Source organism: Panthera onca, chromosome D3 (genome assembly GCF_046562875.1).
Source record: "Panthera onca isolate mPanOnc1 chromosome D3, mPanOnc1 haplotype 2, whole genome shotgun sequence".
NCBI lineage: Eukaryota > Metazoa > Chordata > Mammalia > Carnivora > Felidae > Panthera > Panthera onca.
Window position 1 is genome coordinate 87,378,423 of NC_138350.1, and position 72,089 is coordinate 87,450,511.

The following is a 72,089-nucleotide window of genomic DNA, read 5'->3' on the forward strand; positions in this document are numbered from 1 at the left end:
ATATGTTGACAGGGTTAGTACGTTCAGGACCCACAGGAATAATCTGTTTATATTTCTCTCTCATCTTCTGGTCACATCCAACAATTCTTAGACCTCTGTCTTCACATGCCTTCTTCCCATGAGTATGTCTCTTCCCAAGACTTTCTCATAAGGACAATGTTCATTAGATTTTAGGGCCCACCCTTCTGGCATGACCTCATCTTAACTTAGGTAATCGCATCTACAATTATTCAAAGCAGTACCATTGACATTCAGCACGCTTATGGCACCTCAGAGTTTGGGCTGTGGGCTTACCAACCTCTTCACTGTTGCTACTAGGGACATGGAATCAAGCCTTTTGAACGAGTTCTGCTGTGGGCAAGAACCTTCAGCCTGTGAATGGATCATCTTAAATATTTGACTGTAGTAAGTTTCTGAGGAACACTGATTTACAGGAGGCCAGGGGGCTGAGAATCCAACATGGTGGAGTCACAGACAAGTGAACTCTTCCACCCTTCCCCTATAGATGGAGCGTCATCATCTCTCATTTCGTGAAAATCAATCAAGTTGTAAAATCACGCTCACTAATATTTTCCCAAATCTGAAATACATACATACATACATACATACATACATAAAGTATTACAAAAATTATGGTAATTTTAAAAAATAAAATAAACGTTTTCATGGCTAATGGAAGAAAGATAGAAATATGAGACCAAAAGCACTGTATTGATTAATCATCTCACGTGTAACATTTGTGGTGTGTATGGGGATGCATGTATGCATAGATGAGTGTTAAAATTAATGAGGTTTGACAATTATTTTTATCACCTAACCAAAATTGTCTGAAGTTAGAATAAGTATAGTTATACCAATGATTAGATCACCTTCTAAACCATGGTGTGTTGGGAAGAAAATTTGAAGAATATCATTGTAATAAGGAGAGAAGATTCATCATCTATTTTGGCGGTCTTGTTTAGTTCATCTCTTCTGCTGATATACTAGAGGGTCAGGTATCAGGTGGCCCCGGTCCGTGGCATCGGAGCATTTGATGACAACTCCCACGATTGATAGTTATCTATCACGTACTAATCATGAGTGAATAATCATGTGTCATGTATTGGGATTTGGTGATGAGGAGAGGGATACATACACAATCTCTGTATGGATAACGCTGGAGACATGATATTTACAAATAATTAAACAAATAAATCAATAAAATACGTTATTATTAAACTTATACTTTCGAGTGATGGGTTTAAAAGGAACTATCATGGGAAACAACTTTCAGTTCCCGGATTTAATTTATTTCCATTGAAAATGTGAGATCCTGCCTTCCATTTTATAGACCCATGAGAGCTTCTCAGCGAAAGCCGGTTAGCAGGAGCCAAAAGGGAAGGTCTTTTATTAAACCAAATCACTTAATTACCTCTCCCAACCTGGGGTCATTATGAGCTAGACAGACAGCAAACTTAATGAGAAAGACGGCGAATATGCTTCGAAGGTGCATTCAGGTCAACTTCCCAGGTAAAGTGATTCATTTCCATAAAGACTGAGGATTAATTGAATAGGAAGAAAGCATGACAAAGTGGACAATTTCCAGGATTTTTCAGTGGTGTGAAAAGTGTAACTTTATTATTATGTGAAACTACGACTTCATTATCGTATTCAGAATAACGTATTTTGAACGTGACACATTATCAGAATATTTGACATACTCATGTTCTTATCAAAATACTTTCTAATAATGATCTCTGATTCCCTACCTAAGTATGTTACTTATGATTTATTTACTTTAGCTCAATTTGAGCTATATCACATATAGTTATGTATGCGGTGTGTGTGTGTGTGTGTACCAGAAAATAAGCTAGTATTAGGATACAAATCCTACATTTAAGATCTTTTTTCAGAAAAAAAAAGAATTTTCAACAAAAGGTAGTCAGCACATCATCTAGTAGGTATTCATTAAATCATAGAATATACAGAGTATGCTATCAATAAGCTTGTGATGCTTAGCATGATAAATACTGCAACTCATTAGTGTTAAATAACTATATTATTGAAAAACATTTTGGCATTCTTTTTTTTTATGTTTTTTTTAAATTTTTTTTAATGTTTATTTATTTTTGAGACAGAGAGAGACAGAGCATGGATGGGGGAGGGGCAGAGAGAGAGGGAGACACAGAATCGGAAGCAGGCTCCAGGCTCTGAGCCATCAGCCCCGAGCCTGACGCGGGGCTTGAACTCACGACCCGTGAGATCGTGACCTGAGCTGAAGTCGGACGCTCAACCAACTGAGCCACCCAGGTGCCCCAGGCATTCTTAAGAATCTATAATAATTATTTACATCTGACATCTGAAGAATGGTTACTGAATATTCCCAACCTAATTTTACCCTTGGATTGATGAATAGATTTCAGTGATAAATTCCAAACGATACATACAAATGTTTTCTTAATAACAAAATAATTATAGCTTTTAGGAAAAACATAGAAAATGGCAGAAATACATGGATGATAGATACATAGATATACATTTAGAGAGATATCCGTGAGCTCTAAGTATAATGTTACTCTTTAAGTGTTTATTTTTAAGTACTTAGAGGTATACGATGTTTGTAGACTGGGATCAGACTTGCTCCAGATATCATCCCTAGCATCACATAAAATAGCGTTGACTCATTTATTGGTTAATTTTCAAATAAGCCAATCTATACCCGCTTTTTAATATTATGCTTTTATACCAAAGCCTTGCCGCCTTGAATTTTATTAAGCTTATTTTTTTTTCATTGTAATTCTAGTGTAATTAATCTACAGTGTTATATATTAGTTTCAGGTGTACAACATAGTTATTCAACATTACCCCGTGCTCATCACCACAAGTATACTCCTAATCCCCTTCATCTATTTCACACACCCCCCTGCCCAACTCCCCTCTGGCAACCATCTGTCTGTTCCCTATAGTTAAAGAGTCTGGTTTTTGGTTTGTCTCTTTTTTTTCCCCCCTTGGTTCATTTGTCGTGTTTCTTTAATTCCACTTTTAAAGAATCAATACCATTGGGGCTCCTGGGTGGCTTAGTCAGTTAAGCATCCGACTTCGGCTCAGGTCATGATCTCTCGGTTTGTGGGTTCAAGCCCCACATCGGGCTCACAGCCTAGAGCCTGCTTCGGATTCTGTGTCTCCCTCTTTCTCTGCCCCTCCCCTGCTCACAGTCTGTCTCTCTCTGTCTCTCAAGAATAAACAAACGTTAAAAAAAAAAAGAATCAATACCATCCACGGTTTTAAGTAAACATGGACACACACACACACACACACGCACTCCTACACGCACTTTTCTTGCTTTGTCGCACGTATAAAGAGGAACATACCTAACGAGAGACAAATAGAGAAAACCGAGACACGTGCTATTGGTACGCGTGTGCACGGATAGATGGATGTGTGTATCATAGACTTGGTAGGAGTCTGTGCCCTAGATTTCTCGTCCCCCTCGTCACAGCCCTCCCCTTCCCCTGACACGCTCCACCTTGCTCTCTAGCAAATGCTCCATGCAACCCCCTCTCCACACCAAGTCCTGATCCTCTGGCGTGACCCGGTTCTTCCTGCGGGTTTACTGCACTCCCTCAGGCAGAGTTACTGAGCCTCTCCTCTGTGGTCAATTAGCATTTTGTTCTGCCTTATCTCGCATCACTAACAGTATTTTCACACGATGGACCCTGTATGTGTCTGTTTACACTGCTAAACTACCGATTTCTTTAGAAGGAAAAGATCACGTACCTCATTTTATCTTTACAACCAGCAGTTTGAGAGATAATTGGTAGCCGCTGGACACAAACTTCGTTGAAAGTATGCATAGAGAAATTGTGTTGTGCGTGGTTTTGGTTCTCCTAGTGAAATGTAGAAAGTACACGATTATATCATTGTCCATAACAGAATTAATTGACCAAGCTAAATACAGGACGGATCGTTATCTTTTGTTTGCAGCCCGTGTGGCCTGAAGCCAAGGAATGGACTGTTTCATCAGATGCGGCTACTGACTTGAAGTCAACCTGAGTAACCAGCAGATAAAAAGGTCATGTATTCACTACCCATTAAAAATTATTATCCAAGTGTGAGTTACAGATTGCAGGTAAGTAGTGCTTTTTCAATATATTATTTATGTCACCCTAGATTGTGGGAAAACACCGTACAATATACAACAGGAGCTCTCCAGACTCTCCCTCGGAAATCCCAAAGTTGGCAAGTAAGATTTATCACCCAGGGAGGTCGCATCTCCTAGTTTCGGATGAAGGTAAGCCTCGGTTTAATGTTTGGCCCCACCAAGCGCGAGCCGAGTGACCTTGTGTACACGACTTACCCTCTCTCAGCCACGGGTTCTTTAAATCAAACACGAGTACAACAACACCTGCTTCAAAACTGTGCAGGGAAGAACCCAAGTTTTTATGAGCACCCGGCGTAATGCTACCGCGTTGAATAGATTTTCTAAAAACTCCCTATCTGCTATTTAAAAAGAAATTCCCTTAATCTGAGAAATGTTTCTGTATCGAGGTCTAAATGCAGATTCCTCTGGTCGTGAAGACGTTTCTGGTGGTTTCAGAGAAACTCTTGGCAGGGCGATGCACTCCTGCGCTGTGTTATCACAATATGAAAACACTGGATGCACAAAATTAAAGTTCAGTTTAATCAAAATATTGCTTGACAAAGCAAATAATTGAATTGCACTTACAGTGCACTGTGGTAGACAGTAATTAACATGCAGCATCTCCGACATTTGAGTACAACTTCCAATTTCCATTTTAACATCATAGAATGCTGTCTACACATTTTTTAATGGTGCCCATGATAATAATATATTCTCTTTTTAATCATATTCCACGTTGCACGAAATGAAGCTTGCAATTTTCCCAGGTGCTTACCAAATTACTACTGCAAGCTAATTCTCAACCCCCAAGTTAGGAGTTTCAACAGAGAGCACATTAACAGCCTGCTTATGTCCTTCCTGTACAACAGAAGGTAAGTTAATATGTGCCTCAATTATATCCAGTTTGTGCATTTATAGCACCCTGCGGGCAGCAGTAAGAAAGCTGTAAATGTACTTATCCTGCTTTTTTAATGGTCTACTATATTACAGTAGAGAAAGACTAGAAAAGTAGAAAGGAGCAGAGGAAAAGAAGTATTAGGTACTAGCGAAAGACATAGAAAAAAACACGTATGATGGGGGCTCAACAAGAAATGCCTAGTAAGATCATGGATTTCAAAGATTTTCAACTACATTTCTATGTGTTTTGATATATGCATTTAATACATGAAATGCACATATATATGCCCTATGCTTCATTTTATACATCTTTGTTTAGTTTGACCAAATGATCAAGAGTATCTCACTTGCCAATAATAGTCTACAAAATCAAATCACGTAAGAAAGATGTATTGTCTCTACCAAGAAACAGACCTTAGGACGCTTGTAACTTCTGTAGGCCTACCCATGAATCCCTATAAATTCAGGATCAACCTGTTTCCCTTCGCTTCTCAATCACCTTAAGCAGCTAGGCTGATTTGCTATAAGGAGTTTGAATTTACAAATTAGAGGTCAAAAATACTGAAAACATTGTCCCACATATGCGTATGAGTCATGAATTTACAGATCTACGAGATGACTTAAAAACCTATTCAGAAATTACAAGTTAAGAACAACAGTTTCTCCATCTTTCCTCTGGAATTCATATTTAGTGATGTTATCGACACAGTGAAATTTCAAAACCAAGCAGATAGAAAGGCCACGTAAGTAATCTATGTTACGAATCCTTTTCTGCTTTCATTATGTAATACAATAGGAAACAAAAATTAAATGTAATTCACAAAACTTAACACATTTTTTTAAATGCTAGCCTTGTATATCTTAGGATAAAACTGATGACGAGAGTTTCTAAGTTAAAAATACAGAACACACATAAAGCTTTGATCACATTCTCTTCGTTATTGTATTTCCAAGATGATGAAAAACATTAAAATTGTTTGCCAAAGATAATTAATTAATTTTTAAAGTTTCTACGACCACATGAAAACTAGGTGCCAAAGAAATAATACTCCAAGCAATCAGCATTTAACTGCTTCTCCTGCTCACACAACTTTTGTGGGTTCCTTTCTCTTCTCTTTTGTGTACATTTGATGGAAATTGACACAATTTGAAAACCTCTCTTTTCTGTTAGCTTACGGGTATTTTCCAATCCTGATGTTGAGCAGGGACAAGGCAAAACTATCGCCCTTCCTAACTTTGTTTATGTACTCAGTACTTGTTATTTATGACCTCTGAAATTTTATTGACTTGAGCAGCTCTCCAGGATAGGAATTGAGAGCACAGTATATAACAGTGGTGCCCACTGAACCAAAGATGTGCCTGATGTACTTGAGAGGTCAAACCACTTCCTGATTCCCAGTAGATATTGGGTCAAATTATAAGACATGTAAGTAACAGAACTTCTGGGTGGACTGGGAACTTAGAAGTTATTTCTGTCTCTGTTGTTCTCTCCTCTTCAGTTTTTGTTAAGTCATGAAAGACTGTTATTTCTGAATTACTTATTTCTAAATCTAAGAGATTAATTACTCTCTTCTTAAAACTCTCCTATGGCCCACCATTACATTAAAGTGAAGATCAAATATTTGCATGGATGCGTGCATAAATTTCTATTTTTGCCTTTCTTTCTGGACACATACTCTTGTCCTTGTCCAACACAAACCTTATAGGTTCGCCACACTGAATGCCATATAGTCTCTCCCTTCTACATCCTTGTCCTTCATTCATACCCTTATGAAAACATCACTGGTCTGTTTCAGTGACTCCTCTTACGCACAACAGGTTTATCCATCTAGAAGATTCTCAGGTATGTGTTAAGTCCAGCTAAGGTGCTGACTTCTTAGTAAATTTCCCCTTGACGCATTCTCAAAGCAAAGCTCTTTATTCTTTGTGCGTAACTTCTTTCACTGAATATGATTGCTAAATTGAACATTTGTCCCCAAAACTAGAGTGTGCCATATTTTCTCTTTGTCCTCAGGCAGGGAGCCTTGAGCAACAAAAAAGCGATCAATATGGACATGACTGTGGTGTAATCATCTTCAACAACTGCAAGCCATTATTGCTTAGGACACATAAGCTTTAAAGTCTAATTCGCTCCTATGCATATGTGGTCTTTAAACACCACGTGCGTACTTCAATCTTTACGGTTGTTTAAAATAAGTGGAAATTACCCAAGCTGATGACGGTTGTTGGAAAATCAACCAGCGTGTGAGGAAAACCCGAGAAAGCCAGGACAGAAGCCTTCCCCACATGTGCACCTGTGAGAGGGAAGATGGTGCTGTGACAGGAATGCTTCCCATGCCTCGTCTGTGCTTTATGGGATGTTCCCGTATCGAGGAACTGTCATCCACAAATCTTAGGTACTATTGATTTGTGAACATATATGAGATACAGCAATATGAGAATTGGCCTATATGCAGTGGGCCATCTACATTCCAAAAGACAAACAGGTATCAAAAACACACTTTACATCTGTGAAAAACCTTCACGCTCTATGCCCCCATGGAGGTAATCACCAAGACCCCTTTTAAATAAAGAACTCCATTAACAATTCATTGAACGTTGAGATGCCAGTCAGGTACTTTTGCAACTCCTTGAGTTAAATCAAAGGTTTTGTTTTTTCGTTTAAGAAAATTGTAGGTGCACGTAGGGTTGCTAGGTACTATTTCTCTGTTGCTGGCGTCTGTTTTGATTTATAGGTGCCCAACCTTTGCTGGATGTTAAATATCGACTATCAATTACACGGTTATCTCCAGGCATGCTTTTTTCAACATATAGGTTGAAACAAATGGATTTCCCCTTTAGGGTAAAATGCAGATCTGACTCAAAATTTCCAAGAGAAGAGCACATCATTAACTAGCATTTAAAGCCTAGCATAGAGTTTCCCATACTCTCTCAGTTCAAGGTGCTCTTAAGTGTATCAGTATTTTTTTTTTTATGGCAACCCTCAGCCCAAGTAAATACTTAATAGGTCCATTATTAAGTAGTTAGGTCTAAACAACTTAACAATCATTTATATGGTAGCTATTTGAAAAAATAACAATACCCGTGGGTCAAAGAAAAAAAAATAGTGTTAATTCATGCTTAAGCTCCCACAGTTAAAGACTCATGGGATGTGTATGCCTGATGGGTCCAGCACAACACCTTAAATCATGGAATCAGATTAGGCACCCACCTTTCCAGCTTCAACTGACTTTCACATACTGCAACATAGCAACCACCAAAAAGTCACGTGCACCAAAAAAGACATCATTGAAAGGAGAATTGCACAATGGAATACTACTCAGGTACGTAAAAGAATGAGATCTTGCCATTTGCGACAACACGGATGGAACTGGAGGGTATTACGCTCAGTGAAATAAGTCAGAAAAAGACAGGTATCACATGATTCCACTCATATGTGGAATTTGAGAAACTTAACAGATGATCGCAGGGGAAGAGTGTGAAAAATAAGATAAACACAGAGAGGGACACAAACCATAAGAGACTCTCAAATACAGAGAACAAACTGAGGTTGAGGGGGTTGGGGGGTGGGAGGTGGTTGGGTGGGGAAATGGGTGACGGGCATCGAGGAGGGCACTTGTTGGGATGAGCACTGGGTGTTGTATGTAAGAGATGAATCACTGGGTCCTACTCCTGAAGCCAAGATTACACTGTATGTTAACTAACTTGAGAATAAATTAAAAAAAATAATATAAAATATATACCAATTTCAAAAAAAAGTGTGTTTTCTAGCTAGTAATTTGTGCTGTGTCCAACAGGTGTCCCTGGCTTGCCCCCCAAAATTTAAAGTAGGTCTGTAGCCCCGTGAGTTTGTGGCAGGATCCCTCAGAACTTTTTTCTCCTTTGGGCAGCCATGAATCTGTGATACTTTTTATCCATCTAATACGTATTTATCAAATAAGTATTTGCAGTATGATAGATTACATTATTCTAGCAATATTTGCTACTTACCCCCATCGGGCCTAGTCTGGTGGGAGAATTATACTTCCCCCCCAAGTCATATTGAGATTGGTCATGACACTTGCTTTTGGCAATAAAACGCGTGTGTAAAATGACTTTTACTTCCAGTCAGAGCTTTGATTCCACCTGATTCTGACATGACCTCTGCCATGACATGGCATGTTCTAGATAGGACCTCTACCTTCAACCTTAGGAGGACCCAGGGCAAAACCATAGCCAGCCTTCAATCCATGTGAACACGAGTATATACTAACTTTAATTTTGCAAGTTACTAAAATTTGGGGGCAATTTATCACTATAACTTAACTTAACCAAAGCTAATTAGCTTAACCAAAGCTAATTTCAATCATCAAGAGATTTTCAATTAATACCTACTAAGTCTTACTCCAGCATTTTCAGATTTTAGAAAAGCAATGTAATGAACAGGTAGAATATTTATTTTCCTTCGTTTCCACCAGATTTTTCCTCTGTTTTTCAATTTAAAAATGCTCGAATACATTGTTTCCATAGAACATGGAATCAATATTGTCATCAGGTTTCATAAATATATTATATACGCATACACGTACGCATGTGCGTTTAGATGAATCATCCAAACGCTGGTCTATTTGCCAATTTATTCAACAGATGTTACCGAGAATGTACTCTACAACCAGGAAAACCTTTTCAAACATTTCTTTTTATCCAACTATGGTAGAAGTGACTGCACATACCCTGTGTATACAGTGTCCTGTATATAAAGGCACCAACATTAAGGTTTTGGGAAAGTTTTTCTCTACAGGTAAACTTGCTTTCTGTTTCAGATGATAAAAATGACCTCACAGTTCTCATCTCTGTGTCATCTCAAATGCTTCTTTATTACTTACACACATCCACTTCTGTAAATGTGCTGAACTGAACTCACTAATTTTTACCTTAGCTGTCAAAAATACAGACGAGAATTTATTCGTTTAATAAGCTTGCTATCTGTTCACTCTGTTGGTATCTTGAGATTTCTTCTTTTACATTTTCTTTCTTTGTGTTAAGGCAATGCCAATATTTTGGAAGAAGACACAATACAAATTATATACAAACTGTGACTCTTTTTTAGAATCGTTATCTCCTTTAGCCAGGTCATTACCAGCTAAGAACCTGTATTATTTGTTGCATTATATGTACCTGAGTGATGCAAAATTCTTGGCGAACATAACACCACCGCAATAACAAAGTAAAGTAATAAAAAGCGATAATGTAATAATCCTTTTGTGAAACACTCCTCTCCTTCCTCCACCTAATTTACAAACTTTATAAAGTGAAGGCCACCCATACAAGCCCGGCCTGTGTGACACAAGGCCACATACCGTGACACTAAGTAAATGCTTTTCTCTAGAATCTTCCTGTAAATTTGACTTGTAAAATGAAATCGAATTTAAATAATAGGAAATGCAATATTTCTATTATTTCCATTTTCCCTAATTTGGAAGCAGGACTTATTTTCACTCCCTTCTACAAAACCTTTAATGGAGACTAAGCTTTTGTGCCGGGGCTGAATGTAACTGGAGAGGCAGACTCAGCGGAGAAATGCCACTCTCTATCAGTGTCCCACTTTCAATTCTGACTATAAATAAATTATATTCCTAAAAAACGTTCGCTGACTAAAAAATTATTTTGGGGGCGCCTGGGTGACTCAGCCAGTTAAGCATCCGGCTCTTGATCTCGGCTCAGGTCATGACCTCACTGGGTTCCCTGGATCGAGCCCCGGGTCGGGCTCTGCGCTGACACACAGGACCGCCTTAGGATTCTGTGCCTCTTCTTCCCTCTCTCTGCCCCTTCCGAACTTGCACACTCTCTCCAAATGAATAAATAAACTTAAAAATTATTTTATAGTACTGAGATATAAAGTAGAACCAGAAATCTAAGGGAAATAATAAAGACACACACGTGGGCACACATAGGTATATGTGCAATGCCAAGAAATTTGTGAGCACATAGAAATTAAGCAAATCAATTTTTTTTTTCATACCATCAGTTTTGTTTCCAACCACATCTGGGTGGAGGAAATACAATTTGGTTGGAGCAAAGGAAGGATAACGGAGGGGGAGCATGAAGCATTGTGTAACTTATATTAACGAAAGACTTGTACTTTCCGAAGAGGAAAATATATCTTCTGTAATAGCTCAATCCTCTTTTTTTTTTCTTTTTCTTTTCTTTTTTTCGTAGCTGGCTAGTTATACTGTAGAGGAAAGAAAAAAAAAATGTGAAACCACCAAATTTCCCACACAAGGCATTAGCCTCAGTCAACCTTAGCCATATTGCTAACCTCCTATATATCTTGCTTCCTTTGTGAGGATTGATTCTTTACTTGTGATATCACGATAATTTCTAAACTTATAATAAGATAGCATGACGGCAGTCTAAAGAATGAATAGATAATATAGCATAAGGAAGCTCTAAATGGAATGATTTTTCAGGGTTTCCTGGGAGATGTCAGCACTAGGTCTTTAAAATAGCATTTTATAATGTCAAAAAAGAGGTGTTTTTTTCCCCCCACACTAGTTTTGTCATAGAGTGGCATTAAAAAACAAATTAAAAATGTATGCCGAGCTCGAAAATACTTTTGAATAGCAATTATGTCACTTAGGTGTACCTGCCCATCCATCTGCTTGTCAGAAACCAAACAATGTATTCTTTCAAAGACTTGTCTTTGGATTTCTGCCTCAGGTGCTTACGAAATAATCACTGACGTTTGAGGATGCGTGCGTTATTTAGGTAATGAAGATGTTAACTCGAAACAATTCTTCCTGCTAAAACAGTTCATGACGATTTTGACACAACTGAGGTTTTGTTACCATTGGTTTCTATAAATTTAATCCGCATCTACGGTTCATTGTTTGGTTTTCCTATACCATGGAGATACTGGGCATGTTATCAGAATTATCAGAATAAACGACTAGAAATCTAAATCAACATCTGCACCCTAAATGACTCAGTGGGATGACACACGACTCGAAATATTTCTTAATATTAGAAACCCAGCAAAGGAGACATCAAATTTGTCAGCAGAACTGCAGAGATGACTCTATCAATAACCCATGGCACTTTTGTATTCCCCATCTGAGGCTATTATACAGCTTTGGATGATAGCCCACTTCAACTTCATCATATGATCCGCTGGGACAGAAACTCATAACTGGCTTTCAACACAGAGCCTTCATATAAAAGGTAATAACCACAGCCAGGCAGTATAGAGAGGGATTATAGGAATGCAGCAGTGTGACCGAAGTTGGGGGAAAAGCAGTTGGACATAAACCTGACAAAAACAGGCCCAGAAGGACGACTTCTTAAATGTTAAAAGCAAAAAAGAAATGGGCATCTTTGAAACACATGCTTTGGAGAGTTTGAAAATGGCGTTCTTTGAGGAGCTCTGGCGACTCGTGTTGAAATGACCTGTACGATTCCCACACGCCTCCCCAAACACACACACACATGCACGATCACCGGGGATGAGAGGAAAAGTTCTCCTCCGACTGTGCCACCGGCCTGGTCACTGGGTCCATCCACTGTTTCTAAATACACAATTTACGAGACCCACCTCTCAGCATTACATTTCGTTGCCTTCGGGATCTCTCCAGAGAAGCTCCATGCAGTGGTTAAGTCCTTGTTGGCTCAGTGGCTTGTACCAGTCATGAGGGCTGATGGTTAAATTGCAGGAATTTTGTGAGCTAGTTACTAAGTACAGATATCACCAAACAATAAGATATGCAAACTTACAATTAAATACACTATACCCAAACAAAGGCAAGGTGCAAAAATCCTCACTGCTTAATGTTTTAAACCCATTTTGCTATTAAGTATGCTCTTGGAGCTTCTGATAAATATCTTATGTGTTTTGGGGATTGACTGAAATGACACCCCAGAGTTTATGACTATCAACTTAGGGACCAAAACAATAGCACTTGTGAGTCACTGGCTCTACTCTGCGACAATAAGGGGTGAAAATGTGTCTATGCCCATAGAACCACTCTATGACCTAATCCATACATCACTGCCCTTGGGGAACGATGTAAGGAACCACCTACATGAGGCACAGACCACAGGAATCAGCCAGGCGTGCAGATGACCACTGGCTGTATTTTCAAAGAAAGTAATTATTGACGAAACCAGATGGAATTCACGTGAAACAGAAATGAAGGCTTGCTTCAATACCAAGTAGACACCCAAATGTTAAGCTTGCAGAATTTAATAAGCCGGCTTTAATTAAAAGCTAAAGGGTAGCTTTCTCAGGAGTTGATAAATAGTTTGAATTAGTCTTAGTAGATTGACAGTATTAAAAATGGCCTGGAGACTTTGGTAGCATCTCTAGTCCTTAGAAAGATAAATGTTTATTTATCCAAGCACTGTGTGATATTTTGAAATATCACAAGAACAGAAAGTACATTTGGCATTTTTGCTAGTCTAGTCTATGATTCAACAATCATAGTAAATTACTTTCTTATGTTTGATAACTTTGTTTTCACTACAGTTATATTCACATAGTTCACGTTAATAACCATTGTGATTATTAAAATATATATTAGCCCTTTGCCATCTGTAAATACACAAGTCAAATGACTACCGGCCATCATTAAGAAGAAATGTAAAGTTGAATGTGAAACCATAGTACTCGGATTTGTAATACACTTTTTGCAGAATTTAAAAAAAAAATCATAATTGTTTACCAAACTAGACTACAAAAGTATTTAAGACAATACTAGGGCTAGAAACAGTTTTTCTGTTTATATGATTTTCATGTCGCTTGTATTTTAAGTGCACCACAAAAGATATATTCTTGTGACATTTAAATAAAACATTGTATCTATAGTGTTTGCTACAAAGTTATTACCTCCGAACTGAAAAATGACAGCAATTTAAAGCATGCTTTCTGCTAGACCTAATGCTTTGTATAAGTAATCACGAGGTAAAAAAAAAAAAATTGGCTATAAAGGTAGGTAGTGACAATTATTGCCTGAATGTTCACACATTGTTCTTTTGTTTAAATAAGCCGTGCTCCTCCCTTACTTGAAAAACAAACTGGCTACATGACTAATGATATGCTACACACACACACACACACACACACATACACACACACACACGCACACTAAATTTTAAAAGCATTTCGTTCAAAATGCAAATTTCAGGATATGATAATCCTTTGTGAACTTCAGATTAGAACAATAAAGGAGCAGTCAATCCTTCCTGAGTTCTATGCGGAATGTATGTTTCTGGTTCGTTGGTCAGTTTTTTCACTTCTACTGGGATGTGTCTTATTCACATTTCAAGATAACACAAAAATATTTGAGAACGAATGAAAATAATTACTTAGGCAGGAAAGCTAATATGAAAATAGGTATGAAATACTTGTTTCCTTTGTTCACTTTTTTTTTATTTGAGAGAGAGAGAGAAAGTGAATGAGCAGGGCAGAGGGGAAAAGGGAGAGAGAGAGAAAGAGAGAGAGAGAGAGAGAGAGAGAGAGAAACTTAAGCAGGCTCAATGCTCAGTGCAGAACCCCATGTGGGGCTCAATCCCATGACCCTGGGATCATGACCTGAGCCAAAATCAAGTCTGACTCTCAACAAACTAAGCCACCCAGGCGTTTCTCTGTTCTTCACTTTTGTGGAAAAAAGACTTTAATTGAAATAAATAACTTCCTATCAATCTCTCAGGTTGAGTTCAGTGGATATTCCTGGTATGTCTATCCCATATTCTCTACCTCACAGCCCTAGGTGAAAGCTGGCTGAGAGCCAAGAACTATCCCTCCCTTCCATTGTCTCACCAGCCTTTTCAGGAAAGCAATTAAATACTTATTTTTAAGAATCTCATATCAATACTGTAGCCGTAGAAAGAAGAGATAATTCTATCTGAAATCAAATTTTAAATATTTTCAGATAAGTTACATGGTAAGAATTTATATTGGTCTCCCAATAGAAGTAATGTTTTTCCATAATTAAAATGTGGATCTGTTCAAGATCCTCTTTTCCAGAGAAAAGTGTCTGAAATTGGGGAGACCATTAAGAGCAGAAACCTCCCCAAAGCTAAAATAACAAATAATGAAGATAATGACAAATGTGTATTAAATTGCAAATTCCTGGACAGGCCATCCAATTTATTTTCCCTGTAAGATGTTAATCTGTTTAATTCACATGCAAGAGACATGTAAATTGGTGACTCTGTTTTCTATATCATAGTTAAGAGAGAGGCTAGGTAAGAAAAAATAATAGATAAAAATAATGGCTGTTTCAGCAAAATCAGAGTGAATTTGCCAAATTCTGTCGGGCCTGGCTTGGAGCGGTGGTCACAAAGGAACTCAGGAGTTTAATAAGAGCACTGTTTATTTATTTCATCCCAACAGCACGAGACATGGTGTAGGAACCGAGGGAAGAGGGTTTGATAAACTTCCACCTTCCTTTCTGTCTTGTGCGGTTTCACTGGAAATCACATTAGGAACAAATGTAGATAGGTCTCTCTCTCTCTCTCTCTCTCACTCTCTCTCTCTCTCTCTCTGTGGGAAAAGTCGATGGTTTAAATTCTGTGGTTACACAAAGTAAGAAAGATTCATTTCATAATCTACTGGCTTCGAATAACTTTGAAATTCCAAGTGTTTCTCAAGTGTGACCATCCGGCCCTGGGGGCTGAGGACAAAGCTGAAGCCAGAAGGCGCGTCCAAGTTCAGCCGGTGCCCACAGACCACGGGCCGCGGGTCTGCTCCACCAGCCCCCTCGCCTGTGCTCACGTTGTTGGATTTGTAGCGTTAAATAAGTATTTTCTTTTCTATGATCTTCTAAAGCGCCATATGTATTTCAGTATGTATAATTGTGCTTAAATCCACAATTTGTCTGATTACAAATTGGTGCAGACCACTCAATATTCCTGGATGCTCAAATAAATAGCTGCATAAAATCTGCCTCTTTTGTTATGCTACCAAAAAAAGAAACAAATCAGTCACACATATCCTGAAAATACCAGTAACGCAAGAAAAATGGAGGATATTTGTTCATTTGTGTGTTCGATCAGAGGAAGGAAACTAAAAAAGAATTTACATCTATATTAACAAACATCTGTTGGGTAGCAAAGAAAAATGTGTGTGATTTTTTTCTGTAAAAAAAAAATTTTAATGTTTTGTTTATTTTTGAGATGGAGAGAGAGACACAGCACGAGCAGCAGAGGGAGAGAGAGAGAGACAGAGGGAGACACAGAATCTGAAGCAGGCTCCAGGCTCCGAGCTGTCGGCACAGAGCCTGACGAGGGGCTCTTACCCATGAACCATGAGATCATTTACCTGAGTCAAAGTCTGACGCTTAACCAACTGAGCCACCCAGGCGCCCAATGTCTTTTTTTATTGAAAATATTTTTCTAGCTATTGGGGATTTTCCATTTATGTATAACATTAAATCATAACAAACCAATAAATAGTCCCATTCACTAAATGAGTAAGACACTTCAAAGTAGAATATTTTATTCTAATGTCTATATTTTCTTTTTTTTCAAGATTGGCCTTTACAAATCCACGTTGAATTGTGAATATCTATATAGCAAAAATAGTTTTTTAAAGTTTTTTTAATGTTTATGTATTTTTGAGAGAGAGAGAGAGAGAGAGAGTGAGCGGGAAAGGGGCAGAGAGACAGGGAGACACAGAATCCGAAGCAGGTTCCAGGCTCCAAGCTGTCAGCACAGAGCCCGACGTGGGGCTCAATCTCACGGACTGTGAGATCATGACCTGAGCCGAAGTCGGATGCTTCACCGACTGAGCCACCCAGGTGCCCCAACAAAAATACTTTCGATTAGAGATCAATATGCAAAAAAGGAAGTGAGACATTAAATGCATGTAAGCATCCATTCTACCAGTGCCAAGAGAAAACTACGTCTTTCTTAAAACAAATTATGATAGCTAACTGGTCAATGTCAAATAACACAAATCCTGCAAAACTATTTCTCATCTTGTGATCTTCTCAAGAACATTTTCCTATTTATCTGCCACTCCTTGTAACAATCGCACATAGAAATTCAGTTCACGATTATATATTTAGATGCTTAGAAATAATGGCAAACCAATAGTAGGGCACGCACCACATTCTTATCTTGTCCTCCTAAATACCCGTTCCTACTAAAAAGAACCAGGAATCCTTGTAAGAAAGATCAGTTCCAGAGCTCACACACACACACACACACACACACACACACACACAAATTCAAGAGGAGATTTGTATCTGTCAGAGAACACAAATGTGTTCAAAGGATGTGCAATTGTGAAATTGACACCCCAACCTAACTTGACCACATCTCCTAAGTTTGAGCATGCAAATATGTAAGAAGATTCTGCCATAACCTGTGGATAAAAGAATCCATGTGTCCATGTTGATATCAAGAGTTTGATAGCTGGATAAGAAAGGGAATATTAATAGAGTTTCAAATTATCTTCTTATAAAACACTTGTTTAATTACAAGGGAGAAACAGAGTAACTTCTCAGCGAAGGTGCCTCATAGAAACCACCTTCAACAAACCGTCAAAATGACACCAACAAGTACCAGAACAAAAGGACATCTCCTGTGACAAGTGCACGGCTCCATGCCTCCACTATTCCTGCTAAGAAGCTTAACGGAAATCCAGTCACGAGAGCGCATCTGAGAAACCGGAGCGGAGTGACGTTCTACTTTTTTATTTTTTTTAATGCTTATTTCTTTTTGAGAGACAGAGACAGAGCATAGCAGGGGAGGGGCAGAGAGAGAGAGAGGGAGACACAGAATTGGAAGCAGGCTCCAGGCTCTGAGCTGTCAGCACAGAGCCCGACGCGAGGCTCGAACTCACGAACTGTGGGATCGTGACCTGAGCCGAAGTCAGATGCTTGACTGACTGAGCCACCCAGGTGCCCCTGGAGTGACATTCTAAAAAGTGGCTGACCTCTAATTTTGAAGATGTCAAGGTCATGAGGTCAAGGAACGGCCAAAGAGTCTTCCAATCTGAGGGAGCCTGAAAAGCAATGGCAAGTAAATGCAGAATTTGATTCTGAACTTGTTCCTTTGCTAAGAAAGACATGGTGGTAAAATTGGTTAAACTTGAATGAGACATGAGGATTAGGTGTCACATCAATGTTAATTTCCTAATGGCGATGGTTGACCTATGCTCGTTTAAGAAAATGCCCTGGTTTGTAGGATATATGCAATAAATTGGTTGAGAGTGACAGGGCATCAACGGGCAAATTACTCTCCAACTGTTCAGGGAAATTTTGTTTTTGTAGTGAAGGTTCGCTTTTCTGTAGTTTCTTGTTTGTTTCAAAATTTAAAAATCATTTAAAAATTTGAATAATGATTTGGTACGACTAGTATATACCAGCAGTATACATTCAATGACAAAAAACAACAACAACAACAACAAGCATTCAATTCCTCATCCTCTAAAACCTAATGGGAAAAAAAGCAATAAAAATATATGCTACAGAGAAAGATAAGGAAAGTAGCATTATTTTCAGATGAGATTTAAAACATCTCTGGAAAACTGAAAAATGATAGAAGGGTACCCACTGCAACACGGGTCACTGCTAAGCTCGTTGGTGGAGCCCTGGACATAGACGTTCGGAAAGCCCTGGGACTCGGAAATCCCAGCTACAAATTCGTATTAAAACAGACACCCAACATCAACAAAACTTTAGGCCGCAAACTCATTTAAATGGAAAGTCTGGACGTTAAGCAGCCACACAAATTTCTAGTCCAACATACAAAATCAAAGAACATTTCCTAAAAAAAAAAAAAAAATAGAAATAAATATTGGACATGAAAGCCCTTCGCGTTCTGGATTTAGGGATCACACGTCGGAATGGCTGCATTCTCACAAAGTGCTCTGAAAGGGTGATCGTCAAGTGCTTACAGAACTCACAAGCAGCTCATCATCCAGTCTTCAGTAGGAAACGTCAGATCCACAGCGCCAGAGCTTTGAGCCAAGCATCCAACAGGAGATAAAGGGATAAATCAACAAAACAAGTAAACAAGTAAGTGGATTCATAGATAAATTCAGGAATTGAAGGAAAACACCCACTATTCACAGACTACAGGATAGCATGATAAACAAACACCAAAAATAAGCAAAGATACCTAGAGATTAAAAACATGATGGCCAAAATTGTCTTGGATTTTTAGCTTAGATTGGATTAAAATACTGAAAAACATGTCCCATAACCTTAGAAGAGAGAGAGATCAATAAAAAAAAAAAAAGTACCAGGACATAGAAAACCAATCTCCAACAATGTCTATAAGAAATAAATAAGTAGCAACAACAAAATAAAATAAGAATAAGAGGAAAGGACATGAAGGATCTGTCTAAACCAAAAAAGAAAACAAAAAACAAACAAAAAAAAACACTTTAGCTCCCATTGTCATAAAACCTAGAGCAAAGGGAAAATTCTAGAAGCTTTCAGAAAGAAAACAGTACAAAAGCAATGAATGTAACCAATGACCAAAAAAGACGTGGGTCCGGTCAGATGGGAGTCAACTTTTGCACCAGCAGGAAGTCGTGCTAAACCACAGCCAATGCACTCCCCCATTTTCATGAGGAAAAATGTAACCAACCTACAACTGTGAGCTCAGCCACACTACCGAACTAATGTCAGTGTAGACTACACGCTTTCAGGCATACATACGTGAAGTTCTTAACACGTGTCATTTCTAAGGAAGTTCAGTGAGGATAGGGTAAAGCAAAATCAAAGATAACGATGGCAAAGAGGAAAATACTGGCCCCCAGGCACAGTTGAATAAACATCAGAAATGCAGGGAGAAGGAGTTTAAGGATAACAATGCAGTAGGAGAACTCACAGGGGGAAAAAAAAAAAAAATAGTCCTTGGGAGAAGAAAACAGCAAGTATTGCAGAAAAAATAATTGCAAAAGAAAAAAGTATAATGCGATAAGAGCACACGACTCACCCCTGCGGCCAATGATACTGACAATAAAACAGACTGTGGGTGTTTTGAATTTTAGTTCCAAGAGTCTACCTGTGGCCAAATCATAAAATCAATCGTGGTTTCGTAAGAAAATGTAGATAGCGTTCACTGTGGCATCACAGAACCACACGTGGAAACAAGTAAAGCGGAAGGTTCCAGTCAGGGGCAAGAGCTGGCACACTTAGCAGTTTGTTGTACACAACCAAGAGAGCTAGGTGCACAGGTACGGGTGATATATCATGAGGTCCAAAGTTGCAACGTATCGTTTAAAATCACGATCAACACAGGAGCCATAACCGGAGATACTGACATCGCGCATCGTTAGGTTTACATCGTAAGTTTCTAACAGGCTAATCACTTACCGTTTCTTCTGTCTCTAGCATATGAGGAAGTCTAGCAAGAAGTCAAAATACAGATATTTAAAGATGGATGTTATTTAGACCTGTGGAGTTTTCCAGAAGACACATGAACACCACTAAGTTTTTACAATGTGATCGCTTCTCGAACGACGGGGGGTTGTAAAGAAAGTACGTTTTCTTTTCTTGGTGGGCTGTTTGTCCTTGTTTTTTGGTGTGTACAGGGACTTGTGGATCCCAGAATCCTGGCTTCGGACGTGTGTCAAAAGCACAATATTTGGAAAGATTTAGCAGTTAATCTCTGGAGAGTTTCCTCATACCAGTCACATGAAAGAGACGGTAATACTCTGGGTTTTGCCATTTTCATGTGGCACAATCTATGACCTTATATACGCTGTCCGTGTCATATGCAATTAATGTTGATTTTAGAGCAATGATTTATTTCCTGTATCCTTTGAGATCGGAAACCTGTCTGAAGATTATAAGAGTGGTAAAAGGCCTATTGCATCATGCGGGTGTTCAAAGTCGGCTCCTGGAGTAGGCAATTAAGGCTTATCTCCAATCCTCAAACCATCTTTAAAGAGGCAAGCTGTAAATGTGCCAAAACTCTGCAAAACGTAGCACAAATGTAACGCAGCATTGCAGTTTGATCGCTGAGAACTAGGAATGCCCCTTGCCTGCAGGAACTCTATGCGGGTAAACAATGTTTATCCCCCATTCCAGTACGGAAGTTTAAAAATTTAGACTCCTTTTCCGCATTGCACACAGCACACAGTCGCACGGCAATACGAATCCTGCCGAAAGGAGCCAGCTGCCATACAGACATCAATAGCGTGGGGTTACATTAGAAAATTAAAATATCTTCTAAAAAGTGAGCTCGAGGATCACTTAGTTATTCAAGGCTAATCTCTATCCCCGATCAACTTCAAAGGCCCCGAAACGAGAGGCACATTTTCCAGAAGAGAGTCAACGAGGTAGGGCAAGCATGTCTCGGGGGGGGTGGACGGGAGAGAAGGGGCGAGCCTGAATTATTTCTGTAGCCTTCTGGCCTGAGGGTTGTCCCGATTTGTAGTGTTAAAAATTAGAAATCCACGCCAGATCACAGCAGGCTTTTAGTTTTCTAAACACGTCTCAGGATCAACAGTGCATGGGTCTCGCTACAACATCTGGATGCAATCTCAGTCAGTCTCCATATACAACTGTTTTGTCTTCTTAAGCCCCCAGTGGAAGCTCTCCCAGAATGGTGAACGCTCAGGTCGGATAAACCAAACCTGACAGAGTCATATCATGTGTTATAATGAAACAGGATTCGGTGGTCACCTAGAGACCACAGATTTATTTCTCCGAGGAGGGTCCTCCGGGAGGCTGGATGTCCAAGATCAAGGCACCGGTGATTCAGGGTGTGGTGAGAACCCTCTTCCTGCCTCGTAAATGGTGCCTCCTCACAGGGATGAGGGAACTCTGTGGAGTCTCCTTTCTAACGGTTAGGATTTCAATAAATCTGTGAGGGCGTCTCGTGCATCAACATGTCTACAAAGCCTTGCTTGTTGCCAGGCACCCCAAAAAGTTTCAAGGAATACATTTTAGAGAAAATGAAATTCTAAAACTGTGTGATGGGAATATGATGACTCAGTTAAGACAATTCATTGTTGCATGCCTTTGAGGGGGAAACTTTAATTTTTTTTAAAGTTTATTTATTTTTGAGAGAGAGAGAGAGAGAGAGAGCACAAGTGGGAAAGGGGCAGAGAGAGAGGGAGACACAGAATCCGAAGCAGGCTCCCGGCTCTGAGCTGTCAGCACAGAGCCCGACGCGGGGCTCGAACTCACAGAGTGTGAGATCATGACCTGGGCCGAAGGCAGACGCCCAACCGACTGAGCCACCGAGGCGCCCCGAGGGGGAGAAGTTAAACTGTTCTTAAACCCCACAAAGTTCACGTATGTCTTTGCCTATGACATTTTAATTGTTAGAATTTTTAGTAATTGAAGAGATATTCTTTAAATGCTAAGTTGCCTTTTTTCTCTGTTAAAATGACATTACGCTGAACACATCTATGCTTTCAAATAGTTAAACCAAAGCTGATGTAAATGACTTGATTTAAGAATAATCGATCTGGAGCTGGCTTCTGTTGGATCACAAAAGCTAATTGTTAAATTTTTAAGAATTTTGGGAGAGCCAGATTTTAAAACATTGAGAGCTTAAAATTGGCTACGGGCAATCACTGTCAGGCTTCCTCCTCACCCCCAAACCATGCCAGTTATTAAACATCTACCGGCACACCTCTGAATAAATTTTGGTTTAACAGAAATATCTAACTATAAAGGAAGTTAAACTTTGCAAGATCCACATCCATCATGCATTCAACAAAAGATGAGCCCGAGGCAAGACTCTGAAAATGGATCTGTATTTGCATTTCTTCCTTTCCTTTGTGTCAGCCCAATTAGGGCAAAACAAGTATTTGTAGGTTTAATAGATCCTAAATGAATTTTTAAATACCAATAATATCAATAAAATACACTAGATTATTTAATCTGCATTTTCTCTTCGCCTCCTATAAAGCCCTACAGTTTAGCAACATCCCAAAGTGATTTGGGGGTGCCTGTGTGGCTCAGTCAGTTGGGGATCTGACTCTTGATTACAGCTTAGGTCATGGTCCCAGAGTCGTGGGACAGAGTACTGAGTCGGGCTCCATGCTGAGTGTGGAGCCTGCTCTCTCTCTCTCTCTCTCTCTCTCTCTTTCTCTCCCTCTGCACCTCTCCCCCACTCGTGCTCTCTCTCTCTAAAATAAAAACAAACAAAAAAAACGAAGTGATTTGAACTTCACTCCTCTCTCCTCCTCTTGAGTTTTGTAGCCTTGGTGAATTTGGTGGTTTTCCACACTTGCTCTCAATTTTCCAAGCTCTTCCAGAATAAGAACTTACGTGCTCATCCTTTCTCCCCTCTCCTTCCTGCCTTCCAGTAACACTTGCATTTGATCTGGCCACATACTCAAATCTCAAATCACCATGGGATATACAATTGTCCGTACAGTGGTTCAAGCACATACGAGGGACCTGTACTTCCAGACGTACCGAATCAGAAATATTCCGAGTCAGACCCAGTGGTCTGTCATGTAACGAGCCTTCCAGAAGGCTCTGACGCATCCCAAAGTTGAGACCCAGAGCTTTCTACTGTACAATTTGTAAGAACAGCGATTACACCCATTGCCCTACAGAGTGCCTGAAATACAACAAGCATAGAGTAAAAGATATTTTTGGATGAACGCATTAACTAATCCTCTAAAAAATCTCGGTTCTAAAATACTCTGCACACACACAAAGAAATCTGCAAATTGCTGTTATGCCCCTGAGACCACTCTCCCCAGAAAGGCTTGCCTTTCAGTATCACATGCATTGATTCCTTTTCAAGTCCTCATTTCCTCTGAAAAGGTATTGGGAAAACCAGTCAATGCTGAGCAAAGTGCTTCAGGATGCTGGCTTCAAAGCGCGCAGAGTGGAGGGGAGCACAGCGATGTTATTTTCACACTGATCCTCTTAGAAAAAAGCACATTTCAGCTTCGATGGTTGGTCTTCTTTTCGGAGCCCTGCAGCAGATTTTTTTTTCTTAAAGAAAGATGGAAAAGCAGTAGAAGGAATTGAGACTGGGATCCAGACTGTAAGAGCGAGGGAGAAAAAAAAAAATCAAAAGGTTGATATGAAAGAAGAGCTCTCTAACAGCAGCTTTCAGCTTAGATGTCTCCCGAACAGCTTCCACTTGGAGGCCAGCATGCCACAGGTGCGCCCACATGGGCAGGTAAGAGAAAGAAAGACTGCCAGGCTGCAGTGAATTCTGGGCCGTCGTGCGTTCACCCCAAGGTGCCCTTCTGCATCTGGTGTGTACCTCCCTGCGCACAAGTGGTTAGCTGGTGCTTTTCAAGAACATGAAAGATCTCACAGAACCAAAGGGCTGTAAGATGTGGAACAAGCCTAACAAGGCCGCCTCGGCAATGGTTAGTAAGAACGCCTTCAGGAAGGCTTTTGTGTTTACCGAAAGAAATGGATAAATACCTTGTGTTTTCATGATTCGTCACTGGGCGTTATAGGGAGTTACCAGAATTGTTCCAAACTAGAAATGAGAGAAAAAAAAAAAATCTTAACACCAGGGGGGAATGGAAAGATCAGTGAATTCACCCAATATGATGATGTTAATGGAAATAACAGGGATGGTGGGTTACGGCAGCCTGGTGGGTTATGGCAGGATATAGGTATATTTCCAAGAGACAAAGGCAAAACCAAATTTTGATTTCCTAGTTCACATTGTGAAGGCCAGCTAAAGACTTAATATCACAAATGGGTCTTTGTCACTTCAGTTTGTAAATGGTTGTGTCTGCATAGATTTTAAAACGTAAATGACTATGGCTATAATAATAAATGAAAACTAAATTCTTTTTCAAAATAAAAAAAAAATTGTCCTCTAATCTACTGACTAGGAATTGTTCATGTAGTTCAATCTTGAAAGAATTCATCTTTAATTCCAGCAAGGAAGACGGATGGTTATTGGAAAATGATGCACATCCCTTGGAGGAATATCCTGGAAAATTCAATGGTTCCATAAGAGCGTGTTTGGAATTTGAAAATATGTCACAATAAAACTATTTGACTCAATAGTTTTGACTCAATAGTCCTCAACTGAGGACTCTCAGCCCTCAACATGGTGGCTTTTCCAATGAAATTGTTCCTGTAATTTGGTGAGTAGCAAAGGGTCATAGGAGGTAACTCTTATCATTTCCTTTGGAAAAGTTTTGCCCAAAATAATAATTGTCATTATAACTTCACTTGAAAATTTATTTTCAAAAAATTGGACCTCTTTTTCTTCATTTCTTATCCCTGCAGTTTTATTTTAATGCACATTCTTTCTGAACAGATATATCAACATTTCTTAAGAAAGCATTATATGTAGAGGGGAAAATACAATTACAAATAAGTCCTTAAGATGGCACCAAGCTAATGAAATCGACTACTACCAAATGGAGCCATTATTTGGATAACATATGACATAATTTAAGTGATATTGTTTGTCTTACCTCAAAATATTATTACAGGAAACCCTAAGAGACTAAAAGATTTTGCATAACAACCGGAAGAACCCAACTAGAAATAATTAGCTCTTCAACAAATATCTCAGGTCTATTATTAAACAGGGTTATTTGAAAGGGTTTTATTGTCTCCTCAAAGGAGCATAAACTATAACTCCTTACGTCATGGTTCCCTGCTCTTCAGTTTGCTAATGTTGTAAACATCCAAAAAAAAATAAAAGAGTTTATGCAGCTGTCTCCCCAAGAAACCTTGGGCAAAGCCACATCGATTTGAGAACACACAGAGCCTGCTTGTGTTCTATGTTCAGCAACCCCACAAAATCAATGTGTACACTCTCCTCATGATCTCAGTCTAGAAATACAGTAATTCTAATGAACACTGATGTATTTTACTTACTTTCTTTCTCCTAGTTTTCTTTTTTTAATTTTTTTTAATGTTTCTTTTTGATAGGGAGAGAGACAGAGTGTGAGCGGAGGAAGGGCCGAGAGAGGGGAAGACACAGTCTGAAGGAGGCTCCAGGCTCTGAGCTGTCAGCACAGAGCCCAACGCGGGCTCAAACTCATGGACCACAAGATCACGACCTGAGCCGAAGTCGGACTCCTAACTGACTGAGCCGCCCAGGCGCCCCTACTTTCTCCTGGTTTTCTAACGTGGAGCTACTTTGTCTTTGCCACGAGTGGTAATACGTGAACAAAATTATAATAATATATTACTCCTGTTGATGACATCGTATAATGTGCCCTACACACTATTATTCTATCACCATGAGAAACAAACTAGAGTCGCAATTCCTGAAGTGAACGAAGTGTCCGAGAGGGCAAAGCTTTAAGCATCGATTCCATTTAAATGTTTCTTCTCAGCGAAAAGACTCGAGGTGGTTTTCTCTCTCCATGTCCTGTGATACCTATGCACACTCGCAAATGAACCGGCTTACTTGGAAAGGAAAAATGAAACTATGTAAGTGTAAAGCATAAAAGAAGACACCCTCCATTGTCACCACGTTCCGTTGGGCCCGTATTCGGACAATCGTGAAGAATTCCCCGGGCCCACACCCTGTCGCTCAGGCCCTTCGTTTCAGTAAGTGCCTGTGTCTTTCTTCACGCCTGCAGAGACCAGAATAACCCTGGATTACGAGCAAACCCTCCAGATAATCGTCCCATCATTCTTTTTGCTCTATGTGCTTGTTCTTTACATAAAGGTAAATGGCCAACAGATCATTTTTCAAGAATGAGTAAATGCCACTAAGAGAAGTAGACCCAAAAGGAGGATCTGCTATACCGAAACACATTTCATACTTTTTCAAGAGTTCAAGCCATATTTATCTACCTGAGGATGCCTCCACAGTCCCAGGTCACACAGCATAGCATGATGAGATGGCTGTGACACTACTACACCCACACTTATCCGTGATTCTTTCATCTGATCTCCCACAGTTAAATCTGCCTAGAATATCATCATGTGGAATTACATTTTGTTTCGAGTTACTAGGACTTTTAACTATTAAATTAATTTTGAATCACATTTTCCAAATAGTCTCAGTGAGGGGAATTTTGAGCGGCCCTTTATCAGGTAAATTAAACAACAGCTTGCATACATAGCCCAGTTATACATGCTCACCCATAAATATGAAACATACCCTGCTTAGAATTAATTGACGACAAATAAACGGCGTGGCCGTACTTCCATATCCATTCTCTGCACGGCCAAATCCCTTCAAAAATGGAAACCTTCAAAAGGTCTTCGATTTAAATGATGGGCAATTCCAAGCAATGTTTCTACTCTCTTCTCATTTTTCTAAATCACCTGACTTAAACATGAATAAAACATCAACTACACGCTGATCAAATCATCTGTTGTGAGGTCAACAATCATGCAGTTGAATTTATTAGTCCGTGATCTGAATTATCAAACCACCATTAAAACGGAAATGATACCTGAGTCCATTTGTGGTCCTGGTTTTTACGAGCTGCCATAATGCATCAGGGTCACTGTCATTTGAGCCCAGCCTTTTCCTTCCCAAATTACCACTAAGAGCGCGTTGTGGGTGCCAGTACCCATCTGTAATTTACTTTATGATTTTTGAAATGTGGTAAACCAGACCCGTAGACAGAAATTCTCAAGCAAGGAAAAGAATTTAAGTGGCACGGTAAAGGTACCTTTACTAGGGAAGAAACAAATATATATATATATATATATATATATATATATATATATATATGTTTTAAATCTTGATCACAGTCTTGCGTTCATTCATTTGGCAAAACAATTTTGATGAATATAACAAATCCCAGTCTATGGAGCACAGACTGTGTGCCAGCACATACTAGAACATTTTAATTTTTTCTTTACCACATCCATGCAAGAGAGGAAACACTACTATTTTACAAAACAGGAAGTCAACGTGTGTAAGAGAGGTTAAATTGGTTATTGCCAAATAGCCATTGGCAGCCAGAACGGGCACTGGACTCCGAGTCCAAACTACAAAGGTGGTTGTGGTTTTCTAATAAGGCTGTCATCACAGAACATGACCGACTGGGTGACTTAAATTTATCTTCTCACATGTCTGGAGACCGGAAGTCAAAGATCAAGATGCTGGGAGGGTTGGCTGGTTTCTCCTGAAGTTCTCTCCTTGGTTGGCAGGTGGACACCTTCTTGCTGGGTCCTTACGTGGCCTTTCCTCTGTGTGTGAACATCCCTGGTGTCTATACCTGCTTTCAGAACTGGTATTATGAAAATACCAATCGTATTGACTCAGGGCCCCACGTTTATGATCTCCTGTAACCTTAATTACCTCTCTAAAGGCCCTCTCTCCAAATACAGTCACCCTGAGGGACAGGACTTCAACATACAAACTTGGGGTTTTGGAAAGGATGAGGATACAATTCAGGTCATACGGTGCTCTTCCCATGGGGCACAAGCTCTAATAAAGGAGAAGATTGCTTCCTGGTGTTCCACACCGAACACTGCGCTGGGAGCGTCAGATACATAATGCACGAAACGGAGCCTCTGCCATCCAAATGATCTAAGTGCACCAGAGCAGAATGCATGCAGATAATAATGTGGACAAAATGCTGGGACTGCCCTGGCCTGAAGCAACTTCTCATCATCTCGAAGGGGTCAGTCTTGTGCTAATGTCCCGAAACAGGCCCTTCTAACATTTGGGGTGTTTGGATAGACTTGGAAATCATGTGCTTATGCTGAAGACTGTATTTACTTAGCCGACTTATTGGGTTGCTATCATGGCTTAGCATGACATCTTCTTCCGATCACTCCCACAGTTGGCACTGACACGAACGTGGGTTAGGGAGATGCTGTAGGAGATGGGTATTTGTGGCAAAAGTTGAGCGATCAGCCCTCTGGACTGTCTTGTCCAGACAGTCTAAGCTGGTACATTTTCCATGCCACGCTATGCGTTATCAAAGGTCCCTGCTGGCTTTCACTGGTTGAGTCTCCAAGGCCGACCTGAATAGCTTTAATGTTCCCCCAAGCTTGGACAAACTTTAGACAGCTTTCTTCCTGATAGAGGCCCTTTACCCCCTTTTTTCTTAGACCATTTACTTTAGAAATAGAATTGCATTTTATAATTGCAAATGATTTCCGTGCCACTTTGAAATATACGTGTCTCCTTAAAAGTATCTTACCGGTGTCGCGACATAAGGAATGTCTTTCTCAAGGACCTGAGAACCATCTCTTTGATATAGAAACATCTCAGGAACGTGGTGCCTCTCTGTCTCCTAGCCTCTGTGGGAGGGTAGGGGCCTAACTTCAGTGGGTGTCTTGGTCCAAGTTTTAAAACTACCTCCGGTTTAAAGATTCAGGAAAGCTTATTTTCCTTTACTAAAGTCAATTAGGAAACATGGGTGGCCCATGATCATCCCCACCCCAGTCTTGAAAATTCCCCCAACTTTTGTTTCAGGAGAATTGAGTTTAATCTCTCTCCCCTATTGCTATGGGTAAATAGTCTCCTTTGTCTGTTTAACTTTATCTCATGCAATTTTTACTTGGCAAGGCTAACAGGCTGCTCAAGGCCTGAGACACGCTTAGTTGACTTTTCCCTCCAATCGACATCCTAAGAGAGGAGGGATGACTCTACAGTGTGCTGCTTTGAGTACTGGAAGGATCTCTACACTAGCATGAGAAAAAATCATTTCTACTACTTTCCATCACTGCCTGAAACATAGTCAATGCTTCCCTGCACTGGCTTTTCTCATTATTGTTGACCCTCACGTTTTCTTTCTCGTAAACCACTGTTTCCATGACAATTCATAGTTCTCTTAACTCATCTCAACAGCAAAAAATAAGGAAGCTTATGGGAGCAGGCGGAAGGGGGTCTATGGGAGCCTAGAATAGTCAGCCTTCGATCTGAGAAATAACATACGGAAAGTTAATGTCTGAAGTAGCGGGGAATGTTCGGACAACTACCGGTAGATAATTTAGGGGGACCTCCCTTCCCCCACCCATTATCCTCCTTAACCATAAGAACAACCTTCTCCGTATTTCTCGAAACAAAACTATTACAAGTTTGTTGTGCAACATCACTGAAGTGATGGAAACTTAGAAGAGCAAACCATTCATTGCACTGCTTGGCACAAGTGGTTTCACACCTGTTATCTTACTTTGCCCTCGCAAGTACCCGGTGGACCTTGCACACGAAGAAACTGTAGCTTACAGCTCACACACTAATTCTAAGACAGAGCTAGGATTCTAACAAGTGCCTGCTGGGCGCCGCAGTTCACGGTGGTGCACGACGCCATGCTGCCTCTTTCTCCTCCCTCCTTCCCCCACCACCACCGGGAAGAGTTTCCACATCAGTGTCTCATAACATTGGTTCTAACAGCAATGCTGTGAGACAGGCTATTGCCATCTCCATGGTTATACACATCAGTTAAAGATCAGAGAAGCTGCATCATTTCCCAAAAGTCACAAATGTCAAAAATTGAAAGTACATTCATCAGACTCCAACCCAAGTTTGAGACATAGCTTAAAAAAGGTTTATCATGATTGGGCACAACAACAAAGAGAACCTGAGTCATGGGCAGGTTAATCTGGAAATAAAGTTCTCAGTGATGCCTTTCAAATAAAAATAGCAAATTATATAGAAAAAATATGTAACTGAGCCTTATCATTTTCCTGTAATAATGACTTATTTATTTTAAAATATAGTCAATATTTTCATACCAAGCAAGAGAAAATAATCATGGTAAAGGGATGATTTATTTTTTCCCATAAAATTTTTAATGTTTATTTATGTTTGAAAGAGAGAGAAGCAGCACAAGCAGGGGAGGGGCAGAGACAAAGGGAGACACAGAATCCACAGAAAGCAGGCTCCAGGCTCCGAGCTGTCAGCACAGAGCCCGGGTGGGGCTCAAACTCATGAACCGTGAGATTGTGACCTGAGCCAAAGTCGGTGCTCAACCGACTGAGCCACTCAGGCGCCGCTAAAGGGATGATTTCTCTATTGTTTCTGCTTTTAATGCTCATTCATTTTCCTCCCAAAGTTATTTGAATCTCCCTTGCTCGGAAACAAAGATCTTGCCCTATCAGTTGAAATGTCATAACTCAAATTAGGAAATTTGTTTTAGAAAACATAAAACAATTTTTATGCAGTTAGAGCCCATTAGTTGCATAAACAACAAAATATGTAATGCTGGAAATACACGTATATAAACATGAGTTATTACGTGCTCCAGACCTATTTTGACTCTGGGCACCGAAGGATAGCACAGAAAGATGGAACACATTGCACTCAAACAAGAACGGGAAACAGAGTAAAGAGATGGCCGAAATCTCAAGAGTTCAATTCATTATTCCCATCAGCAGAGTAATGTTGGGCAGTACTGTTCATCATTTTTCCATAGTGGCCCCTTCTGTCCTCTGTCTCCCCTCCAGTTCTCCAACCGAGTCCGATGATTTGCCTAACCTCATGTCCAAGGTTCGCCTACTCTCAGATGCCTCTGGTGAGATTCCTGAAGCTGCTGTTCCCTCATTTCACATTTGGCATGCAATCCGCTCTGACTCTTGTCCCTGCCGTCCTGCTGAAATTGTATTTGCCTTGCCAAATCTTGTGGTCAGGTCTTTGTTGATAGAGCACAGAACGTCCAGTCATTGTTTATGCTTGGTCACGCCTCCTTATGCTTGGACACGCTTCTCTGTCTGCTTTGCGGGGTGACATCTTTCGACTTTCTTCTCCTTTACCTCTTTCCCAGGATGCTTGGAGCTCTTCCTCATGACCCGTGCATGACACGTTGCTCTATCCTCTTTTCTATGTTCAGCCCCGAGAAAAATCTTAGTAAGTCCCCTTTCTTCATGCCACCCAGATGTGATGATGTTTTCATTTTAGTTTGCGATTTCTTCCATGGGTTCCAGGCTTCCGTATCTCCCCCTCTCCTATATATGATCTCCTCACGTATGTCAGGCCGGCCACTTCCATCTAATACAACCAAACGTATTGCTCAGTCCCTCTGCCCCATTGCAGATTAGCTTGGTCTGTATCCATTGGAATTCTTTTCTAATATACTGGGCTGAATTACGGAAATTGAGAAGTTGCAAACTAACTTGTCAAAAATTCTGTACAGTCAGGTTTCCCTCTACAACTGACGGCCTGCCAGCCAGACAGACATGCACAAAGCTTACGTTGGGAGGGGCATTACATGAGGCGTGCCCAGGCATGGCTCACGACAAAGGATGGGCACATGGCTTTCCGCACTGGTGTGACAGCTTCGTCACCATGGCAGAGGACACTGATTCTAAGGGTGGGCATTTTCCTGTTCAGGTCAGCATGACAAATGATCCTCTAGGCCTTCTAAAGCTTTTGCCAGCTGCCTAATGCCAATTACTAAATCCCTGTATGCCTAAACCAGCCAGAATGCTTCGGTCATCTGCAACCGAATCCTAGCCGGAATGGTCTCAGAACGCATTCTTCTTCTCTGCCTCCTCACCCTTCCATGTGGACGTCACTCCTATGTTTCTTCCACGTCCCCGGCCGATCCATCGGGACTCCCTCAAAACACCGGTACTCTTACCATACCGGTCCCGACTCCCATCTTGCTGCTTCCAGTCCTGACACTTTACACCCTGCTGCTTGATATTAGATGGCCAACCAGATTGGTCTTTTAAAAACGTAAATCATATTACATCACTTCCCGGCTCATGTGGTCCTATGCACCCATCCTGAGTGAAATCCGATCTTAACCCAATGTGTCATGCTCCAGAAGATGTGGCCCACCTACCTGTCTGACCTCACTGAAGGTTACCACTGTGCCCTAATTTTCTGTCACCCACATACACCCTGCTTGGTCTTATGGCAAAAATTTTCGTTGCTGTGAAACACCTCTGGATCGGTTTTAGATGGCTTGCAAATTTGAATCATTTGGGTCTCTGCCCAGAAAGACTCTCACAGCCTCCTATTTTAAATGGCAACTCCTATCTCTCCTCCCTCCATCTATGACTTTATTCCGCCTCATTTCTTCATCTGTCACTAAGGGAAGTTCATAGTTTTGTACTTGCTTATTTGTCTACGTCCCGTCTGCTTCCACTTGGAACATCAACACCACTAACAGCGTGAATTTTGTCTCTTGTGCCCAACACCTTGCCTTCGACACATAGAACAGTTCTCAGCTTGGGGAGCCTGGGCGGCTCAGTAGGTTAAGCGTCCCACTTTGGCTCAGGTCATGATCTCACAGCTTGTGAGTTTGAGCCCTGTGTCGGGCTCTGTGCTGACAGCTCAGAGCCTGGAGCCTGCTTCCGATTCTGTGCCTCCTTCTCTCTCTGCTCCTCCCCCACCCAAACTCTGCCTCTCTCCTTCTCTCAAAAATAAACATTAAAAAAAAATTTAAGAAAAGAACAGTCTCAGCTTACAGGAAGATTTCAATGACTAAAAGAGCAAAGGAATGAATGATGATTTTTAGTGGTCTGAAAAGAACGTATATAATTACTTCCAGAAAGAAAAGCCTGCATCAACCTTTCTCTGACTTGACAAGTAGCTTCTAAACTTCATAGTAATTCATGAAAAGTCATGTTAGTTTCTACCTCACCACATGTAGAAGGAGACTATTCAGACGATGGTTCATAAACTGTAGCAATACTTGTGTGTGTATGTGTGTGTGTGTGTGTGTGGCAAAAGGAATAGAATAAGAACCAAGACATGTAACATTTAGATGCCAGGCCCTTAAAAAAAACTTGTAAAACACTCTACAACAAAGAAGAAACCAAGGAATGGAGAAGAGTGCTTTCACACTCTGAAAGCAAGATTAAATATATTTCATGTGCTTCCAACACGAAGGTTACAGAGTAATGAGGGGCAAGACGACCCCCAAACAGTGAAGGTTGAAAATGGATTTCTGACACGTGAACATCCTTGAAAGTCCTGTAGACGGTGAATGCTGGATGGATCGTAAAATAAAATAGAACGTGTCTCTTTGCATGTGTACTGACTGCTCTCAGTATTGGCGGCCCCATCTTCGAATGATTTACACTAGCGACTTTTGTAAAAGATTTCTCTACAACAGAAATGTTCCTCGTATAATCCCCACATGCAGCAAAGTGGGTTGTATAAAACCCTCCTCCTCTTTTGCTTCTATTCTCTTTCATCGGTTGGCCATTTTTGTCCATGATCATTGCTTTGTGTTTCTTTGTCTTCTAACTTTGTCATGGTTTCAGGGGCCAGCCTGAAAACTCGTAGAAACCATAGCCAATAAAATAGAAGCTTGGATAAGATTTCAAAACAACATCTTTCCAATTTTGATAATAATAAGGTATTTTGTGTGCATTACCGTTTATAATTTTCTAAACGCTATTAACATAAACAATCTCGTTTAAAGCCTCGTTACTACCCTCTCATAGAGTAACTAAGACAGATATTATCATTTCTACATGATGGAAACAAAAACTTAGTCACTGAAAGATGTAATCCTTGTTGTTTTAGAAAACAAGTCTTTGAGCGTATGCGAACCTATCAATCCTTTACTCGCTCACACAGGGGCTTTTATTTTTCTTTCAACCTTTATTTCAAAATATGAAATTTAAGTTAATGTTAATCTAAGTGTTTCTTTAGGTAAAGAAAGGCTTCTTTAGCAAAGAAAGCAGAATAATTTATTTCAGAACAAACCATTTCTTTTTCAAAATGCATGGAATCTTTTTTATAGCATTATCGTGGAATACTTGATATACACAAAATGCACGTATTTATGACATACAATTTTATGAATTCGGACATAAACATACATCCATGATACCATCGCCGTAATCAAGAAATGTATAGATCAAACTTTCTGTGAAAATATATTTTTAAACTTTAGCCACAAGCCCGTTGGCCTAGTAAGGGCTTAACAAGGCAATGTTGAAAGAATAACGAATCAATAAAAGTTCTACATTTTGGTATCCATATAATCTGCCAGGTATTCTGCCAAACTCAGTAAATTTACGTCTTCACCCCAAGCTATCCAGCCATCCTTCTCTCCTCCCATGGCCAACTCCTGTTAAAATATTGCCTTGATTTCAATCCACTTGCCCAGTTTATATCCCACATGGGGCTCACATGCTCCTTCTTTTGCTAGTTCGTTAGCTAGGGAGCAGATAATGCTCTGAAGAGCCATATACAAGCTTAGGTTTTTGGGGAAGCCCTAGGAATTAAGGTCAAGCAAAACTCACACACAGAGATTTCCTTCTCTTCATCCGCCTGAGAGTTTCTTAGAATAAAATGTATTCTAAAGGAGATTGTTCTGAGAGGCTCGTGTCAGCGGAGACTTTTTCAGACTTGGCTTATCCATAGATCGTGAACCACATGCCTTCCAAAACAGTCAAAGGTTGGCAGGTCAGGCTGACACAAGGACATCTCTGGCCCAGAAGATTGTATCGATGCTCTCTCGTTGAAATACTGCTCCACTCAGTAGTCAAATGCGGCTCCTCTGTCCACTGTGCAATTTCCATATTGCAATTACGAGAGGCTAGAAAAGTTTCCACCCATTTCCAGCTAGAGCTGTACTTTTGAAGTGTTCTTTCCCTGCCCAACAGTGAGCCAACCCCATAGCCTTCAGGGCACTCTTTTTAATCAGGTTCTTTCCTCAGTGCTGTAGGGGAAATTAAATAGGATGGCCATTAATTAGGGTGGCAGCTAGGCACATTCCCTCAGATGTCATCACCAGGACCTAAGTCTCCATGACAGGTCTACAGCTGAAAAGAAGAGCTAGGCTCTGCTTTTTTTAACACATGCGTGCGCGCGCGCACGCACACACACACACACACACACACAATCTTCATCTTCTATATAATTATGATGAAGCATTTTCTTACACCTTTTGGTAGGCTGGGGAGGAATGGAATATTTTAGGATCCCTTATAGCTATAGTTAAGAAAGCCCCTCTGGGTACCTCTCTAACCTCCTCCCTCTAACTCTAGACTCCCATGTGTCAAGATTCAGAATAGTTTTTTTTTAATTATTATTATTATTATTATTATTATTTCTGAAACAGTTCTTTAACACTGTACATGCTGCCAGTGAGTTTGGTGAAGGAGAGCTTTTTTTAGATTTTGGAAGCTGACTATGGAGTCCATTGTTCTCCCGACTTGATATTTCCTAGAAGTAACCGAGGGACTGGCCCTATCTCATTTCTTGCCCAAGCTTCCACGTGCCTGTTGAAATCTCTTGCTTTGCAGGGCTGGACTTGACTTTTCACTGACTCTCGAGCCATGACTTCCTCTAGAAAATAGGACACATTACATCTATTATAAACCAGAGGCTAAATGGGCACATCATCCAAAAAAGTCCCTTTGAGAATAAAAGAATGTAATACTTACCGAAATCACATGATCTAGTTATAACCGCCCTGAGACATTCCTCAGATCAAAATTGCACACGAAACAAATATGCCAGATTATGAAATTAAACAATAAGGTGATTTTTATTTTTCTGACACTTCATACTCCCTTTGCATAAATCATAACTAAATGTGTAAGATGTAACACAGCGTAGAAAATTAGAGTACTATGAAAATAAGCACTTTCTATGATTTGTGAGAGCCATAATAATGGACTATTCTGCAACCAAGTTTCACAAAATTTGGTGCGATTTTTGGTAGCTATCAGTGGAAACGGGAGAAAATCAGCAAAGCCATAAGATTAGGCAGCACAACCTGTATGTGATACCTATACTGAAAGCTTAAAATTAAGGCCTAATATTTTGTGTGCTTTGACATCTGGGGAAAACTGGGAAAGCCTCCAATGGCCTAACCACACCTTTCACTGCTCTTTTTCTGCTCCCACAGTTAAGGTCCGCTACCCAACCCTCATCATGAAGACTAACTCAAGACTCATGGGAGTCTTGAATTACCTTCAGGAGCAGGTTGGCTTCCCTGCCAACCCAGAGAATTATTAAAACAAGACAATATTAACCAACCAGGGGCCACCTCACCCTCCTGTTATGACCAAGTTTGCCTCCCATAGCTCCTGATGGCTTACTCTGTGCCTGAATGCGGCCTCTGTGTGACCCTACATGCCATGTGATGCCTCCTCTTTCAGGCTGGGAGCGTATGTGACCAACAAACTGTTGTCAGTCTCATCTGTTCAGGGTCATTGTCATGTGCTCAGTCATCCCCTTAACCCTAGGGTAAGTATCCTTCCTTCACCAAAAGGGTAAAGAGGATGCGACCAAAACATATACAGATCCATATGTGCTTGTAAATTTCTATTTCACATATTGTTCTTGCAAACATATTTTTCTCCTTTAAAGGAGAAATCTAAAGATCAAAATTTAGAACTTGTTATTAGTTTATGATGCTCTCCTTTGTTCCTAATTTGGATTACACCCCACAAAATATTTCTTCCCTGTGAAAATTTTGATCCCCTCCTTAACAAGAACTAACATTGTCTCAACATGCACTCCAGCCAAAAGGACCAACCAATACTCTTAAGAATTTCATGATGGATTACATGGTAAGAGATTCAGGAGAACTGTTCTGTTCTAAAAATAATTGAGCCTACTTGTAATGACTGATAGGCAGGTAATTTGCAGTGAGTGTTTTACAGAGCTTTTGTTTAAGCAATTCCTGGCAATAAAAGTTGTCTTACCATTGAATCATGAACTTCATCCTTAGTTCTGTGTGGTACGAACTAATCTAGGGTAAAATGCAAGTAGTCAGGCAGACAAGAATGAGTCTGAGTGCTTTGAAGTATGCCAAAAAATCCCTGTTGTACAAACAGTTCTTCCTTGTGCTGACTTAATGCTTGAAATTCCCGCCATTGTGTCCGATTCTTTTTGAATGATTCATTCAGAAAATCTTTGATAAAAGAAATATATTACTCGGTGTGTTTTTTAAAATGTGCAATTTCAAAGCTAAGTGCAGCATTCCCAGGGAAAGTGATTGAAGATAGAAGCATTTAATGTCAGTCACAAAAAATGATAGGAAAAGGCACCTAGCACTTCTGGCCGGTCTGGGAGTAAAACTTCTGCTTGCCTGTCCCAATGAGGTGAAAATCAAGGACTAGTGATGTCACAAAGGGAAGGCCACTAAAGACAAGTGTCACATTTTTTTTTTTTTTTTTACCTAGGGTACAGTACTTAATTGCTCCTGAGCACTTTTTAAAATGTATTTAAAGTCACCTTCATTCTAATACATGATAATATTAATCTCATTGAGTTACTTCAATCAAATGAAATAATTTCTATAAGATACATGATACATGGCACCCTTTCTAATAAGTTCTCAATTAATAAGCTATTTTGTGGTTTTGAATATTTACTCGCACTATTCTTAGTTGTGTGAAAACAGTGAGCTTTATTTTTCATTCTACGATTTAATCATCCTCATTATCTTCCTATCTCCTCAGGATGAGGGACAAATCTATATATCATCTATACCTACCTTTATCTATGTAGATTGAGTCTAACCCAGTAATCTTGTTCTTATCCAAAACTTGCAAGTATTTAAATGCTAAATAGCTTTAGATATTCAATTTGCATAAATGTCCAGACCATCAGCCACATGGCACACTTTGTAACCCCTGCCAATATGGCGTCTCCGTTGATGGGTAGGAGCGTAAGATCTTATGTGATCTCATGGAAGGGTTCCTTGACTTCACCTCTTTTAGCATCTTAGTTCTATTCACTTCAGACTGAAATGAATGACTTCTCGCTCCCTGTGTTTTTCACCCTAAATTTGCAGACTCGTGAGATCTATCGTCACACTCTGTAATCTAAACCTCCAGATCTGCCTCTTAAGGGAAAACTTCATTGTTGAGAAATTCCCCTGTGCCCAAAAAGCCTGGCTTTCAAAACTCTTAATTCAAAGGCTAAGAGACTCATGTCCATAACTGATATCTCTGGTCCCATTGGAATGATTCTCTCATTCCCTGTGACTGTAAGTCTCATGACTTAGCCAGAGTGGAGAGCTGAATAAAAACATGGTGTGGGAAAAAAATAAAACTAAATGACGACAGACTAACATTTGCATAATCTTCCCTATTACAAATATTAATGCTCATTAAAAATTATAATAGTCACATATACGCCTAAAAAAAAAAATCTGGTTGCTGTAGATAAAAATGATGATTCCATTTGAAAAGCCTCAAGCGACTGTCCTTCAAACCAGCCGTCAAGTGCATTCTGTAACCAAAAACAAAAGAAAACTTTTTAAAAGTCTAGTTGTGTGAATGAATCATAAATTTCTCAGGCCAGATGGTATTAAGTTGTGGCCTGCCAACTGCCTACATCATTTACAGTACTACAGTAAATGAAATTAGCACTAGCTGGCACTTGGAACGTTCGAGTGTTAATTTGCTAGACTTCCACAATCCTCCTTATGCTTGCTGCATGATTATAGCTGTTTTTATAGGTAGCGTTTGAAAAATGTATTAACATGCTTTTCTGAGACCACGGCCATTTTCGCAAGTATCTGGGTCCCTCTTTGGAGATAGACACAAACAAGCAGTAAGTTACAGAGGGAAAACTCGGGGACCGGGTTTTTGACAACCTGAACTCTGACAGCCACTGTGCTAAGTACTATCTGTCCACTTAGATCAGTCACGTCAGCCTCTGGACTGCGGTTCGCCCTCAGCACAATAAAGATCTTTACTGTCTCAGTGACTCCTTTTAACTTTAATGTTCCGTGAGTCTGGAGTTTTTTTTTTGTTTTTTTTTTTCAAAGGTTGATTTTGACTAACGACCAGATGTGCCTCTGAATGTTCTTCCCACACTTATTTCTAAGATGTCTTTCCATTTGCAATGTCAAGGGCTCTAGGCCAGTGTTCTTAGCAGTTGGTAAGCGTATCAAGGCATCATTGAGAATTTGGTAAAAGCCTTAGATTCTTTCCCAGAAAAATCTTGCATACCGTTTTAGGGGTTTACTACATATATGGAACATTAGAGAATCATAAGAGACAAGACAAGTACCTCTGGTCTTCTTGTATATATTGGATATTATTTAAAAGAATCTCTAGCTCCCCCTCATTAGAAGCTATTGTCATATTCACAAGGCTGATAACATTTACATTAATGTTTAATGCAAAATTTTATATTGTGTGTGTCTAATTACAGTCTCTCTCTCTCTCTCTCTCTCTCTCTCTCTCTCTCTCGTGTGTGCACGTGTGCTTTTTCTCAGGCCAGCTATCAATAGATATCAGCTCTTGGTCAGTGACTATATTCAATGTAACATTTTTTTTTCACCCTTGTGACGGTAGATAACATATTTTCTATGTTTATATCCCTGGCCCTGTTAGTAGCATTCTACAGGGTGAATTCTAAACCTGTCGTCAGTCTGCAGTCTGAGTACTTTTTTCCCCTTCAGGCATGCAGGGAGCCCAGACTCCGAGATGTGGAATCGCGTGTCCAGTCCCGGGTCACCCTGTCAGAGTGTGGCAGTCGGGCTCAGAGCCCAGGCTTACTCCGACCCCAGTGTTTCCTTCTCTCCATCGCGCTATGTATTTCTATTTAAAGAAAACCAACCAAACGATCACTTATATTGGTGCTGTCCTCAGCAGATACCTAGAAAGTGGGTTTGGGATGGGGACAGCCATCTACGTGATTTTAAACCTACCCACTAATTCTGACGCACAACAGAGCTCACTGAATGAGTCCCTGCCATGTCTAAAGAAAAGAAATAAGAAAAGAAGCCTCCAGTTGCACTATGTGTCTATGTGATAAGTTGTTTTACTGAAGGAGAGGCTGTCTTCCTCATACAATTTCTGAGAACTTGGGGAGTGTCTAGTTTCCTCAGGAATCTTGATTCCCCCACCAGTTTCCTGCTTTCCTCCCTCTGTCGCCCATGAAGGTCTGTGGTGAGTGTGCGCGTGCGTGTGTTTGTGGTGGGTGCCTGTGAGGAAGAAAACATGGGGCTCCTACACAAACACCTCCCCCCGTCCCCCCGTCCCCTTCCTTCCCTGTGACCGGGGAAGCATATCTGGTTTCCGAGAGGACAAAAATGTGGTTCGCTTATTATTAGAGGATGAGAGGCTCAATAAATCACCTCCTCGAGCTGTTTTCTTCTCTCAGGGGGTTCTTCCTGGTGTCTAGGACGGATGCCTTGCTTCGGGCAGAAAGTCTTGTTGGTTCCCCCACAACTACTGGCCTCCTTGACAACTTGTACATCTTCCTAAACTGAATAACAGTAGTTCCTACTTACAAGTAGGCATTGCTTTGTTACTGTTAGATTGCAGCTGGGAATTGAAAAGTCAGACACACTTTAATCATTATCTAAATCTTATACTTATATGTGCCTGTGTTATACCAATACAATCTAATGTTTATGTGGCTTATGTGAGACTGATGCCTTCCACTTAAATCCCATCAATAGAGGCATTATTCTTATTTTTACCTAAGAATTATATGGCATTTACTCATCAATCCGAGAGGAAGATTCTGGTATTTATCTACATTTTACAGAAGAGGAAACTGAGGCACAAGATGTTCACTGATATGCTCAGGGACATACAGCTAGTAAGTGGTAGGGCTGGAATTCAACCCTCAGGCAGTCTGGCTCCACGAATTTGTGAACTAATCATGAGACAAAGCACATCCCGATGTACCCAGAAAGCTGTGGTTGGCAGAATAATGCTCCACGTAAAGCTGTCCACGTCCCAATCCCTAGAATTTGTGAGAATGTTATGTATGTTCCACGGCAAAGAGGAATTAAAGTTGCAGGTAGAATGGAGATTGCTGGCCAGCTGACCTTGAAATAGAGGGATTAACCTGGATCGACCCAGTAGGCCTAATGAATCCCAAGGATCCTTATAGAGTGGGAAACGCCGACAACAGAAGCAGCGGTCAGAATAATGTGGGTCCGTGATACGAGGAATGTGGGCAGCCGCTCAGAGCTGGAAAAGGTGAAAAGATGGGTTCTCCCCTAAAGATTCCAGATGGAATGCAGCCCAACCATCCCATTTTAGACTCCTGACCTCCAGAAATGTAACATAATAAAGCTGTCTTATCTTAAGCCACTAGATTTAGAGTAATTTGTTACAGCAGCAAAAGGAAACTAATACAAAAGAGTTAATTATTTCTAAATGACATTCAAGTTAAGAGCGCAGCCTTCAAAGTTCAGAGTCACCATTTACTAGGTATGTGAACCTCAGGCATTGCTTCAATTCTCTGCATCTCCGTTGGCCTTTCTGTAAAATGGACAAGGCATATTTTCTGCATATGGTTGTTAGGACTGGGTTGCCCTCAGGCAAAAAACAAAATGGTGTCATCGAAACCCCAGCTCTGTTTTTTTTTTTTTTTTTTTTCTTGAGTGGAGGTTTCCCTCTGGGATCGCGTGAAAGATTAAAAAGAATAAAGATAGAAGAGAAGATTAAAATATGTAGCCTTGTGTGCTCGTTAAGATAGTACATGCAAAGCGCTGAAATGGGATGTGTACGTAAACAGTAGTGATGATGTCGATGTTGTTGAGCAACAGAACACTAGTGTGGGACGTAGGATTGAATCGGAGACGTGGATTGTGCATTTGACAGTATCCCTTTTACAGCGAAGTGCTCTGGAGGTAGACTTGACTTCAAATCCAGCTCCACGACCCACGAGCTATGATTTGGGCAAATGGATTCAAGTGTCAAACCTTCTAAAAACTCCACGTCTGTAGAGTCTGGGGGCGGTCTAGTTGCGTTGGCATAAGTAGAATGCCTGGACTATAGTAGGCACTCGTGAAATGTCCCGTGCAAGACTATCACTCACTCTTTGCTCCGTGCTGCAGATAACTGGTCGATAGCCTTCGAAAAGCTCCAGCAACTGTCCATCCCCTTTTGAGGAATGAGATCGTTTTGGAGTCTTCCACTGTTGGCCAAATCCATCGTGGCTCTTACGAACGGGTTCTATGTGGTGTGTCTTCAGAAATACTGAATATCTAGTAGTTCCGAGAATCAAAATAATATGTAGTGATTCTGCCCCAAAGAGAGCTAAGTCTAAATCAATAGCTGTGAAATAATAGCAGCGATAAAGTACTGGAATTTGAGGTTGTGATGAAAAGTGGCAGCCATTGCGGGCCCATTGCATATCTATCAATAGCTCGCCTCATTAATACAGTCAGCCGATATCGATTTCAGGGAGAGCGATTATATGCTAAACTGACAAGTGCGTAACTGACTCTGCTGCGGCAGGAGAAGAAGAACGAAAATCAACTACCAATCAACCCCTGCAGCACTTTGCTGACTGCCTTTCTGATGAGTACTGAACCCTTGGTATCAAGTTCACCTTGCTTGGCTTAGTGACTTACAACAGAAAAGGAAAGGAAATGTGAGTTCAGGAACATATCAAAACGAATAGGTCCTCCATTGCTTTATTTTCCTAATATTTTGATGCTGTTTTATATTTTCATATTTTCTAACAAGCTAATCTAATGTAAAGAATCCTGATAATTATGTTTGCAAATGTCTCCAGCTCTTAAGTTTCACTGGGTGCTAATGAATCCACTAAATGACTCGTCTGCCGATTGTAACCAGAATTGTAACAAATTTTTCTGTCCAGAATATTCACTCATAAAATGTTCATTTCAATTATGACACCTAGTAAGCATGTCCTCAGGGACTTGAGAAGATATCTTTGGATAGGGATCAAGTATGTCTCTGTAATCATTATCATTTGAAGGCATTGAAGGCATGAAGTAGAAGTAAATAATAGTGATACAGAAATGGCATAATATTACCTTTTAGCAAAAGGGTTAGTTTGGCTAACACGTCTGTCTGTCTGTTTGAATCCTAGTTGTGCTCCTCAATAGTACCAGACCCCACTTTAAACTAAGTTCATCATAATAAATATTTTTTATGTGTTTAAGTATGAAATACCATGCTCTGTGCTCACTAGATCAACTGCCTGCTTTCAGAGGACTTATTCCTCTGAGGACTTAATCGTGTATGATGCATGTGCGTGTATGCGTGTAATGGGAGTGGTAGTATTTGTACTAACATGTTTGTGTGATGGGGGTGGGAGCGAAGTACCTTTCTTGCTAATGATTGATGTGACAAAAACTACCACAAACAACCGTCAACCTTGAGCTCTTGAAATACGATTGAATCAAGAGGAATGTATGAGATCTTAATCCCAGAAATTACTTGTGTTTGTAAAAATGATAAAGAAAATTAGTAAGAATAATTGGGAAGTCAATATTGCTGATGATTAGCCCTTGTCAGGAACTTACAACGATTCTCTCTTGCGTGGGTTTAATTGCCTTTAGGAAAAGATTTCTGCTTATTAATATGGATTTAAAGTCCGCTCTCTGCGGGAATTAAGAGCGTCTATCACAAAGTGCGCATGCGCGTTTGCTCTGTAAATTACACACAAAGCAAACCAACTCTGGGTTACGGAATAAAAACACCAATTGGCTTAGGCTACTTAAGGGTCAGAATCTATGAGAAACCGCGGAGATCAACTATGAAGAAAGACAGGGAAGCCCAGAGAACCCTGGTTCCTGGGATTCTAATTCCCTACCATCTGGTAGGGGCCTTCATGCTTTTTATTTTTTTAATCCCTTAATTGAGGTCTGACTAACCTTGTTTATTGTGTACAACTTGATGAAGTTGGAGATACATGTACATCTGTGGTTTCGAGTAGAGCCTAGAATCACAGAACAGATGCATTGGAACCAGATGTGCATACAAATTTTAGCAGCCCACCGAGGACCAAGGAGGAGCTGGGTCTGTCTATACCCAGAAAGAAGCCACTGCTGGACCTGGAAGACAGAGCACAGGTCCTCAGGCCAGTGCACGTAGGCATGCGGGGGGGGGGGGGGGGGGGGGAGGGGGGGAGGGGGGGCGGGGAAGGTCCAGCCAAGTGTCATCTCCACCTAGCTCTGGCTGGTTGCTAGCGAATCACGTGTCAATGGGAAGACCCACAGCAGAGAAACCGTATCCTCTCAGACCCTAACATATCCAATTTATATTTTTTCTTTCATGCTTTCCTTACAAATAAAAATGTAAGTAAATATATTCCAAGGCTTAAAAGAAACCGAGCATTCAAAACACTAAAAAAAAAAAAAAATGTGATTAATACCTAGACCATCCAAATATGAAAATGCTAAGTCCTGAAAGACTGATAGATAGTAAAATAATCATGCCATGTGTTAGGATGTGCAGAACAGACACAGTACCTAAGATAAACTGGAGTGAGTGACAGATGCAATTGTTTTTTTTTTTTAATGTTTATTTATTTTTGAGACAGAGACAGAGCACGAGCAGGGGAGGGACAGAGAGAGAGGGAGACGCAGAATCCGAAGCAGGCTCCAGGCTCCGAGCTGTGAGCACAGAGCCTGATGCAGGGCTCGAACTCACGAGCTGTGAGATCATGACCTGAGCTGAAGTCCGCCGCTTAACCAACTGAGCCATCCAGGTGTCCCCCTTTTTTAAAAAATTTTTTAAATGTTTATTTATTTTTGAGACAGCCCATGCAATTCTTATGGAAATGAGTGTTAAGCAATAAACTTGAGTTCACATTGCTTGTGTTAAATAATCTATCTTTATGTTGTAAAAGAATTTACATTTTTTGTTGAAGTTCCTATTCCACTATTGCATTCTCATATGTGTCTGTCTTTTTTCTCTTTTTTAAAAATTTTTTAATGTTTATTTATTTTTGAGAGAGAGAGACAGACAGACAGAGTGTGAGTGGGGGAGGGCCAGAGAGAGAGGGAGACACAGAATCTAAAGCAGGTGCCAGGCTCTGAGGTGTCAGCACAGAGCCCGATGCGGGGCTCGAACCCACGAACGGTGAGATTGTAACCTGAGTTGAAGTCGGATGCTTAACTGACTGAGCCACCCAGGCACCCCTTTTCGTTTTAATTTTTGAAGACACGATGTCTGTCACATGTACTATACAAATGATTCATGTTCATTACAAAAATTTCAAGAAATTCAAATTAGAAAAAGGAGAGGAAAAATGTCTCAAGTATCCACACTCAGAACATTTAGTGCACATTTTCCTAGATGTGATTTCATGCCCATATAAAGGTAAAAGGAACGAAGAACTGAATGATAGAGGGATGGGAAGCTAATTAAACTGATGGACAGACAGATTGGATTGATCAGCCAGTTATGGTACCACACATAAAAATAAAGTTTATCTTTATGAAATGCATTTTTCTTCAAATTGAATGACTTTATAAAGCCAGTTAAAAAAAGAAATTAGACTATAATGGGAAAAGTTGTTGAATTTCGTCCATCGGCATCATTATCTTAAGACACATGATATCTTGGTACGCCTGGGTGGCTCAGTCGGTTAGGCATATGACTTTGACTCAGGTCCTGATCTCACAGTTTCATGAGTTCAAGCCCCACCTCAGGCTCTGTGCTGACGTTGTGGAGCCTGCTTGGGATTCTCTTTCTTCTCCCTCTCTCTCTGCTCCTCCCCCACTCATGCTTGTCTCTGTCTCTCAATAAATAAACTTAAAAAAATTAAAAAGAAAAAGAATTATGAAACCTTATACTTACCTATATTTAAGAAAAGCAATCAGAAAAAGCCTTTATGAAGGTTTGGTCATAATGTTTTTATTTTAAACTATGCGTAAATTAAGTTATACCTTATGCATTATATTTAAATTCTATGAATGATAACAGACTTAGCACGCTGATTTCCCTTCCTATCTCTTAAATATATTGATTATACTTCTGCCTTTTGAAAATATATGGCCTTTATATTGTGTTATGTGGTTATCATTCCTACAATTAGTCTTTGTTAACTATGTTAAAAAAAATTCAATAATCCTCACGCGTCCCTTTCCATACCTTTTGTACTCCTCAATTATTTTTATTTACCTCTGTTAATTCCAAATGGTCTACTAGATTTTTTTTTAATTGTCATGTCTCTCCTAAGATGTGTGTATAGTTTTTGATTCATTGAGTTGTCAATCATATGTGTAAATACAGATTTTTTTTACTTTGAATTAATTCTCAGATATCACCCTTCCCCTCAGAAATTTTCCCACCATATTATTCATTTCTTCTGGAATTGTGTGTTACTGTAGACAATATCAACCATTTATTCATTGAATAGATGAACGAATGCCTATTTATCAAGTAGCTACTGTAGGCTAGACACTAATCTAGGAGCAGGAGTGAACAATAAGGGTCAAAATCTCTGTCTTTGCAGAGATCGCTTCCTAGAGGAGAAAGACAAAAATGTATATGAGTAGAAATAATCCTAGTTTGAATCAAACACGTAAGGCACTGGCTCCTTTCTTCTGGCCCCTCAAACTGGACCTGGCCATGGTTCTTAACATGGCTAAAGGGGCTAAGAGGGGGCCAGAGGAGGAGCCATGTGGGCAGGAAATCACAGGCAATCCATTCCCAGGAAAGCAAAAGGCACAGATCCAGTTGCCACACCCCCTTTATTCTCCCAGTCCACCTTCTTTGATCAAGTGACTTTCGGCCATCTAAGCAGACTGGACGAATTGTTGCTTCTGTCCTGCAATGCCCAGACCATGACAGGCCCCAGAATCTTTCCTCCCGTAGTGAAGTTGAAGCTTCAAGTGCCGTCAGGGGGCCCCAAACTGCAAGTGAGACCCAGACGGGTTTGAAGACCCTGAAGGAGAGGCAATAATAAGTGTTGAAGAGTTTGAGAAAGTGGGTCCCCCATACATTGTTCGTGGGAATATAAAATGGTACAGTGATTTTGGAAAATGATGAACATAGAGTTACCATTTATGACTTAGCAATTTCACTTGTAGGCATCTGCCCAGGAAAAAAACAAAAATATATACCCACACAGCAATTTGTACACAGATGTTTGTAGCGGCATGACCCCTACTAGCCAAAAAGTGGGAACAACCTCAAGTCTATCACCTGATGTATAGGGAAACAAAAGTGCTCACACACTACAACTGAGATGAGCCTTGAAGACGTTCTGCTAAGTGAAGCCAGTCACCAAAGACCACATGTGATAGGATTCTATTTATATGAACGTTCCTTTTACTTTCTGATTTTAACCCAAATCTACACCTCCCTTAAGGATACAGTTTCTCCATCAATAATTGCATGTAGAAGCTGTTTATTTATTTATTTATTTTTGGAAGCACTCCCCCCCCCCCCCCACTGGGCTTCTTTTCTTTGTTTGTCATTGCCACTTCCAGATCCTTGTCCCTCCACCATTCCTAATAATACCTAGATTGGATCTCCTGCCGTGAAACCACATCACATCCTATCCATCTTCGGCTCAAATACCTTACCCCCAATTAGTATCTTCCTCCCCAAATTTAGTATAATTAACTAATATATTGACAAACAAAAATAGCCCTATAGACTTCTAATTTAATTATAGTGTCTCCTATGCCAAGAGGTTCCTTTGGAGGGGGGGGGGTGGGTAATGGGGGACAGCTGGCTTCTCCTTTCCTCCCAAATGACTGAAATAGTTGAAGACAAAGCTTGGTCATTACTGGACTGTCCCTTATTACTAGACTATTGTGGGTAGCACAGACATCTTACACAACTGGTATTTCCAGAATATTTCTTTGTTGCAATAGCTGACATCTGTCTGACATTACGGGATTGAAAGTAAGAATGTCAGCTGTCCGTTCACATTCCACAGGGACAAGACAACAAGAGCTATGTAAGCCATTGTCATTTTCTCTTAACTGAAAAGAGACATGGTATTGGAAGGATAATAGGTATCTTTTTTCTTTCATTTTTAGTTCTTACTAAAAGTCAAGGGCTTTTCTAGACTTGAAAATATTATCTCATCTAATCCTCACAACATACTAATTGTGTAGCTAACACGATATCTATTTCAAAGATGAGTTAACTTAGATGCAGATTAAGGAAAATACCAGGTACAACTATCAAGAAACCAGTGGAACTGAGATTTAGAGACAGACCGACTACAGGCTGGTTCCAGAGACCTTCCCCATCTTAACTGTGCACTGCCCCACCTGTCCACCAACGGGAGGATGAGAATGCCTGTAGATTCTCAGCTTTACCAAGGAAGGAACTCTTCTCTGAGTAAACCAAAAGCTGCAGAGATCATAAAATGTAGTGACGGGAAAGAGTATTTCTAATATATCCCTTGCATTTTATGGTTGGGTTTTCCAGAGTTCTCTTGATTCCTACATTTATATTTCTGGGATCTGCTAATAAGCGGTAGATTTATAGAAGTTAGAAACCATGACTATGCATAGATTCTGATACATTGAAGTGCTTTTGGTGGTTTTGTGATGTCATTGTACTTATGGATTGATGCCGAAGAAGGTCGTAGTGGGCAGACACCCAACTGGCAGTGGTCTCACAGGCAGATGATAGGAAACCCTGCTTCTGCTTTTCTGCAAACTTGTGAGCGATGCGTCTCAACGTGAACGGACGTCTGAATGTTACTGGCTCTGACAAACACGCATCTCAGGACAACTTGCTCTCTCCCTATCTCCCAAGTCATCCTCGTTTCCTTCTCCTCTTTGCAATATGGTAAGTTAAGAGTGAAGGACCAGCTTTGCACAAACCACAGAAATATTCGTGAGGGATGCCGCAACGGGCTATAGCTACCAGATCAGTCATCGCAAACACCAAAGGTAAGTTACACACAGTAGGCTTCTTGCACAGGTGTCGAGACCAGAAGTCATCAAACCATTTTAGTCCGAAGTCTGTACCATTGGTTGGTTGAGTTAGGTTCTGAGAGGTTCTTTTATCTCAGGTCTGTCCACTGACGCACCGCTGGCTAACATCCAACCAGAGCAAGGCCTGCGTGAAACTTGGTTGGACCCTCTCTCTCATCACATTTGGGCTTTGCTCCTCACCTCTCCATCATGTCTACCTGAACTTGCTTCTAGGCTCGTGTTCCTCTCTCTGGGCATACAGATAGGGGCTCCATTTTGGTCTTGACAAGGCTGAGTAATTTTTTTTTACACTTTCCCTCCGATTTAGAGGAAAGCGAAGAGAGGAAACCAGGATATTTGAAGTACTAAATGCACTGGGTATTAGTAGTGCAAGTTAGTACGTGATGTAATTGGCCCAATGAATTCCCGTACGTGCTTACAATAAAATTATAATTTTTTTTCGACTGTGAGTGAGACATGTCTGTTGTTTGTGTGCATGTTCAGCTAAAGAAATCGTCCTTGTTCTTTGACGTCACACAAAGTGGAAGTTTGAAAGTGGAAGTTGAAACTAATTGAAAGACCTCAACATTAGCTCTAGAATTCCTATGTCTTGGCTTTAGAGGTCGGTTGTGTCTGGATTAATTTAATCGTATTGTGAAAATGTCTTATACATTGTTATTTAGGATAATCGGCTAGCATTAGAATTATATCAACTAGCCTGCACGTTTTCTAAGCTGACAGCCTCACATTACAAAATAATTGATCAGACCACAAACATGATTTGTAAAGTTATAATTAAAAGACAAAAACAAATTAAGATGCTCTTTCCTTTTGAAGTGGTATACCACAGAAATGCTTTAATGGTAAGTAAATAGACAATTCCTATTTCTCCGTTCTGGAAAGGTAAATTTTCTAAAAGTTGATTAGTAATTTGAGTCTCATATGTCTACAGAAAATGTACAGGGTCCACACAAAGTAATGCCCAGGGATTGATCTAAGTATTCCTCAAGCTACACAAAATCATATCAATCTTTTGGAGTAATGTCAAATTTATGCTGATTTACAGGTACTACGAAGGAGTTTATTAGATTTTATAAATGGCTCTCACAGGAGTTACACACTGCTCTTCAAGAACAATGCATATTTTCTTTTGCAATAAGAGCAAAATTCACTCTTGGCTTAAAAAATAAAACCTCATAACAGAATTTAAATTAGGACTATAAATGTGCTTTCCATACATTTCATTCTGGGTATGATTTCTAACTTAAATCCTAAACCTGGAATCATGTGGCTGATTTTTGAAATATTTAATATTACATTGTAGGCTAACTACTTAGTAATAAAGACTGACAGTATTCCTGTGAGAAAAATCTAATTACATTGGGTTGATTGCCAAAGAAATTCCTTCACAAGTAAAGCCACTTTATTGATAATGTTATGTAAATTGCCACAAGGAAAGTAGCAATCTAAAGGCTATGCTTCCATTGTTACATCAACGTGTGTGAACAAAAGAGCTTATAATTGTCTTGCCTAATAAACTTAACACAAAGTCAGTGACATGTATTTTGTGATTTTTACACTTGACAAGAGCTATAAAGTACTGTGTAAAATCCAATCAATTCAGTTAATTAAATGAAAAAGAAAGAATAAAACAGTTAAATTATTCTCTGAATGAATTTGCTCTTTTACTTATAAGTTACTTTTTCTGCAATCAAAATGGATAAACCTTTGTGTAGACTTTGTCTTCACCTGTCATTACTTCGATACCTCAGCTATCGAATGTGACATTGTATGAATCAGTTTCAGCATAGATTGCAAGAAATATACCCTTGTTCTTTAAAAAAAGGTTTATCTTGTTTTACCTAAGTTCTTAAAATGCTTGAGGCCGTGGTCATCATCACCTATGGCAGGAACTAAATGTTTTTCAACAAGGTATTTATTTGTGCTCCATTTACAACATGATAAAAAGTTTCCTAATTTCTAATTAACTTATAGGAGGAATTAAGGCTTACTATATGATAAAGTATGTACCTATCGTTATGAATTACCATGAAAAGAGTTAGCAAAGCTCTTGAATATTGATAGTCACCGTTTCCTCTGTGATAATCACTCCAATTCTCAGTCCTTCCTGAGTCAAATCAAGGAGAGACGTTAGGTAGGTCCGGCCAATTCTCACTGGGGAGAATCTCCAGCATTATCAGTTCCTACCAGGACTCTCTGAAAGTAAGGATGAACCTGTGTGAAAGAGAGGCACAGTCAGAGCTCTGAATGTTCCAGAGCAATTCAACTTCTCTTCCAAACGACACGTCCCAGGTTTTCTACCAGCAATGGCTAGAACAAAGTTTAGACGCTCCAGAACAATGGAAACCACCAGCAGCTGGAGCCCACGTCAGTTGGTATATGATGGACCTTGGGACTAAGCCAGACAAAAATTGATTTCAGACTGAAAGACGGTAGGAAGTTTTCCTTTTTCAGATCAATCATCATGTTTGGTGCACTGTATAATTTCAATAGTTCCAGTCAGAAACCATGTAATGGGATCCTAGAAATATTCATTCAACGGCGTATACAAATAAATCTACACCCTCTCCTGCTTTGTGCCCACTAATCTGAATCATCAGCTTTTCTGAGCTCTTACAATGAAAAAAAAAAAAAAAAGTCTTCAGGCTCAGAAATGGCAGGGGGATAACTTATAGGAAGTTACAGAATCAAGAAAGGCTTTTAACCAGAAATGGCAAGATCAAAGGTTAGGCACTTACGGACTGGAAACCAGTAATGGCCCGAGCCTGCATCCCAGACTCCCAGAAATTAGTAGGACACTGAGTTTTCTTTTCAATCTTCTTTTATCTATGTATCTATCTATTTAATTTTCTAATGTTCATTTATTTTTCAAGAGAGAAAGACTGTGAGTGGGGAAGGGGCAGAGAGAGAGGGAGACACAGAATCCGAAGCAGGCTCCAGGCTCCGAGCTGTCAGCACAGAGCCCGACGCGGGGCTCAAACGCAGGGACAGTGAGATCATGACCTGAGCCGAAGTCGGATGGTCAACCTACTGAGCCACCCAGACACCCCTCCTTTTCAACCTTCTTTAATGAAAGTTTAGTTCCTAGATTTTGGTGCATCTAACATCTTCCTGCAAAATATAAAAATATCGCAATGTGCCATATTTGAGAAACGTCTTTGTGGATTACTCTGAGATCACCCGCTGCCAATGGGAGGGAGAGTTTTTGCAAACAAAACATAAAATTGGCTTGTTCAAAAACCTGAGGACTAAAATTAATGATCACTTTGCCTCATTTTTTATTAAAATTTAAGTGAAGATTCATGATTTTGTTCACATCATTCTTGTATAGTTTATGGGTCCAGACAAACGCAAAATGACAGGTATCCACCATTATAGTGTTATCTAATATCTATAGTGTTATAGTGTTAACATTATAGTGTTATCTAAACTACTATAGAGTAGTTTCACTGGCCTAAAAATCATCTGTGCTCCGCTACTTATCCCTCACCTCCCTAACCCAGCCCTGGCAACCACTGATCTCATTGTCTCCATAGTTTCGCCTTTTTCACAATGCCAGGTAGTGGAAGTCATACAGTATGTAGACTTTTCAGAGTGGTTTCTTTCACTTAGTGACATGCATTTCAGGCCATGTCTTTCCACGGCTTGATAGCTCATTGTTCCACACCCAGGCCATGTCTTTTCACGGCTTGGTAGCTCATTGTTCCACACCGATTACTATTCCATTGTCTGGATAAACTACCATTTATTTATCCATTCACCTACTGGAAAACAGCTTGGTTGCTTCCAAGATTTGGCATGAATAAGGCTGCCACAAACATCTGTGTGCAGGCATGTGTACAGATGTAAGTTAGCAACTCCTTTGGATCATTACCAAGGACTGTAACTGCCAGATCACATGCTCTGACAGTTGTGTAAGAAACTGTTAAACTCTCTTCCAAGGTGGCTGCGCCATTTTGCCTTCACATCAGCTGTTTAGTGAGAGTTCCTGTTGCCCCACATCCCCAGCAACATTTGGTGTTGTCAGTGTTCTGAACATCCTGCCGTTCTCAGAGGCAGGTAGTGGCATCTCATTGCTTCTTTAATTTACACGCCCCTAATGACATGCGATGTTGGCATCTCTCCATATGCTTATTGGCTATTTCTCTTCTTTCGTGAGATGTCTGTTAAGTCTTTGTCCCATTTTTTAATCAAGCTGTTTGTCTTCTTATCATTGAGTTTGAGGACTTATTTCTATATCTTGGAGAATAGAGCCTTATCAACCATATCTTTTGCAAATATATCTCCTAGTCTGTGACTTGTCTTTCATTGTGACAGTGTCTCTTGCAACACAGAATTTTCTTTATGTTAATGGCATCCATCTTAGCAGGGATTTCTTTCATGGATCATGTATCTGGTGTTGTATATAAGAAGTCATCACCAAGCACTGAGTGCTTCTACTCCTGAAACCAAAAACAAAATAAAATACGTTTTATTAAAAAAAAAAAAAAAAGGAGGGGCGCCTGGGTGGCTCAGTCGGTTAAGCGTCCGACTTCGGCTCAGGTCATGATCTCGCGGTCCGTTGAGTTCGAGCCCCGCGTCGGGCTCTGTGCTGACAGCTCAGAGCCTGGAGCCTGTTTCAGATTCTGTGTCTCCCTCTCTCTGACCCTCCCCCGTTCATGCTCTGTCTCTTTCTGTCTCAAAAATAAATAAACATTAAAAAAAAATTAAAAAAAAAAAGGAAAGATTAACACTAAAAAACTCATCACCAAATCCAATGTTATTTTATTTTTATAAAGAGCTAGCATTTAGCTGTACTCTTCAATTTTATTTTTAATGTATTGATGTATTCACAATGATTATTATCAATTTTTAGTGTTACATTTTCTTTTTTTAATTTTTAATTTTTTATGCATTTATTTATTTTTGAGAGACAGAGAGACAGAGCGCTAGTCAGGGAGGGATGGAGAGAGAGGGAGAATCTGAAGCAGGCTCCAGGCTCTCAGCTGTCAGCACAGAGCCCAACGCAGGGCTTGAACTCACAAACCGTGAGATCATGACCTGAGCCAAAGTCAGACGCTCGCTCACCTGACTGAGCCACCCAGGCGCTCCTTTTTTTTTAGTTTTTAAGTTAAACCTTTAATAAAATACTTGAAACCACGCTTCACAGGCATGACACAGTGTGCTCTCATTTTGATCATTTCTAACCTTTTGGTAACGTTCTTTTTACCTTTAATTCAAAAGTGGTTAAAAACTTTGGTTGTTGCCGTTGTTGTTAATTTTTAATTTTATTTCATTGTGGTTAGAGAATGTGGCTCTAAAGATCTCTGTTTTTTTAGAAGTTTCGTTGTGGCTAAGTACATTTTGTACCTAAGTTAATTTTATGCTCAGACCATCAGACCTGATAATTCAACTTACAGGAATATGGTGTTGTTTTTTTTTTTTTTTTCTGAGAAATTAAAAGATTTGTGTACAAGTTAATTTTATCAGCACTTACAAAAAAGAAAAAAGTGCCATCTATCAAATTGTCACAGTATCCACAGAGATGGCAATTTTTGTGCAGCTATTGAGAAACCATACTTGAGAGCCAGGAATCTGGGGATCTGGGAATTCCTCCGGATTGGGAACCACTAATGGCAAAGTACACAGAGCAACCTATTCTGTAAATATAGAAAGTGATTTATCTACGCACAAAAATGACTGATTCGTACGTCTCAAAAAGCTAATTATAATTGTTTTGCACAGTATGTTGGGCGTTACACATCCTACCTTACTGATTTGGTTATGGGAAAACATCTCAGGCCAAAAAAATATTTCACAAATTATGTAGAGTGAGACCCACGCACTGAGCCATAGAAATCGGCATACCAAACTTAATCCATAAAGCGATGTCTCCTAGAAGAGAGTTTCCTCACCCCAGCCTTGGCTATCATCACATTCAGTCCCCAAATTCTAATGACTTTTAAGGGAATTCTTAGTCAACTCTATTTACAATCAAATCTAATCAGGGACAGGCTACTCAGAACAAGTAAATGCCATTCAGTTGGTGACATTTGAAAAGACTCGCTTCGGTAGTAGGCGTCTTTCCCCAAAGGATACAAAAAAGTGTAGGGAAGAGAAGGCAGGAGGACCCTTCACTGAGTGGCATTCTCAAAGGCGCTTTAGCTCCCAGCTACGAGCTGTGGTTTTTAATGTACCTTTGTTGGGAAATGATCAGGCACAAAGAGCAAATACCAGAATTTTATTAAAGGATTATTGCGGGTTTTTTAGGCATGCAAACAAAAGAGGAGTTTGTATATGATTTCCACATTTCCCAGAATATTACGTTCACGTCCTTGAGGATGAAGCTGAGGACATTTCAGGGAGCTTCAGTATTAAAACAAAACAAAACAGGCAAACAAACCAACAAAACAGTCTCAAAAGAGATTCTGTTAAAGTACAAATCAACTTCACTAGATGTTTGAAATATCTCAAGTAAGTCAGAGAGTACTACTCCAAGTTTGAGATACACTAACTTCTGTTTCACTTATTTTCCCATTACATTATATAACTTTGCTGGTATTTGTTACTACATATATAAATGTGCATATTCTTGGGGCGCCTGAGTGGCTCAGTCGGTTAAGCATCCGACTTCGGCTCAGGTCGTGATCTCGTGGTTTGTTGAGTTCGAGACCTCTGTCGGGCTCTGTGCCGACGGCTCGGAGCCCGGAGCCTGCTTGGGATTCTGTGTCTCCCCCTCTCTCAGCCTCTCCCCCACTCACACTCTGTCTCTGTCTCTCTCAAAAATAAATAGACATCAAAAAATGTATAAAATAAATACAATAAATGTGCATATTATCTATCAGTAGTAGATTTAACCTTATAACCCTGAACTTGATAGCTCAGAAAAGGGTCAAGTATCAGCAATTTCACATGACTAATGTAACTAATGTGGGAGAAGCTGTATCCGACACAGGACAGACCCCATGTTTACGGACAACATCTGAGGAAAGGAGCTTCCCTCCTGCAAATAGTCCTAGAAACTGACTAGAGCCCAGGACTTCAACAGTCACGATCACCACCAAGACCAGACCCCGGCTCACAACCATGTTTTACCTTCAGGGATGAATCCCAAGCGGACATGATAACACTATCCTAACCCCGTCTCTGAGAGTAATGAAAGAATCTGGTTGCTTCCATTGTACTTAAACCTGAATCTACCGGATTAGGACTGGAGTGAAGTTTCTGCCACTTTATGGTTCCATCGCATCCCCGTGCCTGGTCACACAAGGAGAGGGACTCGTGCCTCTCTACTCACGAAGGTTAAATTCCCCACAGCCCAAGAGGTTGTGGGCACCCTCTCCCAGAATCTAATGTCCATCCTGTTAAGTCTCTGAATGGTCCTGGAATGAATGGGTGCCTGGAATCAGAGGGTGTATTCTTTTTTATTTTATTTTTTTAATTTTTAATGTTTGTTTCTTTTTTTGGTCTGAGAGGAGACACAGCAAGCAGGGGAGGGGCAGAGAGAGAAGGAGGGACAGAATCCCAAGCAGGCTCCATGCTATCAGCTCAGAGCCTGATGCAGGGCTCAGTCTCACAGACCGTGAGATCATCACCTGAGCTCGTGAGGAGAGGATGGTCAATCCACTGAGCCCCCCGGGCGCCCCCACAGTGTACATTCTTGCTTAAATCTATCGGGTTAAGTGCAGCCTCAGCAGGACAGTGCGAGCCGTCTCTCCTTCTTTGCACGTTTGTGCATATGCTTTACCCTGACCTTCCTTAATCCCCAACACGTACGAGGAACTATAGCAAGAGTGAGGTGGGATTGGGAGGTGTTGGGATGGTACAAGCATGTTTGGAACTTTCTGCCTCTAAGACTCCTATTGTCTATTTTGGGAGATAAAACAAAAACAAGAACATTAAAATAAAAAAAATAGGGGCACCTGGGGGACTCAGCGGGTTGAGCTTCTGAATCTTGATTTTGGCTCAGGTCATGATCTCGCGTTCGTGAGATCGAGCCCCGAGTCGGGCTCCATGCTGACAGCGTGAGGCCTACTTGGGATCCTCTCGCTCCCTCTCTCTGCTCCTCCCCGCTCATGCAAGTTCTCTCTCTATTTCTCTCTGAAAATAAGTACTTTTTTTTTAAAATAGTAAAACTACAAGTGATGCGAGACAGAAGAATAAGATCACTATTTGAAAGCTACAGAAAATGTGTGCTTAATGGATGATGGAAAGAAACCACTGTGGCCTGGAAGTGACAAGAATGACTTCAGCAAGAAGCGATTTGGTGCAGCTAGGGATCTCCAAATGAAGAAAAGGGTATGAAAGGATGAGAACTGAGGTGTATATTTTCAAAGCACGGTGACCGAAGCTTTTGGGTGGAGGGCATGGTTCACGAGGAAGAGGGGTAGAGATCCATTTGAGAACAGCAGAGTGAGTCCACGGTGACTTCTACCGACGTCTGCTCTGACCTCGTGCTTATGTGCTGGAACCTGTGCTTGACATCACAGAGGAAGAGGGGACCGCTGAGGAGGGACCTGCGGGGCCCTGAGGAATCTGCCCAGATTGGAAGCCTTCCCAAGAAACTCTTTATTTGCTCCCCAAATCAGCTGGGGCACAGAGGTTTGTTCTTTTCCGAAGCAAATGCCAGAAGTACAGATACCTTTCCTTCCTTGGAGATGGACTTACCCCAACATGTTGGGGCGTTCCATTTCTGTAGCATTCTTATTCCTGAGTAATCCTCTGTCAGGAGGAAGTAGAGACAGTTAGATGTAAGGAAGAGCTCTCATACTGAAAAGAACCTTTGGATTCTGAGGGCTTCCTTAGGACGTGCTTTAGCAGCACCAGATTGACGGCAAAACAATCTCCCTTTAAAGAATTAAACTTCGAACCCAAAAAGTCACCCATGGTAAAAGAAGGCACTGAAATTATTCTAGTCTTGATATTCCACTCTTTTCACCCAGCGAACCTATTTTTCACATTTGTTGTGTGAATCTAGAGTGAACAAAACGTTTCAGTTTTGTTGTCCTGCATTATCAGTCCCCTGCAATTTATGTAATTAAATATTTGGCTTCATATTAGCAAGTTTTGCGTTGAGTTTTTGATGTCTTCACTTGACCATCAGTGAACGTTGATGGCTGAGCCATTTGGGGATGGCTCGTCTTCCCCAGAAGTTCTTCTGCATGAGGAATTCTCAGCGTTGGCTTCACCTCAAAATCCACAGAGCTTTTAAAAGTCCCAAAGCCCAGGCCAGGCCCCCCTTTTGAGTGAGGGAGCCGGGAAGCCGTGTTTTCGAAAGCTCTCCACACACACTATGCAGCCCAGACAGAGGGCCACTGTTTGGCTTTTCCCAATCTATATTGGCTACACTTCTGACTTCTGAAAGTTGTGTAAAGCACGAACACATATGTCATCAGTGTGTGGTGACGTGACGGAGAAACACCCCCAAACTCAGCCCAACAGACCCCTGTTCTGCTGACCGTCTATTAAAATGCATTGAGGTTAAAAAAAAGGGGGGGTAACACCAGGTACTTTGACGACGGTGTCTTCTGTAAAGAATTGATGATTTTTATGGTAGAGTGTGGGACATTTAAACAGTAAAAACATTCATGCTAAATACCCATTGTGAACTGAGGCCCAGCTCTGTAAGCGGAAGGCAAGGTCGGTGAACTTTCAAGAACATTCTGTTTCCAAAGCACCAGCCTCAGCAATCACAACTTTCTCGTTAGAATAATAAATCTATGGACACACTTGAGACCTCAAAAGTAAAAGGACTAGGGTCCAGCCTATTCAGTTTGGTATCGTACATATCACTTATGTTTGTAACTGCAGAGTAAATTGCGATGTTGCTTTGAAATTTAAAACAAAGAACTCAGCTTTCTACGTATACAATTATATGTTTCTAAAGCAAAGCAAAAGGATGTGTTTAAAGGAAACGCATCTTTCTTCTGACAAACAAATATGGGACGCAGCAAAATCTAGAGGCTGAGCCCCCCAAGGAGGTAGACTCCAGTGGCAACTCATACGCATCCATCCGCTTAATAGCTGTGCGAAATTAGGCAAGCTACTCGTTGCCTCAATGTCTCAGCGCCTTGTTCTTCTTATCCATACTATGGGAGTAATAATAGCATCTACCTCATAAATGTCTTTTGGGCATTAAATATAATATGTGTGACATCCTTGAAACAGTGCATAGTAATTACGTAGCACCCAAAGAATATTATTTAGTATTATTGCCATAAATTCTGATGTTCTTTTGGGGAGAGACTTTTTTTTGTTTGTTAATATCTAATAACTTCAATCTCTTATATGTAAAAAGCTGCCAATTTATTGGGCAAGTGTAGCTGATGCGTTTTTAAAGAAGAAAAATTTTGTAATGAGATTCAACACAGTTTAAGTTAATAAACTTTACCTAGATTATTACTTAAAGAAGAATCAGTATATCCCAGTGGCTGTGTTTATATGATTGAGTTTTTTTTTAATGTTTATTTATTTATTTTTGAGAGAGAGAGAGAGAGAGAGAGAGGCAGAGAGACAGGGAGACACAGAATCCCAAGCAGGCTCCACACTGCCAGAGCAGAGAGTAACACAGGGCTTGAACTCATAAACTGTGACAGCATGACCTGAACCAACATCAGGAGTCGAATGCCTACCTGACTGAGCCATGCAGGCATCACTAATATACATATACATTTTATATATATATATATATATATAATATATATGTATATATTATATATATATATAATATATAAATTAATATATATTATATAATATATATATTATATAATAATATATAATATTATATATATATATATATTACACACACACACATATATATGTGTGTGTGTGTGTGTGTGTGTAATATATATATATATAGGATTTAGTCAACCTCAGCTAGAATTCTGATAGTGCTATAATAACTTAGCTTTTATCAACTACAACTTTGTCAACTGTAAGACTAGATTAATTAGAGCTCTTACTTCAGCCTGTCATAAGGACTAAATAAGATACTTCAGGTGAGACACTGAGAATACTATTGGCATATATTAAGCTCTCAATTAAAAATAAGTGTTCTTAGGAGCACCTGGGTGGTTCAGTCGTTTAAGCATCAGACTTCAGCTCACGTCATGATCTCGCATTTCGTGATTTTGAGCCCCGCGTGGGATTCTGTGCTGACGGCTCGGAGCCTGGAGCCTGCTTCGGATTCTGTGTCTCCCTCTCTCTCTTCCCCCCACCCCACTCATCCTCTGTCTCTCCCTCTGTCTCAAAAAATGAATAAACATTTATTTTAAAAGATAATAAATAAATGTTTTTATTATTACCAACATTCTGGACAACAAATGAGTCAACATGTTAGTTTTAGTTTTATTTTATGTTGTTTTGCAATGGATTGAAAGCGTTAGCTGCCATATTGTGGTGTTGTTTTTTAAGTATGACCCTACATGTATCCAACAATTCACGAATGCAATCACCATCAGCGGAAGTCATTCTCATATCCGTTAGAGTAATCAAGAATCTCACGTCAAACTGCTTATACAAGAAGGAAATGTGTTATCTCATAAGTAGAAGACCCTGGGTAGGAACGTGCTCCAGGGTGGACACTTCAGGGGCTCTGTGATTTCTTCAAGGAGCCAAGACCTTCCAACGTCTCCACTCTGCCCTGCTAGAGGTAGTTCCAGGCACCACAGGTAGATACACCAACATCCAGAGGCTAAGAAGTCCTTCTCCCAATATTTGTTACTTAAGAGCCAGAAGGACATTGGCGGGAACCTTCACTTCACACTTCCTTGTGAGGAACTAGGACTCATCTGCATTTCTTAACTGATCACTGGATAAGAAGAGGGCCTTGCTGTTAATGGATTAACAATGATGAATGAACTCGACCGGCAGAAAGAGACCTGCTTGCCCTGAGTTGGGTCAGAGGAGAGACCACCATGAATAATGAGACCTCTGTTTCCAGGAAGATGGGCAGACATATTTGGGGTCTGAAAGAGAGTTTTGTTATACTCCCAAGATGACAGAGTACTTTTAAGGACTTATGAGGTACTGGGTACACAGTATATGCTTAATAAATGGTAATTTTTTTTCCTGAAAATGCCAAGAAGAGTCTGTCTTGTGGTCCATAACAGAAAGATGAGCGAAACAATCAGGATGAAGAGTCTTGCTCATTGTCGTATGAGACTGAAGTAGACCCGAAGAGACAAACTGAAAACGTGACTTGAGCTGTCTCCTAACTCGGGGTTTTTAAGGCATCTAATTTATGAGACATTTAGCTTTTAAATGTCTTATGTTAAACCATGCATAAAATTATATTCATGAGACATATTTTTTCATGAATAACCATTTCATGAAATTGTTTGCACATTTTCCAAAGAAAAAAACAGTCAAGACTTAAAAGCAAATGAGAAGGTTTTATCCATGTTGATGGGCCAGCTGCCAAGCATTAGCTGATCCCATGTAAATGTCCTACAGAAAGAAACTTCCTAATATGTTTGCCTCAATGTGTTGTCACAGCAATGTCTTGGGGAGACCTAGCTGCTGACAGAAGTCTAGCATTCCCAGTGAGTGAAAAGTGATACAATTCATATCTCTGAAGAAGAACAAAGAGGCCACTAAGAGCAGCTTCAGACCTCGTCAATGGACAGGACCAACAAAAGTCCCAAAGTTTGCATTTACCACGATGTTCACATCGTTTAAAAATTTTTTTAATGTTCATTTATTCTTGACAGAGAGAGAGAGACAGAGTTCAAGCAGGGGAAGGGCAGGGAGAGAGGGAGACATAAAATCAGAAGGAGGCTTCAGCCTCCAAGCTGTCAGCACAGAGCCCGACACGGGGCTCGAACCCAGGAACCATGAGATCAGGACCTGAGCCAAAGTCGGATGCTTAACCAACTGAGCCACCCAGGAACCCCTATGTCCACATTGTTTCCAACAAGTTAAAATATGGAAACCAACCTTAAAAAGACAAAGGTTCTTTTTAAATACAATTTATAAATATATTCATACACAAATACTTTGAGTACATGCTGATTCTAGGACAGGAACAAGGTTCGGCATATTCATATAAAAGAATTCTAATAATTTTAAAGGTTAAAATATTTGTTCTACACGTGTTAACATCCTTTGAGGCAGAAAACATTTTTTTCCCTAAATCTTTATAGAAATAAGGGTCGGAGGTGCTTTAAATATATCCGTAACATCATGACACATGTCTGTAAGACACAAAAGCTATCTAGAAATGCGTTTTAATTTATGTAATAAACTTTGGAAATACTTTCCAAATGTGTTCTTTGGAATCAATGGGGTAATTTCGGAAAAGCTAGTCAGATGCCCTGATTTCAATATTATAAACAGCCAAGTTCCAGGCATTGTTGTTGGTACTTTCTATATACTAACATTTAATCCAATAGCAAAGTTATGACATGAATGTTATTAACATCCCCCATTTTATCTATAGAGAGCATGAAAATGGAGAGATTTAATACCTTGCATAGGAAAGTACCAAAGTCTGGGTTTGACCTCAGTGAACGCAGCTGAGTGAATGCTTAACATCGGGTCCAGCTGCCTTTTTAGCAAGCCGGAATCTCTTAGATTTCCTTGATAAAATTGTTTAAATAGCATGCAGTTTTTAGCGGCTAGACTAATATACTTTTCTGTTTGGGAATATAATAAAATGAAAAGAACCATGGCATTGATTTATTATTGAACCGTATTGAAAATCCATTCCTAAAAACTGATGAGAAATGTACTAAGTCTGTAATTAGCAAGAGAAGAAGGATGCCAGAATAATGTTTGGGATGTGAAGTTAATCATCCACGTACGGTATGTTTTCTATGTGAGAGGTAATTAGGATATATTTAGTACGAATATGGCATCAATTTTCTTTGTAACCTATAATTAATACCCGAGCGCTTTGCCATTTCTGAAATGATTTTCTTCATCTCAAGTAAGTAAAGCTTTCTTTCTGACCAAAAAGTGCTTCGAGTAGCAAGCATGTGGAGTGGAAAAAAAGGAGAAGGTATAGATACTAGTTTGTGGTTCATTAGGTCTGGGAAGGAGAACCAGAATTTGTCTTCTAAGAGCCCAGGTGATGCCCCTACTGCTGGTCAGGGACTCACAGTATCCTGTGGTGACACACAAATGCACGAACCTCCGTGGCCTCGTGGAATTCAGGTTTATTTCTCACTTAGACAAGCTCAGGGCATGTCACGGGGTGTCTTCTTCACAATGGAGCTGCTTCGCCAGGAACATGGCTTCTAAGGTCACCGTGGCAAGAGTCCAGATGGTCCTGTGAGAGAGCCGATTTTAAATGGCGGGCCTGGGGGGCTTATACTGTTCCCATTCACATCCCATTGACCAGGATCCAGTCATGGCCCCATCTAACTAGAGAAATCCTACCTTATCTGGGGGGGGGGGGGGGGGGGATATGGTCAAGACCCCCAGGGAGGCCTAAAACCACAGATGATACCAGACCCCTGTAGGTGCTGTGCTTTTTCCTATACCTATGTAAGTAACTATGATAAAGCCTACTTCATAAATTAGGCACAGTAAGAGGTTAACAGCAATAATAATAATAACAATTCTAAGAGCTAATTCAACTAATAACAATTACAACAATCGACTGTAATGAAGGTTATGTGGACATAGACTCTCTCGCTCTAAATGTCTTGTCCTGTACTCACACTTCTTGTGATGATGTGAGGTGGTAAAATGCCCCCCTGATGAGATGGAGGGAGGGGAATGAAGGCCACAGACAACGTGCCACAGGGTTAGGCTACTAATGACCTTCTGATGCAGGACCATCTGATTCCGGAACTTGCTTGACCGGGGCTCACAGAGACCACGGAAAGTGAAACCCTGGGGAAAGGGTAGGGGATACCGTACGGAGTGAGGGTGGGAAGTGTGGTCCTCCTGGGCACCTGGGAATAGGAGTATGTTTGTGTCTACCCCCAGACTGTCTATCCGATGAGTCAGCCACAGAGGCTGAAACAATGATCACGGAGTGATAACTGTCATTGCCAGGTCACCTGTATGTTTACAGGAGCTTCCTAAAAGGTGCACGTGGCAAAGCTTTATGCTCGTCCCTATAAATAGCGCAGTGCCTTCTATGTAACAGGTGTGCCATAAATGTCTGTCGGATGACTGCATCATATACCCTCCACATCGTAGCAAGTCACAAGGTCCAAAACACGTGTTTAACACCGTGCCATAGACACCACATGCAACTGTGTAACATCTAACACCTTTCTCACATTCGGAACCCATGGCTGAGAAATTTTCACGTATAATCTCATTTAATCCTCACAACATCGGGGCAGAGTTAAGTTCTTATTTTGATAGCGAAGATCGGCAAAGCCTGGACCGAAAATCTCTCTTCTGGATAAACTGGTCATGACCAGCCTGGCCTGAAATGTCAGGCAAAAGCGTTACTGTTTCTAAGCAGAACTAACTGATAAACTGATACACATTCTGTCAACGTCTCAGCATGCAGGTAGCATCTCGCGTATGTAGGTACAAGTTCCTGTTTCTTTACCTTCTCTGCCGGAAGGTGATGCTTAAGGCAGCCTTGAGCATTCCATACAGCTCGCTGCTTATTCTCTCACACATCGTAGAGAATGTTATTTTTTATGAAAGAACTTACCCAGGACAAAGCATTTAAATAATCCTACGTGAGTGGTGCATGACTTAACTGTTAATAAATTGAGTATACAGTGACCTGCCTGTCAGAGAGCACTGGCCACTGCCAGCAGCAACTGAGAAATTTGTACTTAGTGGTTCCCAGTAATAACATTAAAAAAAGGCATAGACACTCATAACAAACTTCTGCTAACACGTCTTACCTTCCTCTCGGTTTTCTACACTGTGCCGTCTTCTCATGCTCTTTATTTCATTTCTGTACACCTGCACCCCCCTCACCCACCACACACAAATATCTGTGGACAGAAATGGAACTATAATTAGAATACAGGCGTTTCTATTTTCAACATCAGAAACTGGGAAGATAATTACCTTTATTTCTTATCTACGTCACCTGTAATCAACTTGGAATCCACGAAATTATTAATTTTTTGCACTTACGTTGGTTTGAAAGGCAGAATATTTGGTACCAAAAAATATGAGGCCTGTAGCAGCTATCTTTGCTGACAGCAAAAAGCACAGTTTTGGTCTTTTATTGTAGGTATTTTACATGATTATGCCTAATAATGTCCTTATATATTCCTCTGATAATGCAGTCATGGGGTCAGGGGAACTAACCAGTGGCTACAACCACATGCAACAGAATTTTATTAGTCTATTAGTTTAGTTCTGCATCTCATTCCGTTTATAAGGAAGTTTGCCGATTTGTGCATATAACTAGGCAAATGTCCTGTGGTTCTCAAATTTCAGACGCATGCTCTATTAACTTACCTACCGAGTGAATTACGAGTCTAGTATTCTAAAATGATCCCTGCCATGATGGCTGCCCGCAGCCATCGTAATTCCAAGAAAAGAAAATAATAGTGGCAATGGTCTTGAGACCAATGGTATGAAATGAAAAGAGATTCTTGGGTTTTATTTCCTTAGAATGAACAGCGTGTAAAAATATTTTTTTTTCAAATTCTCTATTGCACTTCAACAATGCAGAAATAACCGGAGAACTGGAAATCAGAGAGCCACGGTCGGCTCACCCAAGGGGAACTCAGACACATGCACACACATACTCTTTCTACCGCATCTTGTTTCTTTGATTTTTTTTGAAAAACTAAAAGAAGCAGACTCTCAGGCCACACTGGACACCAGACACTGTTAGAAATGAAAGAGACAGCGAGGGGGAAGGTCGCTGACAAAGAGGGGTGGTCCAATTGTGGCATTATCTCTAGGAGCTGAATTATACCCCACACATGGCATCTCCAACTCTCCCGACGTAGAGGAGGTGTGATAGGATTTCTGACAGGATCTGATCAGAATAAATGCTATATATCAGTTGGAATCTTAAGAATTAACCCACTGGGAGAACATATCACATTTCAGATTTTGAAAAAAAAAAAAAAAAACCACAAACTAGCTGCTTGAAATTAGTTTCTATGGATTTCCAACATCAAGCACAATTTAAATTATATTATCATAGAATATTGTCTTCTATCATTTTATTCTTAGGCATTCACAATAAATATACTGTTGACAGCTTCTCTGGATTTATCCCATATCTTTACCTGACAAATGAGTGTTATGGAGTGAATTGCGTTCCCCTAAAGTTCGTATGTTGAAGTCCTAACCCCCAATGCCTCTGAATATGACTCTTTTTGGAGACAAGACTTAAAGGAGGAATTAAAATGAAATGAGGCAACATGGGTGGGCCCTAACCCAATATTACTGGTGTCCTTACAAGAATAGAGAGAGAGAAAAAACACGGGGTGTGGTGGAGAGAGATGCATTTTACACAATTTGTCTCATTTGACTGAGTTGACTAGTAAGCTGGGAGGTTGGAAATTCTGGTATGAGTTGATGTTGACTCTTGCAGCCTAACTGGAAACTCAGGCAGAGTTTCTAGGTGGGAGTCTTGAGGTGGAATTTCAGCCTTCAACTGACTGAATAAGGCCCACCCACAAAACTAAGGGCTTGCAAATGTCGGTACCTTCACAACATCTAAGCTGATGGTTGATCAAGCAACTGGGCTCCATAGCCTAACCAAAAAAGATGCATAAAGTCAGCCATCACACAGGGAAAAGTAAAAACCTGTCAACCCTGGATCTTTCTCTCATTTATACAAGAATTAAATACCGAACAGTGAACTGAATGCCGTCATCCCACACCATGACAGCTGACTCTGGCTCCAAGATTTTAAGATCACTACCGAAAGTCATTTAACTTGTTTCTAAAATTGAAAACACTCCCTAGGCTGATGGGTTTGAGCAAATCATTTAGACTCACCTTAAACCAGTATTGTGATCCTGGTACTGTCTGAAGTATGAGATCATCTAATGGAAAAACACTTTCTGCATTTAAAAATCCTTTGTATTCTGCACTTTAAAAAAGAATTAATAAATGTACAGGGCAACCTGGCTAGCTCAGCCAGGAGAGCATGCAACTCTTGTCCTCAGGGTCCGGAGTTCAAGCCCATGTTGGGCATAGAGCCCACTTTAAAAATAAATGAATAAATGAATTTACGGGGCATTTGGGTGGCTCACTTGGTTAAGCGTCTGACTCTTGAGTTTGGCTCAGGTCGCGATCTTACAGTTTGTGAGCTCAAGCCCCGTGTTAGGCTCCTTGCTGGCAACGTGAAGTCTGCTTGGGATTCTCTCTCTGTCTCTCTCTCTCTCTCTACCTCCTCTCTCCTCACTCTCACTCTCTCTCTAAAATAAATAAATAAACTTAAAAAATAATAATAAATAAAAACCTCGTTTCATACAGGAAACTCACTGCACTTGTTTTTTGTACTTGTAAATTTTTTTTTGTATTTTTTTTTTATTTGTATTATGCAGATGTTCTCCTGGGCTTATTGACTCCCCTGATAAAACCCACAATGTCAGTAAAAACTATTTGCCCAGACCCAAGTGTCAAGAAGACAATAAGGCACGTTATTGAGTGCCACCAAATGAGATCAGGGGCAGATTAATTGTCCCAGTAACAAGCAAAATGGCTTTGAGGTGCGGTTAGTGAAGGGCTGACCAACCCAACACGAAAGAAAAACTTGCGCCTGATGATGTCACCTGGTTGCTCGAGTTCATGGAATAGACTATGCAGTAAGATACGGATTCAGAGCCATCGTTCTTGACCGTGGTTTCGTGGATTTCTGACAATTGCCTTTGGTCCTTCTATTTGAGATTGTCACTCGAAACACAGAGGATGATTAAGAAGGTTAAATTTATTCTTTCATGAAAGATTAAATAAAATTGATCAAAGACATTTTATTCTCTGCTTGAATTACATAATGGTAGTCTTTTTATTACCTAATGTAAGAAAACTTCTTTACTGTTGAGTTTTGTTTTATACATCAGTGATTTTTGAGGTCTGGTAAATGATTAATATGGATACAGTTATATAAATTGTGTTTCCTATTTTCTAAATCAGAGGCCAATGGATTTGACTTGTATGTTTTAATCATAGAAAAACACTCTTGAGATACTAATTGTACATACCTTCGTTTTTCTCAATGAAATTTAAATAAAGAAGTAGCACTTACAAGGATTTCTCTTTAATCGTGTTTTAAATATCATTATCTATTAGTAGTTTAGCTCTTTTATTACTTAAAAAATATTTATATTTAATACATAATAGTTACTTTAACACAAATAACCTGAAACTTCTACAGATACAAATTGTCGTCTCCTGGTTATGTCATTATCTTTTTCTCAATTCTAGTCTAGGCTCAGGAATGGAACACGTTTCTTTAATTGAGTTCATTCAGAATCATTTTTGTTAAAGATCTTTTGTCCTGGAAATTCTTTGTAGTTAAAATAACAAAATATTTTCCCAATCAAAACTGGGGCACATGATTAAACTATGTCGGACAGTCTAGCAATGCACTTGAACTTACGAAACAAAGTCCATAGTGAAAAGTATAAAAATTGTTATTCCCTGTTTAGGTACAAAGATAACTTCCTCTCTGATTCTTAATATATCTTAAGAATATATATTATGTCTTATGTCAAATACGTCTTAAGTGTGTGCATTAAGAAAACTGTTTTCAGAGGTATCTGTGGGGGATGATGCACCTCAGTATTTAACTTCACCAATAGGTTTTGAAAATCTGTTCTGGTTTTAATATTTCTACGAGAGTCTTATATGTACACTATAAGCTATTCATTCCAAGATACAGTTATTGAGTGCCTATTCCATCATAAAAAGGAATTAGTCAACTGCCTCTTCTCAAAAAGCCAAACAGCTAGTGATTAATCAATAATTGTAACTCAGTGCAGAAGTGGTCTCTGAGACATGAGGAAGCCATAATCAAAACAAAAAGGAGAACTCTACCTTGCAAAGGCTCAAACAGGAGACACTCCCTGTGATATGTCCTGCAGCATAATTAAGAGCTTTATTACTATGTTTAATATCCAAAGGACAATGGATTCTTTTTCAAAAAATAAAATGACTATAGATTGAGAAGGAACAAATTAAGGTTAGAAAATACATATTAATTCTAACTACATAAATTCCAACATGTCTCTTTTGAGATAGGATTATAATCTGCCGTGATTATCACATTACTATCATCCAAAATGCAAATATTTATTTATTTATTTGTTTGTTTATTTATTTATTTATCTTAGTAAGCTCTATGCCCAGTGTGGGGCTCGAACTCACAGCCCGGAGATCAAAACTCACATGTTCTACCAACTGAGCCAGCCAGGCATCCTACAAATATTTATTTTAATGAACTCAAGACAGATTCAACAACTCTGAGTCATGAAAAATCAAAGATGTGTCAGTAGCAATGACTGTAGTGTTTTTTATGTAAACAAATGCAATCTACTTCAAATCCAAATAATAGGCTCTTATATAATAATAACTGAAGAAATATATATGGATGGCAAATAACTTCCTTCCACTTAATAAGATATGTAGTCCATGGTAAATAATGTGCTAGCCATAAATTACTCACATGTCTGTGATTATTTGAAGGATTGTGTTTGAATGTAAAATATTAACAAATTATATATACAGTATATTTTACTGGGTAGGGAGCATTTAATGTACTCACTGCTGACCAAAATTAAAATGATATGAGGGTATCAGTTTATAATTCCACGTAGTTTTCATTTTTCATATAAAAAGAAAACGGGCAGAAATTCCACACTGTCCTCAACAGTTTTGGAAGATTGATTGATTGTGTATAAGGCTGATTTGAGCAAATTTAGATGAGCAGGATGTCACTTCAAGCAGTGCTTCCCGGGGTTTCCACCCACAGGGAGGAAAAACAAAACAAACAAACAAAAAAAACATGGTGTGCTGGGATTTGCCCAGTTTTAGCCTGATTGTCTTCTCCATGAGGAAAATCCTCAGACCCAGGCAAACGCCAAGGGCGGATCATCCTGAGATTAGGGTGTAAAGCTGAGAGTCTGAGGGTAGTGTGTGTGTGTGTGTGTGTGTGTGTGTGTGTGTGTGTGTGTGTGCCTTCTCCAAATACTCCCACAAATCCAGGGAAACGCGGCAGACACTACTTAGGCGACACGAACATTTCTAGAACATTATCATCGAAAACTTACTCAAAGTTGTAACCATTCAAACACCCACATTACCCCAAAGAACATATTAGAATAAGAAACAGGAAACACTACTAAGATAAACAGTAGGTTAATACAGTGTTTTCACGGGTATTTTTAAAATAATCTTAATTAAGACTTTTATTAGGAATACCCAGCAATAAACCGTTAATAAGGACATCTGTTGAGCGTTTAGATGGTAAGTAGGCACATAAAATTTTAATCAGCAGTTTCTTCAGTATTTAAGACTATATTGCCATCAACATATTTTTCATAAAGAAAAGCATGCAATACTGTCAGTTATATTTATTACACGAAGGAACATTTTAATATAATAATGCAGATGTTTTCATTCTATAAACCCCAGTGGTACTTAAAGCCAGGATTTTATTACTTGTGCCGAGGGCCAAACAAAGCTATAAACCTGCTAAATTCTAACTCTGCGACTGCTGTTGAGTTGTGCACATTTGAGTTGTAAATTACAATATAAAGTAATCAAATATGTATAAAAATGGTAGTCATGGAAGCAGTATCCCGGATTCATAAGATTTCATAAGAAATCAAGAAAAGAATTTATAAACATCAGCATTCTGTTCCGGGCTTATGAAATTCCCTTCCCAAAATGTAACGCCATTCTAATAACTGAAGAAATGGTCTGTCAATCAGCCCTACCTGCATTCTCTTCTTCACACCTCCTTTATTCACAACTTATTTCTAAAAACAATCATATTAGCCACCCTCTTGTCTCCATCTTATACTTGGAGGGACCAAATACTCCATGTTGGGTTATTATAAAGATATTAAAAGCATTTAAAGGGATCTCTCCGATGGCAATTTGTAACATACACAGCATTTGGAAATATCTATTGCAAAATGACAGCGTTAAAGAATAGGAAGTCCGTCTGCTTTGAGCTAGAACAAAACAAAAGAACAACTAAAAAACAAAGCCCATACACACTGAAACACTTTGTATATGTATCGTATATGTATATTACATATGTATATTGTGTATGTATATGAATATTGTGTATGTAAGCACATAGCATAGAGATGGTCATAAGCTTGAGGATAGAGAGGCTTATTTTCTATGAATTTTTTGCTAGCCCTTATATAATCGTATTACTACTCCTCTGTAACAAAAAAAAATAAATTATCTTAATCACTGCCTATATTATGAACTTTAAAACAGTATCAGCTTTTTCTTCGTATTCTTGGCAACCGCGTTACAAAGTATACAATTTCTTTCATTCAGTAAAACATATTCTACATCACTAAAATGAACGAGAGCGAAAGAACGGGGCATGTAGCTTCATGTTACAGACTGCCTCCAATAACCCTTTATAAAGCTGAGATTTGTCCTTGTCCATTTGGAAGGAATCCACAGTTTCAGCTTTGTAAAATACTTTTCTTTCCATAGGCAACAAGTTTCAAGTCAGTTCTTAGACTGATTCCCAGTTCTGCCACAGGTGGAACGGGTGCGTTGAGGTGACTTATCTAAGCTCCCTGATCTTCCGTTTCTTCATTCGTAAAATAATCATTTAACTTATAAAAC

The 72,089-nt window shown here is 39.9% G+C and overlaps 1 long non-coding RNA gene across 2 annotated transcripts; it reads right to left on the reverse strand.

The window, feature by feature from the left end:
• Positions 1-11,024: 11,024 nt before the first annotated feature.
• LOC132665136 (uncharacterized) lies at positions 11,025-37,808 on the reverse strand. 2 transcript variants are annotated; one of them, XR_009603994.3, is made up of 4 exons: positions 37,456-37,808; positions 35,045-35,459; positions 12,588-12,687; positions 11,025-11,228 (listed from the first exon to the last, which is right to left on the reverse strand). It is a non-coding gene; the product is annotated as an uncharacterized LOC132665136 (long non-coding RNA). The 2 variants fall into 2 exon arrangements; XR_009603995.3 differs by having other exon boundaries at positions 35,041-35,459.
• Between the last annotated feature and the right edge of the window lie 34,281 nt (positions 37,809-72,089).